The sequence below is a fragment of the Castor canadensis genome, chromosome 12 (assembly GCF_047511655.1).
Source record: "Castor canadensis chromosome 12, mCasCan1.hap1v2, whole genome shotgun sequence".
NCBI classification, from domain to species: Eukaryota; Metazoa; Chordata; class Mammalia; order Rodentia; family Castoridae; genus Castor; species Castor canadensis.
In genome coordinates this window covers 95,681,977-95,743,935 of record NC_133397.1, presented here as the reverse complement: position 1 = coordinate 95,743,935, position 61,959 = coordinate 95,681,977, and the positions used below count along the sequence as shown (strand labels likewise).

At 39.0% G+C, this 61,959-nt stretch overlaps 1 protein-coding gene across 1 annotated transcript; it reads right to left on the bottom strand.

Moving 5' to 3' along the window:
• Positions 1-24,419: 24,419 nt before the first annotated feature.
• Slc5a7 (solute carrier family 5 member 7) lies at positions 24,420-48,009 on the bottom strand. The gene is made up of 9 exons (XM_074050525.1): positions 47,678-48,009; positions 46,538-46,770; positions 42,114-42,227; positions 40,743-40,898; positions 36,173-36,321; positions 33,822-33,965; positions 30,069-30,222; positions 29,209-29,426; positions 24,420-28,229 (listed from the first exon to the last, which is right to left on the bottom strand). The coding sequence occupies exons 2-9, from the start codon at positions 46,713-46,715 to the stop codon at positions 27,600-27,602; spliced, it is 1,743 nt and encodes a 580-aa protein (XP_073906626.1). The 5' UTR covers positions 46,716-46,770; positions 47,678-48,009; the 3' UTR covers positions 24,420-27,599.
• Between the last annotated feature and the right edge of the window lie 13,950 nt (positions 48,010-61,959).

Sequence of the window (61,959 nt, the reverse complement as noted above, 5' to 3'; positions counted from 1 at the left end):
TTCTATTTGGAGTTAATTTGAATTCCCTTGAATCTGTTACTTCATGTCTTTTGTCAAATTTTGGGGAGATTCAGATGGCTTGAAATTTGGGCTATAATATTCTTATCATCTTGTGGTTCATAATGGCAGGAAGAAAAGAAAATCTTTAAATGTGGGTTGAACACACAAATCCATATGCAATCCATTTTTGTACACCGGTCTCATTGTCTTCTCCAGCCCATGTTGCTGTAACATGAATTTTAGAACTTTTAAAAATATTTCATAAACTTCTGCTTTTTTTAGTCTTTTTTCTTTCTGACTTTCCCCTCTAGTTTCTCCATTGTGATAGCAAATCCACCCACAGAATTTTAACTTCAGTGAGTAGTTTTCATTTCTAAATTCTCACTTGTAGAGGGCCTGTAACACTCTATTGCTTGAGCAATGTTCCTAGCCCTTTGTTTTTATTTTGTTCAGATAGGGTCTTGTTAACTTTTCCTGGGCTCTGGCCTGACACTCACGATCCCCTTCCTCTGCCCTCCAAGTAGCTGGGATTATAGGTGTGTACCACCATACCTGGCTCCTAAAAAGTATTTTATAGCTTCTTTGTTGAGATTTTTTATCTTTCTATTAATTTCAATTCTGTTCAACCTAAAGCCATAGTGTATGGAACATGTTTATAAAAGATGGTTTAAAATGTTTCTGTGATGATTTTAAGATCTGTATCTTAAAACTTTTCCTGGTTATTTCCATGTTGAGTAATTTTGTATTCTGAGTATTTGAATATTATTTTATGAGATTCTAGTTTCTCTATATTCTATAGAGGATGTCAATTTTTTTTTTTTTGCTTGCTTTGTTTAAGGTTTAGGCCACAGTTCCCTTCTGGAATTCTCGAGTTCTGACCTATTCCATTGTCAGTTTTCAAAGACTTTGTAGTCTATCTGCATTTGCTTATGTGTGTGCTGTTCATGGGCCAGTCTGGGGCCCACACCACAGTTTGAACTATACCTCAGTTCAATTTTCAAAGTCTTTGGGATTCTATTTCTGATCAGTTTCACACATGCACACCTTATGGGTGAGCCCAAGTCTTCAGATACAACTTCATGGGGTTGATTTCTTGAGTGTTCTTTCTGTAACACCCTCGACACTGCAGCTCCCTGAGGGCACCCATCCTCATCCTCTGACCACAGTCAGGGGTTCAGTTTCTCTGCGCTGTTGTTCATGTCTACCTCTGGGGTAAGTATGGAGCCTTGGTGCCACTTCTGCTCTGGGAATGTAGCTTTTGGAGGAGGCTACTTCCTGGAGAGGTCAGGAGACAAAAAAGGCAGGGAATTCTCACCACTCTTTTCTTTCTCTTGGGGCACCCCTTCCATTTCCCCTGACAAGAGAGATAGTTTTTCTGGTTCATATGTGTTGGGAAGTTCTGGGGTGCAGGCTGCACTGATTCTAAGCCTGGAGATAATGGGATGAAAATAAAAGCATTAACATATTGGCCTTTTATGAGTTTTTATTTCTCTCTCCAATCCACCTGCTATCATTTACTTTTTTAGTCTTTAGTTCTTTTTTAATCTACAGTTATACATAGAGATAGATGATGTGTCCTTTCCTAATCTTAACCAGAATCTGAATGTGACCAGTGGTTTATTTTTGTTTGTAGCAGCATTTTGTGTTCTTGAGTGCAGCTCTGGAATCTACTTCATCTTTGTGTCCCTGAAAACGTAGGAGTTGTTTTGAATGTAGTAGTTGGGTGATCAATACTTTGTAGGTTCACTTTTCCTGATCTCTGACAAATAGCTTGGTAACCACACTCACAGATGTCTGTGTTAATGTTGCACAAGGTTTTTGTGTAGGGTATGCCTTCTTAGATTTCAGAGAACAAGTTTTCTGGTTTGTAGATGAAGGAATCACTGACTCTGGGCACTGCCCTGGGCTGGATGTGAGTGTTTAAGGAATGCTTTTACAACCGTGGCTTGCAAAAAAAGCACAATTTTACATTTATATGATTTCTGTTGAGAAAAGGTTTAGGATTCCTATTATTTACACACACACACACACAAAACCCAACATAGTGGTTATCAGAACACTGTTTTTCCCTATCACGTAGTCACCAGAAATCCAGTGGTCAGCTACCTGCAGCTGGCTAAAAAGCACCTGGAGTACAGCTCTGAGGAGCTTGATGATATTCTAAAATGAAGGCTTAATGTTGTTCTTTAAAAAAGATATGTTGCAATTTGGAGGAAAGAGAAAATAATGAAGTTTTATGAGGGTTATGTATAAGTATGGTTATATTTATTATACTGGTTTAAAAAGTCCCTTGTTTATGTTTTTCTGAGCAGAGGCAAGCATTGTAAAATAATCATTTTAATTAACTATCAGGAAGAAACCTTGATAATGCTAGAGATTATCTGCAATTTTGAGAAACTCAGAAGCTGATTTTTCTGTCAGTTTTATTAATATTAAGTGTCCCTGGCTGATATCTAATATCTTACCTAAGCAATACCTATTTTTCAATTTATATTGTTTATAGAATTTGAAATTAATCATCAGTGTTAAAGTACTATTAAAATAATCAAAGCCCCAGAACCTGGAAACAAACTAAAAGCCCATGTATTATGTTATTCTGTTTGTATGAAATATTCAGAATTGGCAAATCCATTGAGTCAGAAAATAGAATAGTGGTTGTCAAGGGCTGGAGAGGAGGAAGAGAAAGAGTTAGTGATCATGACATTCCTTTTTCAGTGAAAATATTCCTCCAACAACCAGCACCCACTTCCCTCCCTCCCTGGACCTGCCATTCCCTCCACTGGGATTTCTAAGAGCTTCTTGACCCACACCATTTATTTCTCTCTCCCCAGCACTGAGACTAGCCTATTTCCTCATCTTTATTGAATCCTGTCTTTAATGGGAATTTTCAGGGCACTAGTTTAGAAGTTAAATGAGTCTATCTCAAATCCATTTTGGTTTTAGTCAGTTCTGCCATAATGAAATATATACATTTCAAAAACTAAATGTGCAATGCAAAACTGGAAAGACTTATGGGGAAAAGGAAGATGAGGTTTGGAAACAACACTCAAAACCTTCATCTATGACACATGAAAAAGTGGGAATCAAATAAAAATGGTAGCATCATTTTGCACATGTTCAATGGGTAAAAAATAAATACCACAATAAATATGACATTACACCTTGAAAAAGTCCCAGCCATTACTGGAAGTGGACATGAAAGAGGCTCAGCTTATGGGATATTATGAAGTGTCAGAAAGAGTGTGATCAGGAATGGAGAAATAAATCATGAAATATGGACATAGAGTATAGCGAGCATTTGAGGTGTGTATGTGTGCATGCTGTGTGTAGTTCAATGTGGATCCATCCATCTGGCTGGGTAGAGTTTCCAATACTCACCTAGTGTTTTTATCGGATGAAATCCTGTATAAGTAAACACAGAGTTGCATTCTGATCAAGTTGCTTCCTAAATGAATCAAGTTGGAACAAATTTGTGTGTGCTACGTCTGAGACAGCGGATGGACTGTACTTCTCTGACCCATGCTATCATCCCAGTTACTAAGATTCTTCCATGTCCTTTGCTCTTCCACTGTATGCATTTTTATCTACTATGTAACTTTCTTGATCATTTACCAGTAACTGAACTTGCTTCATGAGCCTGAGCCTTTGCTCTGTGCCTGGCGACCTCAAGCTCACCTCTAGGATCTGGGATTCTCACCATCAACTTGCTTGACTACCTGAGTCTACAGAGAATGCCATGGCTACCTGCTGGTTTTCTCAGCTTCTTCTTGTAGACAGGGTCATCTGCCTGCAGCATAGCTCTCAAAGTGGATGCACATTAGAACCAACTGGGGAGCTTCAAAACATTGCAGTGCTTGCTTGCGGTTCCACACCAATTTCTCAGAATCTCTGGGGATGAAGTTCAACATTAGGATTTTTACCAGCTCCTCCAGTGTTTCCAATGTGCACCCATGCTTGAGATTCACAGGGTTAGGTTGCTGCTGCTCAAACTTTTATGTTCCTAACATCACCTGGGGCACTGCATAAAATGTGTTGAGTAGGTTTGAGATAAGGTCTATGGGTTCTCATTTCTAACAAGCTTCCTGGGACAGTGTGGCTGGAGCCACATTTTGAGGAACCAGGTCTTACTGGACAACTATGCCATGTCATCCTCCTTATTTATCTTCAGGTAGGGTGTCTTATCTGGCTTAAGGACTTTCTTCCCTGGTACCTTCCCTAAGAGGGTGGGTAAGATTGGTTCCTGGGACCAAGATTATGATGTGTCCTCAAGGTAATGCTACACCTTGTCTTCTTATGCCATCCTCATTTGCCCTCCAGCTTAGGGCAGGCATCCCTGATTCTCAGAAACATTGCCTAGGAAGAATGGTGTATGCTTGAAAAGCCCATGGGAATACAGGAGATGGTTGTTTGGTTATTGGTGCCACAGAAAATCAGCTCAGTTTCCTCACAATGCCCTGTCCTTTTGCTCTTAAATACCATGGCTGTGAAGGTCATTATGGAATTTTCTTATATATGTTAAGCTACTTTGTTTTTTCCCTATGTCTCTGGACTGTCACTAAAGGTGAGTTTTAATTCTTCCTTGAACTAAGGGTAGAATTGAGCTCTGCTGCCAAGAGTGACTCTTGTTCAGTGAGTCTAGCTGGACCCCCAGCCCTCCCATCTTCTGGCTGTCCCCACCTCTGTCTTAAGAAAATCTTTGACTCTAGTCGCTCATGCTAAAGTCAGGGGATAGGCACACTTGGAGCAGAAACTCCTTCATACTATCTACTTGGTTGTGGGGGGCCTGCCCTTGAACTTTGAAGATGTGGGACTCAGGACAGAAGAAACTGTTCCTTGGGTCTCTGTTAAGCACCTCCTGACCTCCTGTGCTTTTGGGTTCCACAACCAGAAACTCTGGTAGGCACCCAAGTTAACTCCTTTGTGCTTCCCTTCTAGAAATCAGATTGCATCTATTCACTAAGACCTTTCGGTCACTCCACAAATGACACATGTTAGCTTGAGAGCTGGGAATCCTGAGGGCCTCTGCATCTGCATGAGGGGCTGCCGCTTCATCACTCAAAGTGAGGTAAAATCCACGGTAACCTCCCTCACTCCGGGGTTAAAGTTCATGCTGTCAAGTGTCAACTAACAGCAAAGAGACCAACCGTATTTTTTGGTCACAACACAACCAATGTTGATCACTGGTGTACTGGTAGAGATGCTTTTAGCCACATTGGCGTCTATCAGATGATGAGATTTGAATGCACACAGGGATCCCTAATAAGGTAATGAGTAGGCATTGAGAATTACTGAGGGATTTTTAAGTAATGTCCCATGTAATGCAGCAATGTGGCTGTGGATGTTCTTGGAGTCAGAGACATGGATGGGAACAGTCAGAAGTGGTTCTGGTTTGTGTGGTAAAAGGAAAAAGAGATGAGAACTTCAAAGATTTGTCAAGTGCTGTTCTGAACAGTAAAGTATGGTGTCCTAGGGGGGCTATCCAAGAGGCACGATATACCCAAAACAGGTCAGACAGGTGCCCTACATGATATCTGGAAGATTCCTCAGGGTCACAGGAAGGGTGTGGGGGATGTGCCCCATGAGGTTGCAGGGGTCTGTGAAGGTCATAGGTTTGGAAAGTAATTAGAATTGTATAAGCTGCCATCCACTGCTCATCTTCACAGCAAGCAGCCTTGTGCATTTGATAGATTCTCCTGAGGCTAAGCTACCATTCCCTTATGTCCCAGGAGTGTAGTTTGAGGTGTTCCTTTAATACATCTGACCATCAGATTCTCATCTGTAACCTGGAACATTGAATACTTTAAAGATGTGTAAAGGATATAGCCTAGGTTAATCACTTAATAAATACTAGTTTTTAAAATTATTTTTACAAGGAATAAATATAAGATACATTTGGCTATTATAGTCAATGAATAATTATTTTACTTTCTATAATAAAATTCCACACTTCCAAGCTTATCCCTGGAAGAAAAGGCTCAGCAGAAAGGGACAGTTGAATGACTGGTGTGACTCGACTCTTTCCTGAGCTCCAAAGGGAGCTTCCCCCAAGCTCCCTTTCTCTACTACTTTGGCCTCTGGCAGAAGCAGGTAGTCCAGGGATATTGTGCCTTCAACCCTGAACCCAGAGTAAGCACAAAAGTTCCCTAATTCTTGTTAGGAGAGACAGTGTAACTATGAAACTTCACCAAAATGACAATAAAAAAGAATTTAAGAAGAAACTCTTAAATATATAATTTTCTCTGTAGAACTCATAGCTCCCACCATTTTGTGTGAGCTTCCAGGAGAAAAGCAGCGGTCTTGGTGTCCAGGTTCTTCATTCCTGGCTGGCCTCCTGATGCTTTCCTTATCATGAATTTCTTAAAAGTTCCTCCTAGATAAGTCTGCCAGACACACTCCACCATGGGTCTTCTCTCCAGATTTTCTCTTTTCATTCAGAGATATTTCTCTGTGTAAGTGACCTCTGCTGAAAGGAAATGATGCAATTCCACTGTGTACCTCAAATATCCTTGTCACAGTACAACACCAGAGCCATGGTGGCTGTACAGTCAGAATTGTACCAGCACAGTAGCCAAGTTGTTTCCTGGCAGAAGTCAATTGGCTTCCTTTAAATAATTTGCTGACTAATTTGCTAAGAAAACAGTGGCATTCCTCATTGACAATTACAAGTTCAGACCATAGTGATGAGAATTGACTTTATTCTTACAAAACCAGATATCATTTTCACCTGAATTTATGGCTCATCCAGATCCACTTTTGCCTTGTTCAGTTGTATCTCTGATGCAGAGCTCTGATGTCACAGTGTGTATGAGAGCTCAAGTTCCCTGGGTGGCAGCCATTGTCGCCAGGTGAACTCTTTGTTGAACTTATTAACATTGAGTTCAGTAGTCATGGAGGAATTGTGTAACAAACATGGAGTTGACATTGGTCTTCTGTCACTGCCCCATATCTTTTGGAAATTACCTGTATATTTAATAGTCCTTTCCTCCTGGTATATATCTAAAATGTTGTTTTCCATCATCCTGTTAGCTCGTACCCCCTCTTAGACTTTGCTGGAGAAAGAGCTGGGCCCCACTCTCCTCATAAATATGCAATATCTCCATTTCTCTCTTCTAACAGTGCTGAAATGTAAGCTTCCAGACTTACTTAACTCTGGTTAGGAGGGACACTTGGTTCTTTTGGCTTCTCAGATGCTAAATCTCATTCCCTGGGGCTCTGTGCTTCCTTTGTCCAGTTTTCTTCTATCATGTGCCCTTTAAAGGGATTTTATTTTCCCTTGTAATCCATTATAATTCTTTACATTTTCAGAAAATGAACCCTGATTCTTCTTTTGCTTTCCTTGATTGGAACTTCCCTACTAACTACAGAGTGAATGGGTCTATAGAGCCCATTAGAATTGTCTTACTATCCATTGACACATTGAGAAATTATTTTATTTATTTTGGGGGTTGAACTCCAAGTTTTGTGTGCTAGGCAGATGATCTACCACTTGAAACACTCCATCAGCCCTTTTTGCTTTAGTTATTTTTGAGATAGGGTGTCAGTTTATGCCCAGGCTTCCTATGTGTTTCCCTGCAGGCACTGCCACCATGCCCAGTTGAGATGGGGACTAGTGAACTTTTTGCCCAGCCTGGCCTTAAACAATGATCCTCTCAATCTCTGCCTCCTGAGTAGCTGGTGTTAGGTTTGAGCCATCATGCTCAGCAGTACTGGGATTTTGAATTTAGGGCCTTGCACTTGCTAAGCAGGTGCTCTGCCACATGAGCGATGACCTCAGCTATTTTATTTTTAATTGACATGCAACAACTTTGGAAAGTTATGGGGTACAATTTGATGTGTCAATGTATATAGACATAAGTAATGATCAAATCAGGGTAATTAGCTTATCAATCACTTCAAACATTTGTTGTGAAACAGTATTCTTCCTCTTGCTAATATTTTTTTCTTTGAAGATCCCCTTCATCATTCCCTCTTCTTATTGGCAGAACTTTCTGTACCTCTGCCTCATTCATTGATCACTTCAGCAATGGGTTTTCAGTCTTTTTCTAACACGCCAGTTTATATCTGTTTTCATTTTAACTTTCCTCAAGTTTAGCTTTCTATTCCCATGGCTACCTTCTGAATTTATAATGTCTGAGAAATTTGGCATATCTGTTAACTGAGGCCTTTACATTGAAACAGTGCATGGCCAAATTGTTTTTCTAAATGTCACCCTTTCCTGCCATCTGTCTGGGAACTGCTACTCTACTTGGAGTTTGCAAACATTGTGCAAGCTTACATGAACTAAAATAACATCTCTGAAACATAATTAACTTCCATATTATTTTTGAAAATGTAAATAAAATTTTTATAAGCCAAATAGGCTTATTTTTACAGCTTGCACCCTGGCAAAGTCTTTGCTTCAGGCTTACTGTCAGCACTTAAGTATCATAATTTTGCTTCCTATTTTATATACTGACTTTATGGTCTGCAGAATAGAAAATAACACAACAGCAGCAGCAACAAATCTGTTTTTTGTCATCCTGCCTGTTACAATCAGGATGAGCAACTATCAAAGATAATTAACATCTGTCCTGAAAGGTGGGGCTCAGCACTTGCAAATTGCAAAAGAGACCTAGAGTGGATTTTTATAGACATAGACCTTCATGTCTATCCCAGGATTTCCTCTGGAGTGTGTGTGTGTGTGTGTGTGTGTGTGTGTGTGTGTGTATAGACTGCCTTATAAAAAAATACAAGGTGCAGAAGAAATTCATTTTGAAGAACCCATTCTTTTCACTGCCTTGGAGGAAAATATCCCAATAAAGCAGGCTGGTTTCTTTCCTTGAGCAGTCTCCTTCCTCACCTTAGTTAAGCTCCCTTAATAAAAGATACTGCCTTGTGCAAATGCGGTCCTAGTCTCAGTTGGTCCTGCTCTGCCACCTGCCCCCCACTTCTCTTTGGGCAGCAGTCACTGAGGGAATTTGGACGCTTTCCTGGGAAGTTACACAGGAAAAGAATTGTGTCCATAAAGACTCTGCCAATAAATATCTGTCATTTACTTGTCTGTTCCTAGGCAGGTGTTCAATCTCTGTAAGTGATGAACTTTTAAGGATCCATTCTTCCAAAGTCCCTGGGGGACAGTTTTCTGTCTCTGTCATTCTGTATTGAGAATGTAACCAGCCACTTGTTAACTAACCTTCTAGTCTTGTTGAGTGGTGTCCTCTTTTGTGTCTACACAGTAGATCAGATTGGTGAACATGTCCTTTAGTTAGTGGAATCAGAGATGGAGGCTGGTGGTCTTGTGAGAGCATCACACAGCCCTTGGTTAGTCTTCTTTCTTCCTTGTGCTGGCTGACTTTAGGGTGAGAAGGAAAAAGCAAACTCAAGAAACTACAAAACAATTTAAGAAATACTTGGAGGTAGAAGACATTGACTCCACTGTCTCAAATTAGTGTTAGGGGCTATCAGTGGGTTTTCATTTGGTGTTAGTACCCATTGCCTCTCGAAGTGTCAGCGTTGCATGCTGGGCAGATTCCCCAGTGTTATCTGAGGATACTGGTATTAGAACCCCAGGAAGTCATATGGTATTGCTACCCAATTTTCACTGAGACAAACCTCTGTTCTTTCACATCCTCCCCACAGAGCCAGAGGCCATTAGGCAAAGAGATAGGACCAGATTCAGTGGCCAGTGAAGAGGAGAAGCTCTCACATCAGTTCTCCCCAAGCAGGTGAAAGGAGTGAGGTTATATGCTTCCTTGGGATGGAGAGAGTCAGGTGAAGTAATGAGCGGGCAGAATATTTATGACTTTTTCGGGAAGGTATCAGCATGTCTCCAGGAATTCTGTCAACCGCACACATGCCTCATGTTTGGCCATTTCTGGGAGTAGTGTAAATTGTACGCCATCATTGCTCATGTGGGCAGGAAATTTACTATGGAAATGTATTACAATGAGATGGTAATGATCCTGGATGGCAACCAGCTGCAAGAGGGCAGCCAAGTTGGCTTGAACTGGCCTGGATGTGCTGGGCCTAACATTTATTTTTCTAATATAGAAACCACTGTCTTCCATACCAGGTTTCTTGGTGTGGGCCAGTGCTGATCATTCAGGGGTGCTTGGGTCCGGTCAAGAAAAGGAAGTGAAGGAGAACAGTGGGGGAATGGAATAAAGGAAAAGTTGCCTGGTAGGTATGGGTAACAATATGAATTTCAGTAAAAAGTGTACTTCAGATTTTCTGATATGTGCCAAGTGTCAAAAAATACATACAATCTTAACGTAATGGCAGAATGGCCCACAGAAGCAGCTAGATCACCAATACTTGTTTGCTAGATGAATGTTCCAGTATTTCAGTGAATTACCCTTGTGGGAGAAAACAGTGTTAGAACTTTCATTTTGATTTACAGTCAATAAGATTATATCTACAGTATTTAAATAGTTATAGGTATATCTGTAGTTTTACCTTTTTGTATTATGAGAAAATAAGAAACTATAATAGGTTTATATAAATACATATTGAAATATTCATACTCCTATATGCATTTAAATTATATTTCTATGGTTTCTGGTTGCAATCATGCCAATATAAGGTTTTATGTAAAATTTTTATAGAAAATATAACTTGCCAAGAGAGTGAGATTTTAATATGGTAGAAAAAATTAATAGAAGGCTGAAAATTCAGATTAGTTTCAACCAAAGAGGCTGGTAGAATTAAAAGAAACTTCTAATTTCTATTTGTTAAATGCCAAGTGGCCATGCAATCTTATACTCCCTGTAAATTAAGCAAAAATGTTCTGGGCAGAAAATATCTGAATTTCTGAAGTAAGAGACCATAGCAAGACCAAAGTGCTAGAATCTGTTGGAGGGCTCTGTGTCAATAGTGCAAATGATTAAATTTGAAGAGACGGCCAGCAGGAAGCTTTAATATTTTCTGAAGATTCAGCTAAGGAGTTAAGCTTCTTTTGTTGTAATTTTCATCACATTGTGAGCTACAGGCTTGTTTAGGGAACCAGCTACATGAGGCTGTGCCAAGAGGGAAGGGCAGGCTTATAGTCAGAGACTCAAAATGATTTCCATCTTTAATTATTAAATATAGTCTCAAACATTTCATACGATTATTACATAAATGAAATTATATAGAGAGGTTGAGCTATAAATATGTATTGAAACATTCATACTTTTATATTCACATAAATCATATTTCTATGGTTTCTGGTTATGATTTTATACCACTAAAAGCTTTCATGAACAATTTTTATAGAAAATGTAACTTTGCAAGAGAGTGAGATTTTAATATCATAAAAAATTAATAGAAGGCTGAAAATTCAGATTAGTTACAACTAAAGAGGCTGGTGGAATTAAAAAAAAGTTCCACCTTCTGTTTGTTAAATGGTAATTGGCCATGCAACCTCTGAAAGTCCCAAATGCAAACTGCTTCAGAATTCCAAACATTTTGATCACTGACATGACAGACAAGTAGAAAATTCCACACCTGGCCTCACATGAAAGGCTGCATTTAAAATGCAGATGTACTAAAAATATTATATACAATTACCTTCAGTCTCTATGTATAAGGTATGTATGAAACAAATGAATTTTGTGTTTCGACTTGGGTCTCATCCCTAAGAGATCTCATTATGTGTATGCAAATATTCCAAAACCTGAAAAATCTATTATCTGAAACACTACTGGCACCAAGCATTTTCAATAAGAGATAGTCTTATATGTGTTTAATTTTAGGTTTATTTCTCCCACTATTTCTATCTAAATATACTTTCTTCCAATAGTGAATTTAGAGTTTTGTGCTTTTATCCCTGTGCGTCTGGAAGGCTCGTTCAAAGTCTTTTCTCCTGTGCACACTTGGGAAGGGTGGGAGAGCTGTGAGCTTTCCCCAGCCCACTGCAAAGCCATTCAGTCCTAGCGACTGGCTTGCTAACTGAGCTGCTCTCTCCCTGCTCAAGTGAGAGGCAGCCTCCAGTCCCTACCAAGAGGAGAAGATTGGCGGTGCCTTGAAAGTAGCACCATTGCCTGGAACGGTTCTTTGTGTTGGGAAAATTCAGAATCTTCTGTAGTAGCTATTTTGAAATACACCATCAAGGATTTTCAGCCATAGTTATCCTCCTATGCTACAGAAATTGGAAGTTCTTCTTCCTTCATGTGGAAGGCTAAAACAAGAGGAAGGCAGAGTGGGTTACATAGTGAGTTTGAGGCTGACCTGGAATATACAGAGAGATCTTGTCTCAAAAAATAAATTACTTAATTAAAAAACGGCATTCTTTCTATCCAGCTGTAAGCTGTACTTATACCCATTAACAATCCTGTCTTCCTTCAAACGCTTCCCAGCCTCTGAAAACTCCACTCTATTCTCTGCTTCTCTGAGATCAAAGTTTTCACTTCCGCAGACGAGGCAGAACATGCAGTTACTCTGATCTGATCATACTTTCTACCCATGTGTTGAACAATCTCAATGTACCCAATCATTATGTACAATTACATGCTCATTAAAATTAAAAAAATGTGTAATGGCGTTTTTTCAAAACCATATTTGAGAGGTTGGGGATTTAGCTCTGTGGCAGAGCTCTTGCATGAGGAAATAGAATTTTTTTATTTGCTAATGCAGAAGCAACGTGCTTAGAATTCTGTTCTTCCGAGAAGGAAAATTCTCTGCTCGAAAGGAGCCACCATAACTGGATCAACCCTCAAGTAGTTAGATAACCACTTCTCTGGCCTGTGACCTTTTATGTTATACTTACCATCTAATCATGGACACGCCAGAAGCAAACAGTGTCACTTTAAATGAATGCGGACTTCATCTTGTCTTACCAACGGCCTTTCCTCATAAATTTGGGTTAGGTTGACAGTGGGAGTTAACAGGACCCACTTCTCTCTGACAGCTAGACAACAGAGTAGGACATCAGCTGCAGACCACACAGAAAGTCTAAGCAGCAGAAGTCCTGTTCTCTCTGAGACACTTTACAAGTGTTGCTATTTTATTTTGTTTTGCATTCCCATTCCCTAGATATTGCTTCACAAACAAAGGGGTAATGAAAGATACAGAGCACAAACAGAGCGTGCCAGGCTACTTTTACATACTCATTTGATCAATGTAGAAAGTAAGGCTCAGAGAAGAGAAGAAACTCAGTAATAGCATCAGGTTGTCAAGTAATGACTGGATGGCTCCTGGGCTCCGGATCCATGATCTCACCATTCTGCTTTATGTCCACAGGGTGGAAAGAATCATTTAAAAATTTTAAACACATACATTGAGCTTTAATATAGATGTATCAGTCAGTTATGGCTAAATTTCTAAAATCACTAGTTTGTAAAGCTTGGCACTAAAAGTTTTTAAAAGTCTGTTTTGATTTCTGTCCCACTTTAAAAAGTTATAAGCAGAGGTAAAGCAGAAAGCAGTGAAAAGTAAAGGAGAAAATTAGTGTTGTGCGCTCTATTAAAAGTGTGCTAGCTCTGTCAGGGTGTTCTGCATGTTACTCACATGGATCAGTAGAACTCAGAAATGATAAAAGTAGAAAGCACTTTGCTTGGGGTCTTAAGAATTGCAATTCAGAAAATAACAGATTCAGAAAGTTCTAAACCTCTGTTCTGAAGAAGGCAAGGAAGGGGGCAGCTTAAATTGAGCCGACAGAGTTGATTTATTACAAGATAGTAAAAATTCCTCTGTGGGGAAACTTGTGCTGGAATTGAGAACAAGTGCAGGAGCTGTTGACTAATAGAAGAAAAAAATGTATATAGTTAGTAAAAATGACTGTAAAACAAGAGTTTGATAATATCTTGAAATGCATCCTGAGTCTGTGGGCATGATGCAATTGTCTCTTATAGATGTCCAGTCAAAGGGTGGAGGTGACCAGAGTTCTCATTCCTGGCCCTCAGCTGCAGTCCTGCATAAGTCCTGTGTCCTAATGGCCTCCCAACTGTATTTTGAAGAGCTTTTCAATGTTTTTGCTATTGTAATTTTTCTTTTGTTTTCATATCAGCATGACAAACAGGAAGGTGCATTCTCAGAAGGATGGTGTTTGGTGTGTGATGGGTCAATCCCCTTTTGTCAGTGTCCTTGCTTTCAGCATGAAGATTGACAGCCATGCCCTCTGTTTCCCTTTTTGTCATACTCCACTTGTACTTCTGCCCAACACAAGGAATTTATGAAATATTTCATCTGAGGTTGGATATTCCAGAAGTAAACACATCATTCAAGATTCACCCAGAAGTCACTCTCTGTCACTCACTTTGTTTCTGGTAAAGAATTTGTATATACAGTAACTATACTTCATTTCTTTGAAGAAAAAAGAAAATCTTTCTGAATTCCTGAACATAGAGTGGGCCTGTTGATGTGTAAGTTGTAATTTATTCTACAAATTTCATAAAGGCAAGTGACTTTACCAAAGAAAATATTTGAGACAAAGGAATCTTGATGCTTGAACCCAGGTAGGATTTTCTAATTATGAAGTCTAGAGAGTGTACTAGGTGTATGGGTTTTTAAAAGCTTTCCAAAACCTTCATGGGAAATTCTAATGTGCAGGCCAGGAAAGATCTACTGTATGAAACCTTTACACTAAGTAAGGAGAATATTTCTCTATGGAGCTAGCATTCTAGATATAAGACAAAAGATAAATGTGTGTAAACACAATACATATATACATGTATAATAAACATGCATGTATATGTGTACACATACATGCTGTTATGGTTTGACTATGAAATCTCCCCCACAGACTCATGTGTTGACTGCTTGGTACTTAATACAGTGTTGGCAGCTTCCATATTCAATTTAATAAGGTAAAATGTTTCCTATGTTCTATTACTCAAATACTGAGTGATAGTGCTTTGTAGGTTAGAGTCCATTATTGGTCTTTATTTCAGCACACTGAGTCAGCAATTCCTTAACACAGATGGATACTCTTCCACCACCAGTTTCTGGTTTCCAATTTGCTCCTATTCAGATGATTACAACTTTTTAGCTCAAAACTCATTTTTATTGAAGGAAAAAATAGAGTACCAACTAAAGAACTCTGACCTATGTTATTCTCTATAGTTTACAAAGCCTCTTACCCATAATAATATTTCATTTGGTCTTTACAATGTCACATTTTATAGGTATTAAAAAGCTGTGAAATGCTTTGTATTAGGAACTTTTTCACATACATAAATAATAACAATTCATCATCCATATTAAGAAATCTTTATGAAATGTGCTGAAAGGCAATGATACCTGAGAAAGTGGACTGGTGGTTTTCTGGGACTGGGAGGACAATGAAAGCCGTTTACAGGTGGTTAAATTTGCCTTTTAGGTGATAGAAATGCTTTAAAATTATACTGTGATGATGGTTGGACAAGTCTGTAAATATTCTAAAAATCATTAAACTGTACAATTAAAATGGGTGAAGAAGATCATTGAAATTATTACATCAAGACAAATAATTTGAAAATAGCAATCTCAACTTTTCTGAATAGCAGAGTAACACTTTTCAAGAAAGGACACTTATAAACCTTCTGGCCCTTATCTCCTTGAATAGAATTACATGCTAGATGTATAAATACAATTGTGTAAAATTCTCTTACTTAGCAATAGTTTGGGAAGTGAAAGAGTTCTGTAATGGATTTAAAAATTGTGATATTTTCTTTAATCTTTCTGTGCCTTACAAAAGTATTTAAAGAAATTTCTCAGACATTATTTAAATAAAGCTAATTTTTCTCAATTAAGTAATCTTTTTATCTTTCAATGATGCAAACTGATTTGTTGATGAAATTATACCTATCATTATTTCTCAATGAATATTATTTAGCAGACATAAATGTATATATGAAAAATCACTTAAAGACAAATAAATTAATCCCCAAATTTTAATTGAATATATATAAAACCCTTGAAATAATGCAGTGAGTAAATTGAACAATAACTGTCATTATACTTTTAATTTTTTGTAATGTGCTTTATTGAATGAAACCAGGTTGTGTTTCCCTAAAATATGAATCCTCTGCCTCATAATAAATACAGTTAGAAGTGCTACTACTGCTTGATCTTTGGTTTTAATACTACCCAATTAAATTGTTGCTCAGATTCATAAAATTGAATATTGTTCTAATTCTAGTCCAGAAATCCTTACTAGCCCCAATGTCCCTTTCCCTTGGCCAACTGCTATGCCCTGTGCTTGTTAGGTGGTACATGGAAATATGGTTCTGTCCTGTGAACTGTCTAATATCCCACTGGGGAAGGAAACCCAAGGCTGATGAGTCTCTACACTTCTCAAAGTTTTCTTAAGTCTGTTTTAACATGAGAGGTATGTGAGTTGGATTCTGTTCATATTTGCTCTCTATGATCAAGAACCAGAGGGAAGTTTTGTTCAATTTTGTTTCTTCTTACCTCAAATTAACAGAAATGCCTCTAGTAAATTTTAAAAGCAAAGGCAAAGAAATATGCTTCCATCTTTCTATTTAATTCAATGTTTGACTTCTTTACAAGGTTCATGAATTATGACACTTTCCCTCAATTATGTGAAGTCCTTTGTATGATGTGTCTGAGACCAACAGGCAAGAAACCAGGTAAGACAAAGATTGTCCACAGGAATGATGGATGAGTCCATGCTCTCATCCATGCAAGTTACTCCCTCAGTGAAGTGGGTTAATATGCAAAGTATGGAATCCTACACTCATTTGGATGGAGACAGTAGTCATTGTTTAATTTTTTTCTGTTAAATTTTTGCATTTTCACCCTAAATATGGTTTTATAAAATATGAGAAAGTCATGATTTTAGAACATTAGTAGAGGATATGTTCAAGTATTGGAAAGGCACACTTAGGCAAGAATGGAAGTGTACACAGTGTTGTCGCCTTTCCTCATGCTCTCTAAAGGACTTTTTGTAGGGTTTCCACCTTTGGTTTGCTGACCCAGGGTCCAGGGTGAAGATATTGGACCAAGGAAGACATAGATGACTGAATTCGTTTCTGTGTGAAGAGGAATAGGCAAGCCAGGGTCCCAGAGAGAGGCTGGTCACAAATTTTCAGAGGAAGAGACAGAGAAGGGAGATGAGCTGGGGGGGGGGCAGGGTAGGGTATTGCAGTCTTAAGGGGATAGAGATTGGCTGTATGTGAAGTGGATGTAATTTCCCCTTGCCTCCTCTTTAAGATGGCAAATCATATTGCCTTAGAAGTATATTAGAGTTGAAATTATATTTCTTCTGAATGGGGCGTTATTCAGTAAATGGAATACTCAACCTAATAAGTAGGCTTTTCAGTGTGAATAGCTGTGTTGCTGTCCTATCCATTGCTTTCCACTATCTGAGCTACATTTTTATTTCAGAAGATGACTAGCATGTGCTATGTTGATTGGATTCTTTGTTACTACCCTTATGACATCATCTGTAGCTAAATGAATGGCAATGGGGTGAGTATTTTCTGTTACTTTTCCCCCTAACATCATGATTTTAAAGATCTTATTTTTAAGAGAAGTTTTAGATTTGCAGCAAAATTAAGAGAAAGGTTCAGAGATTTCCCACGTACCCCTGCCCCAGCACAAGCATATCTTCCCCAATATCAAAATCCTACATATGAGTGGTATATTTATTTCAATTTATGAATCTACATTGACCATCACCCAAGGATTATGGTTTGCATGAAGACTCATTCTTGCTGTCATGGTCAGGATGAGTGTCTAATGACATGCCCATGCTTATAGTATCACACAGAGTATTTTCAGTCCCTCTGTTGCTGAGTGCTCTGTGATCTACTTATTCAACCCTCCCTCTCCTCAACCCCTGGAAACTATTAATCTTGTAACTGTTTCCATGGTTTTGCCTTTTCCAGAATGTCATATTACTAATTTTGGGGGGGCAGTACTGGGGCTTGAACTTGACCTCATTCTTGCTGGATAGGTGCTGTACCACTTGAGCCACTCTACCAGCCCTTCCAGAATGTCATAGAGTTAGAATCATTTAGTGTATAGCCTTTTCAGACTTGATTTTTTTTCACTCAGATAATATGCAATTATTCTTCCATGTCTTGATAGTTCATTTAAAAACACTAAATGGTATTTTGTTGTCTGGATATGCCATATTTTGTTTATCTATTCACTTGCTTAATGGTATTTCAATTGTTCCCAAGACTTAGCAGTTATGAATAAAGCTGCTGTAATCATCCACGTACAGTTTTTTTTTTTTTTTAAATCTTATTAGCAGTACTGGGGTTTGAATTCAGGGCCTCATGCTTGCTAGGCAAGCGCTTTACCACTTGATCCACTCTGACAGCCCTTTCTTTGTGTTGGGTATTTTTAAGATAGGATCTTGCAAACTATTTGCCCAGGCGAGCTTCAAACGCGATCCTCCTAATCTTTGTCTCTTGAGTAGCTAGGATTACAGATGTGAGACACCAATGCCCGAATCATGTATAGGTTTTTGTGTGGACCCAAGTTTTCAACTCCTCTGAGTAAATATTTAGGAGTGTTATTGCTGGAACTTCTGTTACTATTTTTTTTAACCAGGATTGTGAAAAAGGAAATTTTAATTTCTATTCTGTTATGTGGACAAAATTCTCATTTCAAGTTTAAAGGAAATGTATACTTCACTCAATAAAGTGAATATAACTAGAATCTGAGTTGAATTGTTGCAACTGTGTAATGTTTGGGTGTGCTGTCTTGGGGGGGATGATCATCCTTGATTGGTCTGTTCTAATGTGGACTGAAGGACACTTGAAAAGAGAAAGTAGGCAAACGTGACATAGGAGTCCCGATAGTTATGGTTTTAATGAGTTTTCAGGGTTCTAGAAGATCTCTTTTCCTGGAAGAAACTTACAAGAGGGAGGCAGATAGTATGAGCTGCAGCTCCCTCCACTGTACCCAGTTTCAGGGCCACAACTAACACTTACCATCTTCATTCTCTGCCATCCATTCTACATTCCCTTCATCTTGGCTAGTAACTCTGCTGGTGTGGGTGGCACACTCAGTGACATACCCAGATGCTCTTCTCTGAGAGAACAAGTTGGGGCCACCATACCATTCCCAGGCTATTTGCTGCACTTAACCCAGTATCCTCACTAGGACCAAGAGGCCTCAGAGTGATCACATGCATGCCAAGACTATTTCTCCTGCTGTCAGAGGGCAACAAACAGATCTACCTCCTTCTGACAACCTGGGTCAATAGCCCCAGTTAGGAGGGTGACTCCTCACTTGTCTAGGGTATTAAAATTAGGTTGCAATCAGATTTTAATTCAGAGGGTACTTGTTATGTACCTTGGCAGAAGTGTTCCCCCTTTGAGCATCAGAATTTCAGCTCTACAGAGCTCAATGCTACAGGGATGAGAAGCAGTTTCCTAATGTGCCATTAGGAGGGAAGGTTAGTAGGAAGCAGGGGAGGCCCTACTAACCATGGAGACCCCTTGGTCTCCAGACGCATTCATTTTTCCTACTGGGGACACATCACTGTATAAAGTTATTTTGCTGAGCTGTATACTACATTCTGGAGGATGGCACCTGGTCATTTTAAGGTGGTGCTTTGACCAAAGCTTTTGGCGGTCCCTCCAGCAGTCTATTTCTACACACTGATGGGCTGTAAGTTTTTGAGTGGAATTCTATAGAACATGATTAATAAATCCATGTCATGGGCTTGTTCCCACATCTCCTCTGCTGTGCAGAGGGTCCCTTGGTGTTGGATGTGAGGTTATGAGGGATCTAGTGTCAATATAGTACGACTGTAATGAGCCCCTAGGCAGTGGTACTGTCAAGAAAGCCAGCACATGTCCAGATTATATGTCTACTCCTGACAGAATGAACTTCTTGCTCTTTGAGAGTGGAAGGGGTCTAACGAAACAGACTTGCCGCCAAGTGGCATGTTGGTTTCCTCAAGGGATGACCCCATGTCAGGACTCAGGGTTTTTCTCCATTACTGGCAGACGAGGCACCTGGGCGATATACTTAGCTTAATCTTGCTAAGGCGGGAACCTGTGTTATCTGGCTCGTCAATAGCCTCCTTTCTCTGCCCTGTGGTCACTTCATCCACTTCTACCATGTCGGCTCTGGGGTGGCTCATGACAGGGTCTTTGACTGTTTGGTCTTTGTTCCTCTTCAAGGATGAAGCTTTCCACTGCAAGAGACACAGGATATAATACTCTGGCAAGGGCCTGGCGATGGTCTGAAATCATTTCTAAGATGGCTACTGGAAGCATAAGAAGGTTTTGACTTAGGTCAGTGAAATTAAAATGCCAGAATTGCTATGTTGGGTAGTGGAAAAGGGGGTTTAAATATTCTGGGAAGGGGCTTGCTGGAGTGGATATGCTAAATAGTGCTGGAAAAGCATCAGGTAATGTTTCCAGGGCCGGTCCAGTGGGTCTACTCTTGACTATATCTATAGGGACTGGGCTCATGAGAGGGTTTCAGAAACACTAAGAAACTCAGTGCCGCTTCCCCTGTGGATAAGGTAGTTGGTGGAGGAGGCTCGTGATTGGACCCCAACACAGTAGCATCCAGGTGGAGATACTCAACTATTGGAAGACAGAACATACAAGTATTACAAAGTGATTACCAGTTTATTGGAGTGAGCAGTAAGATACTATGCCAATCAAAGGGGCTTGACTTACAGAAAGGCAAGGAGACGGTGCATAGAAACTGCCCCAGGCGCTAGACATGCCATAGATGAGGGACAAGGAAGAATGACTTTGTGCATAAAGAGGAAGGAGGTGGCTGTCCTTACTTCCTGAGTCTCCTTAGAAAGGTAATGAGTATGAGTGCTAGTTTCAACCCTTTTGGTATTGAAATAAAATCTAAAATTTAGATATCCCTGTGTGTCTTGACTTTTATGATCCTGAAATGCCTCAGAATTGTGGGTATCCATGACTTATGAAATACTGTAAATAAGTAGGAAAATAACATCCAGTATCCCTGACACTCTCGTATGTAAACAAGAGCTCTAATCTGGGATAAATGAAATCATGGATTGACTCTATAATTCTGAAGGTCATCTGGGGACAAGTATAGAAAGAACCAGCTACACTTTCATTTTCAGCTTGGGCATGGGATTGGTGATTATAAGGTGGCCAGTTCTTCCTCATACCCCAGAGACGAAGATGCTTCCTCATTATTCTCAAGCCTGGGTACATCTTAGAACTGTCTGAGCAACATTCTTAAAAATAATGTAGATGGTAGACTCTAAGTCTAGAGATTTTGAATCAATAAGCCTAGGTTGGGGCCCAGGATATTTCAAGAGCTTTCCATCCAGGACTGAGATCCAATGTTCTAGATGACAGACTCACTTTAAGATTAGGATGCAACCTTGAATAGTTCCCAGCACTTGAGCCACATGTTATAATGCTTACTGGATTCCATCACTTGGAATTTGTATGAATAGCTCAAACTGAGTACAGTCAGCCATCCGTATCTTTGAGTTCCATGTTCATTGATTCAACTGATTGTGAATCAAAATATCTGGAAAAAAAAACTCTGCCTGCACTAAATATGTATACTTTTTCTTATCATTATTTCATAAGTAACATAGTATATCAATGATTTATATAGCATTTGCATTGCATTAGGTATTGTAGATGATTTAAAGTTTATAGGAGTCACTGCACAGGTTCTCTGCACACACCATGCCCCTTTGTTTAAAGGACTGGAACATCAGGAATTTGGTATCCATAGGGTGGTAGGGGAGGAGCCTTGGCACCAATCCCCTGTGGATACTGAGAGACCACTGCATATAGAAAAGCAAATTAGTCACAGAGCCCATGCAATCTCTCCACCTGGTGTGTGACGTGGTTAAGAATAAGGCCATGTTATTGTTGCAGTATGATGGTGGAGTATGTCTCAGGTAACATGGAAGTTGATCAAAGCACTTGTCAAACTTTGAGTCAGAGTATTTATAGAAAATGACTTGAGAACAAGAAGCATCAAGATCAAACAGGAGAGAAACAAGGACTGAGGGTAACCTCTATACCCAGGTTCAAGAGATGAAAGAAAGAATATAAAATCATTCCAGTATACTGTATGTGGGGAACTTGCTTTTACTTTAGATTTTATTGTTTTAAAAGCTTTAATTTTTTAAAAAAATTAGTAACTAGAGTAAAAAATTCTGTTTTTGTTTTTCTAGCTACATTTCTAAATAACTGATGTCAAAATCTTTTTGTTTATAGTAGGTATATAATATGTATAAAAAGAAGAGGAGGCTAAATGAAATGTGTGTCCTAACCTGTTTTTTAAATTTTATGTTATAGTTTTAGACATCTAGTTTTAAAATCTTACTTTCTGGGTCATTGTAGTTGTCTCTGAAAAGTGAAATGTAGGAAATATTTGATAAATATGTTATTTTACTTTATAAACTAAATTAAAATGCAAAGGTTGTGTCTGTAAAATAGGATCCTATGTAGGTTAGATTTTTTTCTAAGGGTAAATTTTGACTTACTGTTGACTAACAGAAGCTGGATCATGTGGCATCCATTGTGTGTGCTCAAGTTCTGTGAACCTGAACAAATGCATTGGACTACAGTGGTTTTGTATGGGTTCAGCCATTGTTTCCTGCACTTAAATCCGTGCTCACATTTATGCTGCTGGCCGCAGTCTATGCCTGGGACATTTTAACCTAAATAGTGTCATATGGTTTGCAATACTTTCTGGACCTCGCTGTTTCAAGTTTCACATTAACCTTGTTTAGTAGCCATCAGCACTTGTTCCCTGCCCCCACCCACAACAAACACATTTATGGGCTTTAACCAACTTGGGTTAGTCACCAGGTTTACAATAAGTTACTTTTTCAATCTCCTATCATTGTTTACTACTTTAAAATTTTTTGAATCATTTGATGATTCAACATAGCAACTAAAACTAAAGAAAATTTCACTGGCTTTCCCAAACCTCCAAACCAACAATAGACTCCTTTTTCTGTTCTTCACTCAATAAACATAATCAAACCTAATATAAATAATGAGATAAACTTCATGACAGCCTCTCCTGTTTCATTGTGGAGCCAATTTGGGTCCTTAAAAGCCAAGCAAGGCAAATATGATCTACTGGTCAATATACTTTAAAACATGACTCTACTGTAGGATCCATCTTTATAACTAGTTGAACACGAAATTCAAAGTCACAATGGTTTTCTATAGTAGGATATATGCCACAATATTCTCAGTTGTATATCTCTACACCTTTTAAGGATTTTCTACCACATAACCTTTTATGGTACCATCCCCATCTGGAAATTGAGGCCACAGAGGTTGTGTGACTTGGTTAAGACCATCCAATTGTGGAGGCCACTTGTGTCTTCCTCTTCAGCCCTACTTTCTGGTACTGTCTCCTAAGATATATTTCAGCTCTCTGAATAGGTTTCCAAATAAGGGTTAATCAAAACCTGGAGATTTGTGAGACCTTAATGATGATTTAAATCATAGAGCCTTCCATAGATAAAAGAGAGATCCAGAGAGTTTTGGTAATTCTCTCAGGAGCTTTCACTTACAGGCCCCGAAGTCACTGAGTGTGATCTGTAGTATGATTCTGCTATGGCACACTCCAGCTGCAGGCACAGCGGTGTCAAGCTGCTTTCAGTTACTCTTTCCATAATACCCAGTTTACCATTAGGTCTAAATCTTCCTGTGTTTATGTGTTTCACTGCTTCTAGATCACAAATCAATAAATCAACACCGCATTTTGGCTCCAGAGTTACCACATACTCTTTGATTTTTAAAGAATATAAGTAATGTAACATGGTCATTTTCAGTGTTGAAGCTCTGCAGTATTAAAAAATAGAAATAATCACAATTTCCCTGTAACTTCCTGGGTCTTTAAAAAGATAAAAATAATCACTATTATTTTCCTGAAGCTTCCTGAGTTTCTCTCAAGAGAGAGTCTTAAGAGAATGCTAGTAATCAAATTTATATCTGTTCATGCTTTGATTAAAATCCAATAGCATGCACAGATGCCAATATTTATATTTTAATGCTTTCCCTTTTTTGACTTTAATAATTCCCAGGACAGTACAGAGTTGAGATAAAGCAAAAATGCCTGCTCAGTATAGACATATAGAGGGGTTTCCATAGTGGTAGAAAAATTGGTGCCATATTTCCCTGCCATCACTATTTATTCTTTCTTCATTCCTCCTTAAGCTCATTCTCGGTCCTTCCACCCTAAAACATCTTAAGAGAAGACAGCAATGCTTATGATCAAGGCATCAGAGGCCAAAGTTGTTCTGAGAGTACATATAGTTTCACTTTTAAAGATCACTTTAAAAAGCTGAGTAATAGATACGGACTGGACTACATACTTGACTAACGAGAACCTGTCCTCCACGATTGGCTGTATGTCCTCCATTAACGACCATCAAGTAGCTACTTAGTTTTTAAAGATATGCATCCTTTTTATGTCCATGTCCATCTTTTTATGTTATTTATTAATTTCTTTGATTCAAAGTAAGGCCTATGAAGGTAGTAGAATTTCATTTTCCAAGAAAGATAATTTCCATATTGTTCTGAAGTATGATATCATATATTGCCCCAAGACTTGTGTGAGGTGCAGTATTTGACAAGTGAATATCATCAGTAATGGGATGGTTTATTTCAGTTCTATTGCATAATTGTCTTCATGTACCATTTATATTTATTTTAAGAGAGGGTTCCAAAAGGTCAAACCAAGACAATGACTCCTGAATTGCAATAGCACAGTTTGATACAATACCATTACATTTAAAACATTTACATGTATAGTTGCAAATCTACTTATTTTAAGCATAAATTTATATCATCTTTTTACCGACAAAAATATATGTTTTAGAACCATTATGCACATCTGTCTGTTCAGTAGCAAACTTATAGTAAATTATACTTTATAGCAAGCTTACAATAAATTATACACTATACAGAGTAAATTTTTTTGAAGGCTAAAAAGGAAAAAGTCATAATTTATCTTTAAAATATAATGTTAATTCATTATTTCCAAATAAAAAGCCAATAGCCATTGTATTAAATTTACTTATTTCAAGCTTACATTCACTTGATATTCACATAAATTTATTTATAAATGTAGCAATGAAAGTGAATTTTTGACAAAGTTTGAAAAGTTGCTGACATACGTATCAGACCAGCTACCAACTTGATGTTCTGAATGTGCAGGGAAAAAAGCAGAATTATCCAAAAAACACATAATATTGGTAAAGTCTGAAAATAAAACATTGATTTTATTCTAATGCCTTATCCACAGGTATTGCCTCCAAGGGCTAATATATGTAGTGTTTGAAAATGTTTGGAATGTTGTATTTTCATTGAGGATGAATTTTTGAAAATCAGAATCACTGAGTGAAGGTGGATGAATTCAGTGCCTTCTGCATGACCCACGATACCGTCACATAGTAGGTCTTTTCCCTTCCTTGGAAACTGGAGAAAATGTATGCAAAAATGTGCATAAATGAATAAAGATCTTGAGATTATTGTTTCAATCCTTTTGATTTTTTTGGACTTTAAGATGTCATCATGTTGGTGATAGAGTGGATAGAAGTCATTATTTGGGTAGTGTGCTGGGAAGCACATTGTATTTGAAATGCCATACTTGCCAGGAACTGTGGTCCCCATCAGTTAACTACTTTCACATGCAAATGTTTTAATCTGTTTTTTTCTGACTTTTTTTCTTAACTTTTCCCTGGCATTTTTCTCAATCTTCTGGGTTCTTACTGGTTGATTCTGAGCAAATTGATGAATAAAGGAATTCTCTTTTTATTTAGGCATACAAGATGTTCAGTAAAGGTTTTGAATGCAATATCATATTCATCATCAATTTTTTAACAAAGCTCTGAAAATACAGGACATTACTATAACATGCAAAATTAATTACACATTTAAGAAATTACCCTAGAAATTTATGTTTTATAAAAAAGGAGATACATTATTTGATGCTTTGAGATAATTCCAATCAAAACCTATGAAAAGGAATTCTAGAGTCAAGAACACAACTTTTATACTTAATGCTGAAAATTGAGTTAACCCTTTGTTTATGGATTGTAAATTAGAAATGTTTTGGGGAAAGTACTTTCACTTCTGCAATTCAGAATGGCTTTCTCTATTGGAAAAAATGTCCAGGTAATTCTTCATCTCATCAGTTTGGTCTGATTTTGTTGATACAGATCCAGTGTTTTCTATAACGTGTGACTGGTGTGGAAGTATTTAAAATTTTAGAATGGTTACAAACCATTACATATGTATATATACCTATATATACATACAGTTTTTAACTCCAGAAAAGGAGCAAAACAACACTTAATGACTAACTTCATGAAAGCTATGCATACATCAAATGTTAAAATTTATGGCTTCTTCTCTTTAGGACTTATTTTTACTTTCTGCCACACATTAAAATTCAAGATATACTTTTCATGGTGGTGATTTGTCCAGTTCCTGAAACTAGCTGATGTGAGAAAGTGCCACTGAGTAGATCCCTTACCACTGTGTCTTCCCATTTACAGACTATCCAAACATGACTGGGGTTTTACTATGAAGAGGTACTTTGGGAACTGGTATTAATAAATATTGAATGAAATACATTTTAGTTTAGCAATTTGTCTCTCACTGATCATAATTGCTGCAGGGTAGCTAGCTACCTCTCTTTTCTTATGGCTCACTTTCACTCCCAATACTGATTTAGATAGTAAGTAAGGCAAGACATCACATCTTTTACCAATGTGGCAAAACTTTCTATTCTTCAGCTGAAGACCAAAACCTATTCTTCCTATCCAGTTTTGTGTAATGCCCTTCTTGATTTATTGCTGTAAGTTCTCCTAATGATCTTTCTGGATTCCACATACCCTTATTTAAGGCTGTGGTAGTGACTGGTATGCTCAGAGCCCAGTGTTGTTTTTCCAAAATGGTCTCTATTTTCCTAGCAATTTGCACACACACACACACACACACACACACACACACACACACACACAAATCGCCACTATGCAGTATTTTTGTGTTTCTTTTGTTTATGATCAGAATAATATAGGTCTTTACTAAAAGAGACAGATTGTGGGGCTGGGATAGAGTGCTTGCCCAGCACATGCAAGGATTTGGGTTACATCCCCAGCACCACACACAAAAACCAAACCAAAACAAAGCCTGATTGCACATTCAGCAAGTGCTATACTTCACATCATGAAAGAAGGGGTTAATCAAGAAAAATCAGCTGGCTAACTCAGCGCACTGCTCATTGGAGCAGCTGTGACTTAGTCTCTAGGCCAACATGAAAATTATTAGACAGGCTCACGTACTAGCCAACAAGTGTGATCAAGACCATCCAATCTCCTTTTTTTCAGGCTCTTTCATTTGCACTTCCTGCTTTCACAATAAAGACAATGCTGTTTGGTCATGTGTTCTTAAATTGGGGCTTTACTAATTTTTATAGACCTAACAAAACTATGCAGCATAGAAATCAAAATGACTATGGATGAGAAATAATGTTACTTTCATAGCTGCTTCCTTCTTGCCTGGCGTGTGTTTATGGAATTGTATGTGATTTTTTTTCCTGAATTCCTCCTCTGGGACTTACTTTTACTCTCTACAGGATTTTTGTCCTCCTGTTTATGTTTTAATGAGTGTTTTATATGCTGCAATCCATCTTTACAAGATTACCCTACTATAGTGCTGTTTGGGAAAGCAGTATTTTGTTTAGATGGGTCACTGTAAATTATCCTCAGTCCCAGACCCTTCTGGACTGGAATCGACGTCAAGGAGGGCCTCTTTATTGGTGAAAGTTGAGCTGAGAGCTATGCTCTGTCGTGGCTTCACAGGTGCAAGTTCATCTAACTTAATATTTTCATTTCTGACAAGAATTGTCTTATCCATGTTTTCTTCACTGTGCTTTGCGACAACAGCATCAAATATATCTAATTTTGGTGGCAAGGTTCCACTTTCAAATAGGTACTTGGCTAGGTAAGAGACACAAATGTTTGTTAGGAACGATGTAACCATGGAGAGTGTTTTAAATGGAAATCTCTGATTATATATACCACTCTTATCAGAGTAATAACCTGGGTAGAAGATCAAGGGCTGCAGGTACAGGTATGGCTCTCCGCCAGTTATCCTCAGGAAAAGTCCAGAAATGTAGCCTGCCACAGCCCCATACGTGTTGGTCCCCTTGATGAAGAGGACACAGAGCAGCTGTGGGAAAATGATGATGTAGACGAGGTCAGAGCTGAGGTACCAAAGCCCATACACAGTCTTCGTCAGCAAGGCCATGGCTGTGGCAGAAGCTCCAAACACAAACACTGTAACTCTCATGACCCAGAGAATTTCTTTGTCTGATGCCTGGAAGAAACACATTCAGGGTCAGCATGGCACTTGGCGTGTTGGCTTATTTAGGCAAAGAACAGCATAGGTTTCTATGCTTGAAAACTGGTGTGAAGAAGTCGCCCGGGTTAAATGGCTCAGTCTTAAGGGCCAACCCAACATAACCTACATGCTGCCTTCTTTAAAGCAAATCACCTTCTAGGGCCTTATAAAGGCTTTTCCCGAACATTCTCTTGGTAAAAACAAACAGTGGGGCCATTTTGCTAACCATGAGCTAAGAGAAAAACCTAGCGAGAAGCCAAGCATTAGTCAGGGAAGAAAGGCTTTAGAGAGACCCCAGAAGCTACCTATCCTATGGCCACTTGATTTAGGAGGAAAATCAAATTGAGTGGGTATCTTATGACAAAGGTAGACTTGAGTTCAAAGGAAGAGCACTCCAGATGTCACACAAATATGAGTGAAAACTTACCAACCCCTGCTTCCACAGAGCTCACCCGACTTCTGGCGTATTTAATCAGAATAGACGATTTCTTGGGAAATAGTTATATTGGTTTGTTCCTTTTAGTATTAACAAGATGATAACATGTATTGATAATATCCATTATGGCATAAATAAATTAAATTTGTATTTTTAATCAAAGCAGAGTGAAATTTTAATATAGACTATTAAAACATATATCCAGATTGAGCATTCCTTGCTTGAGACCAGAAGTGTTCTGGATTTCAGGGTTATTTTTTTACTTTGAATATTCACATATCATAATGAGATTCTCTTGGTGAATAAGACCTAAGTCCAAAACATAAATAAATTTTTTAATATATACCTTGTACACATGGCCCCAGAGAAATTTTATACAGTATTTTAAATAATTTTGTGCATAAAACAAAGTTTCACATTTTTTAATTATGGAGCTCAACCTGTAATTCTGTGCGCAAAACAAACACAACGATAATGGCAACAACAATAATAAATGACAAATTAAAAAATTGCTCTTACATTTTGTCTGAAGGAAAGCTGATAGATGTTCCGAGCAAACATTGAACTTGCTGACAGGATGGAAGAGTCAGCTGAGGACATGACAGCTGCAGAAACTGCACCAAGACCAAAGAAGGAAATGTACACAGGACAGAGGTGCTGTAGAACAATTGGGAGGATCATGTCTGCTTCTTCATTGTCCTTGGGGTCTGGAAACCCATATCCAGTCTGGTTCCAGTCTGTTGAGTAAAAACAAAGCCATACCAACAACTGAGTGTCATGTACTTTATCTATCTTGGGGCATGCTCTTTACCAGGTAGTTTTGAAACATCTCAGAATCACACTGTTAGTCTACTTAGGAGCAGTCTATGTGCTGGTCATATGGAAATATCTGACATGTGCTGGCTTCTAGGGGTGCCATTGACTGTCAGTTTCCAACATTTGCCAGAGCTTGCTGTTGAGATATATGCTCTTTTTCTGCAGTGATGGTAGGGCATTACATAGAACCACAGAAAATAAATGCTCTTAGACTGGTCATAGAATTTCTTTTCAACTACTTGGAGCTAAAAGGATACCCGTAGTCTCTTTCTTGCAGCCTAATTACCTGTGTGCATGGAAAGAGACTACACTGCAGCTCTTCTCACTGGTCCTCTTCCTATCTATAAACTTGGTTTGGGAGCTGCCTCACAAATGTCATCGGTTGAGAAATCCAAAATGTGGAGATCACTAAAGTATAACAAAATTTGCTGAATTCTATTACAGAGGCATAGATGGAACTATGAATGAAGAAGAATTAACTCCCTGGGTAAGAGAAGTAGAGAGAGCAGCTGGTGGCCGTTGAGAAGCTAACTGTCACTGTGATGAAGATGTAAGAGATTTACCTGTTGATGCTCCAATAGCCCCAATGAGTACAGAAGGCACAGCCATCACCAGGCACCCAAAAGCCGCCAGGAAGGACAGAACCTGAGCATAGGTAGCTGAGGATGAGGAGAGGACCCTTTGGAAGTAGGCTTGCCATGGGATTCCACCCAGAATCTGCATTAGAAGCCCAGGGATTCAGAGTGAATTGGAGGCAATTAACATCTTGTATGTTTTTTTTTTAAAGAGTTTTATAACTCTTTAGAACGGTCCTAAGTAGGGCTGTGAAGTATAGGCAATTTTAAAGGCTACAAGTTACAACTGCTATGATTATTTGCTGTGACCTAAGTTTTGCCCTTACCTCCCATTTGTCTGTTGAAATCTGAATCCTCAACATGATGGAATTAGGTATCACATGGAGACCTTTGGAAGCTGATTAGGTCATGAGGTTGGAGCCCTTGTGAATGCAATTAGTGCCCTTACAAAAGAGGTCCAATAGTACTGTTTCCGCCTTTTACCATGGGAGGACACAGCAAGAGTGTGCCTTCTATGAGGAATTGGCCCTCACTATACCGCTAATCTGCATGTGCCTTGATTTTGGACTTCCAGGCTTTAGGCTGTGAAAAATAAATCTCTGTTGTTCAGAAACTACCCAGTTAAATGTAATTTGTTACAGTAGCTTGAGAAGACCAAGATAATATTGTTGTCATACTTTTGATTACAGGGCTTCCCCAAACTGTTTTTCTTTACAATTAAATAGGACAATAATTTCTTTTCCTTAAGTTACACATGTTAATCTGTCTTAAATTACCCAGAAGTCTTCAATCTGTTCTCATTCAGAAGTTCCAACTATCATAAAGTATTTTCCCAAAATAATTAAGATTCTGAAAGAATGAAGTGAAATCTAAGCCAATACAACCCAATAAATATTTACAGACTCTAATAATATGTTGAGCAATGTAACAGTTGTAAGGGCACAAAGATGGCGACGTCACGTCTCTTGCTCAGCAGCTTGCAGACTCCGTGAGAGTCAATGTTATAATGTTTATAAAGCGAGTGTTCAGAACATCCAAGAGAATACAGTGGGGCACCAAAGAGAATAACAGAATTTCTATTTATACTAATTTTTAACTTATTCCAGAATGTTGTAGGGTTTTTAAATTAAAAGATGTACATGTTAGTACAGTACATGTAAGCAATTAATAAATGCACATAGCTACACTGGAGGTGTGCTCAACGTTCTTACTGAGAATATACAATAAAAATTGGAGAACTGAACTGCAATGCTATATAGAGGTCTGCATGGGAACAAAAATGAGAAACAATTATTTGGGGGTGAAAGAAGGGGTGGTAAAGAGGACAGAGGTATGGTAAAAAGGAAAACTACAGAAATGATGTGAATCTGTCCTTAAATACATCCTGAGGTGAAGATGCAGAGAGAAAAGAGTTCCTGGGAGAAAAACTAATATGAATAAAGAAAACCCAGTACAACAACCACACAGCTGTGGAACCACTGCACATGGGGTACACCAGAATCAGGATGGATACCAGTTGCTAGAGAGGTGACTGGGGAATTACTGTCCCTGGATTACTGCTATTCCTTTGACTGGCAGAGAGTTGGTATCCAGTGTACATTCATTACATAAGTGAATCGATGGAACTTGCTGTGCTATGGTGTACTGAGGTTTCTTTAATTGCCTGTGTTTCCCACTAAGCTCTAAATTCTGAGATCCTATCTTATTTATTATTTTACCTGTACAAAGTACAACCCCTGGTACATTGATTCCAGAACAATTTTCCTTCCTCTAACCATGTATGTTCAAAAGTAAAAAAGAAGTTAAAAGAAGAAAATCTAAAATTCATAATTCCATTCCTCAAATCTATATTCTTCTCTAAACCCTTTCTTTCATTTTGCAACCTGAAAGTCAAAGGTATTAGCATCTTTCATGTCAATGAATTATATGAGTTGATGCATCATAATTTACATGCCAATCATCAGAAGCTTTGATGTAAGGTAAAAATCTGACCTATGTTTACAAACACAGTGAATGTTTGTGTCCCTACAATGCTCACATGTTGAAAACCTACTCCCAGCGTGATAATGTTAAGAGGTTAGGCCTTCTGAGAGGGTCAAACTTGCATGAGTGGGATTAGTACTTTTTAAGAAGGGACCAGACCATAAGGCTCCCTTGCCCCTTTTCCACCATGTGAGGACATAACAAAAAGTTGGCAGTCTGAAACCCTCAAGAGGGCTCTCACCAGAACCCAGCCATGTTGGTACCTTAACTCAGAGTTCCAGCCTTCAGAACTATGAGAACTCAATTTCTGTTTATGGTACATTGTGGAGTAGTCCTATTGATTAAGATTGATGGCAATTTGGAAAATGAACTTAGGGGAGGGACAGGTGAGCAGACTGCCAACAAGGAGACTAGAAAGTGGTTGTCATTATGGGCCAGCTAAAGGAGGCTATAGACTTAATGAAGCTAATTCAAAAGTGGTGGGGCTGGGAGAGACGTTGACAGTGTCACTAGCTGTACTGGTCATTCACTTTTATGTAGGAATATATGAAAGACAACTCAAGATCAGAGACTACTGCTGAAACATTTCTAGTCTTGGTTCTACAGTTCATTCATATTTACCATACGGTGTTTCATTTCAACTTATCTTACACTTAGAATCATGAATGACTTAAGAGTTGGAAGACACTTCACTGTCACTAGATATAATACTTTATTTAAAAGAGGAGTGGCCTGAGAACTTAAGTGTGGTGTAGGGGAAAGGATCATGACATTTTAATGTTCTGTTTCCATCTCTAGCTCAGATAATGGTGTGATTTTCATTCCACACACAGTATTTAATCCCTTATGCTTTCCATTCATAATTCTAAAATATCCCAGAAGAATGACATCAAGGGATTTTTTTAACAGTCCTTGGGGAGAAAAGCCCTCTATGCCCTCCCCCTGCCCCAATTTCCTGTCTCCTTACTAGAAAATTCTTTACTAGGAAAGACAAACTTTGAGTATTAAGGGAATGCTAAAATTCAACAGACTGCCATAAACACAAAGTTATAAAATACTGTCAAACAAAAAATAACCAATTTAGTCTTCATTTTAACATTAGGAATAACTTATTTCTTATGTTGAAATCACACGCAGTGAGCTATCTGCCCACATAATCTATCTAATTAGAAAAATCACAAAAATACGATAGGTTCTTTTGGTTTTTCTGTCTTCCTCAAAATGTGGTCTGCTATGAGTTCTCCCACGCCCTCCTCTCACTGCCAACAGCCTCACCCCAAGGTTCTGTGTGTTTTCAAGCAGCCTCTCTTGTGGCATCCTTCCTGAGTCACATCTCCTGTCCCAACTTATCTCATGTACTTAGGGCTGTAGTACCACTAACTGGCTTATTCTGTAATTCAAGACTGAATAAACTGACTTTTAATAACTTAATCCAAAACACAAACTAAAATAGGCAGATGGCTTGGCTGACTGATTGGGGAGTCTTTGGAATAGGGTATGGGATACCTTCTGTTGTGCTTCTACCACAACAGAAATGTGGACACATCACACATAACAGCATGGGTGCTGTTCCTATAAGACTTCATTTGCTTTCTACTTTGACACTGCCAGCCACCACAGTCAGCACGTGGCAGGAGTCAGTGTAGAAGTGGACATGTGCCATTAGGCAGATTTTTAAGTATAAATATTGAAATCCTGAAAATGCCTTTGATTTTAGCAATTATTGCACAGTATCCATCAGGTCAGAGCATCACTTACCAACAACAGAAAACTATCAAGCCAATTGTAGATTTCATATGATTCAATGGTTCCCAGCCAGGGCTTCTGGTATTTGGCATGCACAGCAGTGAATCCAATGTCACTGACTGCAGGATGTGACAGGGCGAAGGGGACACTGATCCACTGGAACAAAGAGTAACACTGGAGCTTCAGGCTATGATCTTTAATCATCTAGTACATGCAAGATTTATACTCCTAGTTTATTTTTCTAGTAGTTCCTCCTACTCAGGCAGAGTACTGCCTGATATCATGCTCGCTATAGGACATCACGAAGTACTGATTTAGAAAAACTAAAATAACACATTGCCTACTTCTGTGCTTGAGTATATCATATCTTATAAACTATAGAAGCATCCACCAGAAACCTCTGGGGAAAAAAACCTGACATTTCATACACACACACACACACACACACACACACACATTCTTTTATGTTTTCTGTGAATTACAGAGAGATCTGATTGAGAAAATTGTGGGTGAAACAAGCATTCAAGGACAGGCCCAGTAGTAATAGTAAGAGGTAGAAGAAGAGGAATAGAAGGATATGGTCCGGAAGAAGCAAGGTAAAGGGTAGATCACAGATGCTCTTTGACTTTCAGTGGGCATACATGATGATAAACTTAACATAAGTTGAAAATACTGTGTGTCAAAAATGCATCAAAATCACTTGACCTATCATTCATTATTGCTCAGCAACACACACGACTGTGTGGCTGAACTAGAGCTGCAACTTGCTGCTACTACGGGACATCAGAGACAAGATCATAGTACATTTTGCTAGCCCAAGAAAAGATCCAAAATCAAAATATGGTTTCTACTGAATGCATTTGGCTTTTGCACCACTGTAAAGCCAAAAAATTTTAAGTTAAACCCTTGACAATTGAAGACCAGTTCTCTCTGTATGTCTTGTATAATGTGATTGTACGCATACCCACATCTGCTGTGTGAGAAGGCTTGCTGGCCTGGGGGGGTGACTTAGAGAAATTGGGAGAACAGGTACATGGAGAGAACATTGAGTTGCAAGCTAACAGATTTATATTTTGGTTTGTAAAGCTAGAAGAACTTCTGAGTTTTAAAAAGATTTCAGTGGAATTTCTTCTTAATTTTAACTCCATAGATATTAACAGTGAGTTTAGAAGGAAGTAGTAAAATAGGAGGGTGATAGGAGGTTTCAATGCCACCTGGACAAAAACCATAAATCCCAGCAGTAATGATGGGAGAGAGATACTGCTACTGAAAAGGATGGTAAGAGTCAACAGCCTTTCAGTCATGGTAGGGCATGGCAGGGCTTCCAGTCATGGTAGGCCAGAGAGGGAGAACTAAGAGGAACCTCAAGTTTGCAGCTGAGGAGCTCCAAGGGTGATGAAAAATACACAGAACTAAAGAATTTGAGAAGAGTTGGTTTGATGTATAGACTGATTAATTATGTATTCAGGTATAGCCATTAAAATTTGCAAAGCAAAAAATATTTAGCATGCAAATTTAATAGTGCTTTAAATAAGTAGCACCCAGACTTCATTCCTTATCATTTTATTTACATTTTGTAGGAGAAAAACGTTCTAACATAGCCTTCCATACATTTGCCCTACCATATTTACCTGTGCACACTGATTTATGCACCTGTGCGTTTTAAGTTCTGGTCTCATGCAAAGCAATGAGACATCACATCATCATCAGTAGATAGATTCCTCCCCTGGGGTTGTATTTCTTGGAATAACAAGTGCATCAGTTATGAGAATCGCCATTGCCAACTAACCCTGCCTCTGGCATTCTGAAGAGAGATTGTTTCTGTGTTCTGTTTTATTTCTGAAAGTTTATAATGATGCTAAGCAAAAAATCACAATCTCTGTACTCTTCATTTGATGTTGGCAATTTAAGAACAAAAAAGTGACAGTCCTTAAGCTAATTAAGTATTCTGAAATTCAATTAAGATATGAGTGAGTGACATGTCATAAAATGCAAATACAAGGTCTAGGAGAAGAGGAAATAAAATCTTTGCTAGTGTATATGAATTTAAAGTTAAACTATAAATCTAATTATAGTCAGTACTCTTAAATTTTCTTCCAGGATATTATAACAGATGTTAGAAAGTTAAAAGAAAAGAGTATGAGATTCATTCTTCATTTTTAATCTCTGAGTATGTAGTATAGAATCTAAAATAGAGTGCAAAGTTTTCCGTTATAAGAAAAAGCAAGGAGAACTGCTTTTTCTCCTATCATATTACTCATGATAGGAGATAACATGTCTTCTGATTTTTGGTAAGTTAGTGTGAAATGCCATAATGTCTTTTATACAAAAAAGAAGGAAAAGTTGTGGATGGTTTCACTTACCAGTCCTATAAAAATACAGAAGAGCTGGACGACATCAGTGTAGGCCACAGAGTAGAGCCCACCCACCAGGGTGTACAGAGTAGCAATGAGTGCAGAGACGATGACGGACGCATGCACATCCACATCAATGATCACACTGATGGTGGCTCCTGGAAGGAAACAAACAAATGAGTGCTGTGGTCAAGGGGCTCAAACAGTTCTTTTTCCTGTACAGAGACAAACTGATAGTTCAGTGACAGCAGATATCTTCCCTATGTCATATGAAATGTATTGGATGACAACAGCTAAAGTGAACTGTTATACTGAAAATTTTATATCTTAGTAAATCGAGTATATTCTCTGTATATATCATTATATATAGATACATACTCTTGCTTTTAAAAATTGTTATTTTGCTAACTTATTTATATGAAAGACTCTTGAAACTCTTATGATCACAAAACACTCTGAAATACTCATAAAATTTAATTCTATTCTAAGAACCTGCAATGATTTCACCATTTGAAACTCTAACTTAATTAAAATATGCAGTATATTTACTCACATCCATAAGAACAAGAAGCCTCTCTGAGGAGCACAATCACCCATTTCTACATTTTACAAAGAATATTCACTTGCTATTTTGAATTTCCTATGCCCTCTGCTATCTGTCATGATAGCAGACAGATCCTATGAAGTACCAAAAGGATGAGACAAATTTGTAGAAGAAAAAAATAATAAAATTGGTAAACTGCACTTAATAACACTTTCCCCCTAAAGTTCTGAAAGATTACTTTATTTAGTTAGTAGAACATGCCAGTTTTATTTCTGGGATAGCTTTGAAAGCCGTAATTTAAGTAATTTTCCTCATCAGTTTGTTGGTGTTTCTTTTACTTTGTAGCATTGTTTGTTGGCGGCTATATTTCTACTTAGAATTTTGTGGCATGGGCCATTTGGACCCCAGTCGTTCTTGGAGTGATGCTTCATAACTTGTTTGTTGCTTTACAAGCCTATTTCCCATTGCTCTCAAAGCCATATAATTCATATTATTAAGAGCAACAATGATAGGTGTACTTGCATAGATACAAAAATCTGTGAGTTTTTGTATCATCAATTGTCACTGATGTCTCTTTCTGCTCCTCTTCCTTAATTGGCAGATTAATAGTGCACACCATCTACCAGCGATGAAAATCCATTTTTCAAAGAGCAACTCAAGATACCCTGGTCAGATACAGAAATACAAAATATTTTTGTGCTTTGGCTATGATAATAAAATGAAATTATTCCTGGGATTAAACAAATTTAAAAGAGATGTCTTACAGGGAGTTGCAGGATTAACACAAAGGAAAGAGGTCAATATTTGTAAGAGACTTTAGATAATTGACTGAGTTATTGTATAGATATTTAATCAGGTTACTTTTCTCCTGAAATCTTTTTCCTCGTGTTGGATCTTTAGTTGTGACATTTCGTCATTCTTCATTTTATGCAATTCTCCACTTTAACCACATTTCCAAGTTATAATCTCCTGAATCATGGGCAGTTCAATTATAGAAGAAAGAGCACAGGACATAGATTTGTGGTCCTTGTAGATGCCATCATTTGGTTGTAACAGTGATTTTAGAGACATTCCTTTCTCTTATCACTATGATGTTTGGGTCAAATTTTTCTTTAAAATACTTTCTGGGTGATTACATCAATGGTAGTGAGCAAAACAAAGTTATGCTTCCAAATCTGTTGTGAAATATTAGCCTATTTTTGATGGCATTCAAAAATAGCATCACAATGCTGTGTGATTCAATAAAATGAGGTAATGCGAGATAGATGTGCATACAGTACATGGGGTGAAGGTGAAAAAGAAGCCAGAAGAAGTCTTCCTGAGAAACTTTATAATGACAGGGTGTTTCACATTCAATGAGCACTGGACCTGACCATGAGGCAGCAGAGCCTGCCCAAGTAGCAGCGGGCAAACTATGAAGAGGATGAATTCCACCTTGAGGTTATTCAGGAAAGAAAAGAGAGAGATGAATAGGCAAAGAAGTAACCATGTAGTTAATATCTGTGGATACACCTGTCCTCAAAGTATTGTTATACTTTGGTTGTGCCTGAAACATACAATTTAGGAATCATTTGTTCTGCAGTGTAATAATTTAAATCAATGTTTATTGTAATCATTATAAAAAAGGATGCTCCTAGCCAGGCATGGCACTTATGCTTGTAATTTCAGCTAGTCAGGAGGCAGAGTCAAGGCTAGCCTAGGCAAAAAGTTAGAGAGATTGTCTGATATGTGTGTGTGTAAGGGAGAGTGAGAGATAGTGAACAAGATAAACATGTTTTACATATATATACATATATATACTGATTTATATACATAGGCATACATATATGTATAAATTACATAATACAATATGTAATTATTAAGAAAGTTCACAGTTTAGCCACTATGTTTCATATTTCTAAAATATTTTAGAAACATTAGCTCATTAATTCTATTCTCCTTCCAGGGCTCTGGTCTAAATTGTTCTTATTCAGTCAGAGTGAACATTTTGTATTCCATTAGATACATAGCCCACTCCTTGTTTGATACCCCAGCAGGTAGTTTGTTCTTAAAACCAAAGTTTCTGATGTTGAACCCAATGGCAAATAAACTCCCATTGCTTCTCAGCTGATAAGAGTGAGGTGGGAGGAGAGGTGTAGTTTTTCACATAATTTCATTAGGACTTCACTTCAGTCAAGGATGGTTATCTACCATCCACGGACTGCAGCATTTTCTAGCAAGTTCACTGTGTTTTATAATATCAGATTGTCTTCTTTTTCACATCAAGTCACCTCTTTGTTTTTACAGTCAGAGATCAAGAAAATGTTATATGGAAACTTGGGAGAAAAAGTTAGTAACATTAATATCTGATATCACAGAGGGCTGTATACAAGATGGCAATATGGAAGCCAGAAGAGAAATGTGTGGCCTGGAATACACAATATAAATGAAAACTCATTTTATTTTACTTTTGCTCTGACCAATTAGGGTCTAGCAGTAGACTTAAGCCCTACATTTCCATTTGTCTGAAGAAATGAAAAAACCTGGGCTTGCAAAGTGTCACAGACAAGAGAGGAGGACCATAAAAAGAAGAGAGCAGTAGAGCAGTGAGAGTAGAGAATCATGGTCCAGGTTATACATATGGGACTTGTTCAAAAGTTTGGTTTTAAAGGCTGGTAGAGTGGATCAAGAGGTAGAGTGTCTGCCTAGCAAGCATGAGGCCATGAGTTCAAACCCCAGTACTATCCAAAAAAAATGAAAATGAAAGTGAAAGTTTGGTGTTAAGCAATAAAGAGACATGGTGAGAACCAAAGGTGAGAACCAAACTGAGAAGCAGTCTGGCTATGGTGTAACATCCAAAAGAGGTGGGCAGATTTGCTAACAGGGAGATGGTTGTGCTAATCCACTTGAGGCTGGGAGTGGCCTGATTTATGGCAGAACAGAAGCAGAGGTGTGCAACGGCAAGGAGAATGGCTGGTGGAGCAGCCAGGTGGGGAAATGAGCATTAAGTCTGGGTCCTGGAACTGAGCTGAGCAGCCTGCAGGATGAAGGTGAATCCATGTCAGCTGAGGTTGTGCACACATTCCCAGAAGGGCTTACATCTCCCAGCTACCACTACAGCCTCAGCCTGTTCAGATGTTAGCAAGTGGACACAAGGTGTTAGCTGCCTTTCCAGGGTTAGACTGGAGGTGAGAAGCTCAGGAATGGGAAAGCCTTATATGAGTCATTAAGAAGACATATAAAACAGGGTGGTGGTGGTGAGTCCTTGCTCTGTTCTACCATAATGACTTTTGGGACTAATCACAGTATTACTCTTTTACAAATATCAGTTCATTGAAATATCTCAGGTTAGGTGGTTTTGTTTATGTTATTTGCCTATTCTGCCAGTATAGTTGATAATGCCTCATTTCTCTGGAAATGCTAGTTAGTGTTGGAACTCAAACTTGCTTTTATATTTGTTTTTAATTGGACATATTTTTACATAAAAGCCATCATCTTTAGATATATGAATGCTTTTAAAATGCAAGCTACACTCTGAGGAGTTTAGGTAGTTTTACATATGCTTTTACATCAATTAGCAAGGCAGTTATTAAAAGGGAAAAAGGGAGAGATAAAAAGTGTGCAGTTCACAGAAAGGAGACATTATTGGAAGAAATCAAGGTGTGACAAATTTATTTCACACCAAGTATTCCCCAAACCCCTGGTTCCTTGACTCTAGTTTTTGAAAAAAATGATATAAACTGCATCTTTTAGTTATTCTCAGTTATACTTTGTTTAAAAATCATACATGACCTTTGAAAGCAATTTTTGATTAAGATAACTCATGGCCATCACTCTTACAATGTAATTCAAGTAAAAAACAAATGCAGTTGAAATTAGATTTAACTTCTGCAGCCATATTGCGAGTACTTGTGGAATTAAGGTATTATGAGTATAAATATGACTCAGGACATAGTTTAATGATTTCTAAGAGGCCAAGGCGGGACAAAGTCAAATTGTGCATCAGATCTTCAGAAATCTGGAATGCAGCTGGAGCCAGACTTGTGTGGTCCTTACCTAATGCAGAGAAAATTGCTGCAGCCCAGAACATCTCTCCCATCAGCGCAGGGATGAACAAGAGTCCTCCCATGCGTTTTCCATAGATCTGCTGAAACGGGTCTAACATGGTCACATAGCCCTTGGAACGCATAGGTTTTGCAAAGAACAGACCACCTAAAAGAAACAAGTGCTTATGTGAAAATAAAAAAAGAAATCACAAAATTTAGTCATTGACAACCTTTTATTATGCTATAATTTCTGAAGAGAAATGAGTGTTTTAAAACACCTATATGTGCTGGAACCAGTGTGAAACATCCTAAGAATATAGTACCAAGAAATATTTAGCAACCTGATACAAATTCCTTAGTACATTTAAGATTGTATTTATCCAATGGATATTTGAATAACACAACTGAAGCATGTGAACTAAAAAATATGGACCAGTACAGTGCTCACTAAAATATCTTTTTTATCATTTTTATTAATTTTTACTCACATGTGTATACATCATTTGGGCCACCTCCACACACACCCACCCCCTGCTTCAAGGCAGAACCTGTTGTGCCCTCTTGTTCTCTGATTTTGTTGGACAGAAAACATAAGAGATAATAAGAAAGACATAGGGTTTTTGCTAGTTTGGGATGAAGATAGCTAGGCTATCTAGCATTGCTTCCATGCACATTTGTATTACAACCCACATTGGTTCATCTCTATCAGACCTTTTCACTACTTCCTAGTCACCTTCCCATAGTGGCCTCTGACAGTTTAAGGTTACTATATTTGCTCCTCTACAGTGAGCACATCAACCACATTCAAGTTTTAGGTTTCCTTTCCTTTCCCTATTTCTCCTATGCTCATTCTCCACTTAGTGTGTGACCCATGTCCAATAATATTACTGCATTTATTTTTCACTAAAGTGTCTTGATGCATTATCACCCAGCACAACATTTAGACATTCTGAATAAGCATGGGATCCAGTAAAAGTATTCTGAGTGGAAAAAAAAAGGAACTCTGTTATATAATACTCTTGACCTTTTATTAGTTTGATCTGCAAAAAGAAATTCAAGTAAAATAGAGTTGATTCATTTTTAATGATAGATCTATACTATTTTTGAAAAAAAAAATATGATTATGTTAAGAACGTCACTTTTCTGATAGTTACAGAATCAAATGTTTTTTTACATATTCCATAAGCAAGAGATCAAATAATCTCAGCTTTAGTAGTGTTCTCCTACATACCAATTTCTGGCACAAACTACTCAGAAATTTCTGGTGACATTTTTTCCACAATAGCTGTTCACATTGTTTGACTTGTAATTCCACTTGCTCTTATACTCCTATTCTTTATACTTTACTGAATGAGTCACCGAAATTTAAACTTCTACTTACCTAAAATCAGACTAAGAGAATATCCAATTGGTGCTTGAGCCCAAGCTAGACCATAATCTGGTACATAAACTGCTTCAGCTGTCCCATTGATATACCCTCCTCCAACCCAGGTGGCTGAAACAGAATGAAAACATCATACCCTAGACCAAAATGTTCAACACAATGGCTGCTGGTCTTATGTGGAAATTAAGTACCCGTCATGTTGCTAGCCCAGACTGAGGCATTCTATGAAATATGTCTCCTTTAGATATATACAATTTCTGTAACATAATATCTGCACAAAAGAGGTCAAAGAACCAAAGAAAACAGGTCTTGATTAAACAAGAATGATGGCCATACTGGGTTTCAAAGGGTTTTATGTACTGCTCATACATTGAAATGTAAGCATTTTGAATGAGTTAAGCCAATTTTTAGATTGTTAACCTTAATTTCTTATTACATTTTATTATGTTTTAAAAAGAAGTTTGTAGAAAATTTAACACCAAATATGTAGCTCACCTTATGTTTCTGTTGGACAGTGCTGTCCTGGGTGTTGTACAAATACATTTAGTTACCAACATTTTTTAATGACATTACTATTTGCTCTAAAGTCTGAGACCATACTAACATGCCATGTGACTATTTCTATTCTCAATAATTCTACAAACTTTTTTTGTCTTTTCCTTTTTAGTGCTGGGGAACCGAACCCAGGACCTCATAAATGCTAGGCAAGCACTCTACTACTGAGCCACATCCCAGCCCTTCTACAATCTTTTTCATGCCTCCATCATAATTTCTGTCTTCATTTCAAGACCCTTCCATTTTAATTTTGTTGGTATTTTTTTATTTTTATTTTTTGGCAGTCCTGGGGTTTGAACTTAGGATCTTGCTAGGCAGGCACTCTACTGCTTGAGCCACGCCTTCAGTCTTTTTGTGTTCTTGTTATTTTGGAGATAGAGTCTCACTTTTTTCCCAGGCTGGCCTAGACTTCAATCCTCCTATTTTAGGCTTCCCATCATCACTGGGATGACAGGTGCATGCCACTGTGTCCAGCTATTGGTTGAGGTGGAGCCTTGCAAACTTTTTGCCCTGGCTGGCCTTGAACCACAATCCTCCCAATCTCAGCCTCTCAAGTAACTAGTATTGTAGGTGTGAGCCACTGGGTACCTGGCTTGTATTGGTATTTTTATATTGATCTTGATGATTGTTCCTGAGGCATGGTGTATGCATGGTTATGTACACATGTATACAAATGTGGTGTATGTGCATGTGAGTATGTGAGTGAGCATTTCATTACCAGAGTCTTTTCTTAAACACTCTGGGAACACAGGATCTGGCAAATCTGATCTTCATCATAGCTAAGTTGTATTCACTACTGTAAACAGCTAGGAGAGTGAAGGGAGCACAGAGCCGACACTTTCACTCCAATGTCCCAAAGTAAATTTAAGTCACGTTTTCCCCCTCTCCTCCCTATCACCTAACATATACTTAGGGCTGAAACCACTATTCAGAAGAACATAAAATGTTGACTTCATACCCACTCACAATTCTCTATTCTAATCTAGGTCTTTTAATATCATACTTAATATTTCATGGAGAATACTAAGAATTATCTTCTTCAGAAATATAAAATTTATGTAACATAATAGCTGAGTGAGGGAGGTCAAGGAACCAAAGGAAGTAAATTTTTGTTAAAGAGATTTAGACCAAGAATGGTCTAGAAATTACTGCTTTCTCTCAGAAGACAATGTAATATTTTATTCTTGCTGAAAAAACAAGGCTAACAATGCTAAATCTTTGTAGTTTAATGCTTTTTAAGAGTATAGTCAAAATATTCAAAGTGATATCTGTGTAGAATTTATGTAAATTTATGAGGGTCACAGGTTGGTAAGAAGCTTATCAAATATGACACTGAAATTTAGGCTGTATCATCCCAGTGGGAATACAATTTAACTCTGAATATTCTCTAAAATCTCATAGAGTGGAAGTAAAAGAAATCACATGTACATAACACTAAGACATATCTGTTGTTTTCATGGCAAAATTTATTTGCCCTTTAATTCAACACAAAGCAAAGAGGTGAGGATGTCTTAGGGTTGATAGCACTTTTAAAAAGGTTCACTTGAAAAGACTTTCCTGCATAGAAAATTTCAGTACATTTAAATGAGAAGTTTACATCCCAGATCCTGAAATGGACAAAGGCGTCTTTAGCAATCACTCTCATCTTTACAGCAGCCTGGACCCCTGGTGTTAACAAACAATGAGTAAGGACTGCCTCTGCTTGTCTTCTCACTCTAAGCCCTGCTGAGATCTTAGCGTTTCTTTGGTACACAGCAGCTAGGTAGTAACAAAGACCATAAGAAATGAATTTTTGCAGGCATAGAACCTGAGACTTCATATTCCTGTTAAGGAAACTGGAACTGCTAACATACCAGTGTACAATAACTGGCCTGATGATCTCACAAGCACAGTCTTGTTAGTGACCATTTTTCATTGTGTAGCTCTCTTGTCTCTTGTCCAAAAAGAAACTTGGGTCTGAATTGTTGCAACTACCATAATATGGAAATGAAGACCTGGTTACTTATTATGATTAAATGAAGTCTTCCCATTTTTATTGATCCATTCCTTCTGTGCCAGGATTTGTTACCCATGCTTATATATTTTGTGTAAAATCATGAATGAGAACACAAACTCTTTTAAACTATATGCATTTTTAAAGAATCAACACTTTCAATCTCTCTTCTTTATGAAATACATGCAAGTGAACAAATCTGACAAGGCTTGAATAATATGGTTCATATTTTAAATGAAAGACAAGGAGATGATATTGACCATGGTTCCTCTGAGTTTTGTGAAAGAAAAAATCTTTAAAAAAGTGAGCTAGACCTTGATGACAGTTTATAAGTAATAACATCGTTTGACTATTTTTGATACACTTTAATAGTGCATGAGATTGAAAAAACACTGTACATGGTAAAAGAACAACTTCTACACTATTATCTTTATGGCCATATTAAATAGAATATTAGAATAGCAGAACATTGTAATAATTAGCAGTGAATAAAATACTTTGATATACAGCAGCTTATTTAGTCCTAATAAGTAAGTTTGCAGAAACTTATTTTGCAAACTAAGTACACTTCTAAAGAAACAGTGAAACCAGTGAGGGCTTCATGCCATGCAGCATGGCGGGGCCCAGGGCGTGGCCGTCAGAAGACCAGGCTCTGGACCTTGCTATTCATGTATTCTGGATCTTTTCTTAACCCCCAGAATCCTTTCACATGAACCCATCTACAGTTGGTGAAAAGTTAAACACAATTTGAATTCCTGAAAGACAAAATCTAAAGTCCATATAGAATCTGTAGATTTCAGATGGCCAAAGTTAAGTCATTCAGAACATGGCTACCATCTTCACAGACTGGTTAGCAAACTTTGCTATACAGTGTGAGTCATCTTTAAACAGCACTTCAGGACTGAAACAGAGCATTATTTGGTTATGTTTTCCAGTGGTATATTTTTCCAGGTGCATTCAGAATTCTTCTTTGTATGGATTATGCTGCAATGTTTAAATGCCTGGTAAGACTCCACTGCAATGTATTGTAAGTGCAAGTGTAATGAATCATATTCAAGACATAATTTTTAGTTGTTTCGTCAGAATTGTTTTCAATGACCAAGATGAATATGAAAAAGAGAGAGGAATTACTCTTTGAACAGAGCCACCACAGAGCAAAGGAAGAGACTATGGATCCTCCAAACACAAAGCAGGTCTGCAAGGGACAGAGCTGCAGATGGGGGCTGGGGATTACTATGAGGACACACCCTGGTCTTGTTCTTTTTTTAACCAACATTGCTGAAATTTCATTTTTAGTGTTGTAGAGTTCTAATATGTGAACACTTCCTATAAGGAAACTAGTTATTAAATGAGAGAGAGGTTTCCGAACAGGGCATCCATCAGTTTGGAATTATATTGCCTCCAAATTGATTTGTTCAGGCTAAAAACCATCACTGGTTAGTAGTCATTGCTGTTCGTTATTTAAGAAAACTCAGTCACCACTTCACGTATGAATCAATGGATGCACTGAGACACCATCACATTAATTAACAGATGCCTAGCTTGAGAGATGAGGACACTTTTGCATTTCTCGACCTCTTTGTTTTTACTGTCTCTATTCCCTGACTAGCCCAGGCAGCAGAGACTGGTTTCACTGATATTGGTCTAATAATGTATTATAAAATCATTTTGTTCAAGTGCTGAGCTGAGACCATTTTGTTTTCAACTTTTAAATTAAGTATAAAATTATTTTTAAAGTCTATAACTAGTGAACATGAAGAATCCCCAAAAGGACAAAGAACACTACTGGTTTTGTCACTCTGAAGCCACATGCTGTATACTCAGAGAAGCCAAGCAAGGGTGAGCTGCATGGAGCAGCAGCACCAGAACCTACCTGTCATGGTGAATCCACCAACCAACAAACCAATGTCTCGGCCACCAACTATTATGGCTTCACTGCGCTCTTCTGTGCTGCTGCTGTTTTTGGTTCTCCAGGCAGCCCATATTCCAACCAGTAGTATGAGAAGGTAGAACACGGTGATAGCTATCAGTCCTTCCACATGGAAAGCCATTTTTATGTAAGGTAAGGTCCAGGTTCTTCCACAGCTGCTTACTTCATGAAGACTTCTGGAGAAAATACAGTGATGCGTTTTAACACAGCCAAGCACTGTGCCTACACAGGCAGCCAGGAGTAAACCAGCTGGCTCATTTAGACATCCAGTGCCACTTAAAGAAAAAGTGCACGGAAATTCCACAGAAACTGGCCATGGCCAACAAGTGTCCACTCCACCATCCTACTTCTATTTAACAAGTTAATATTGTTTTCTGTTTTCAAGAAACAGGACAAAATGGAAAATGCTATTTAATCAATAAAATCATAATCCTTTTGTGTTAAATAAAATTCTTTCAATTTAAAATTAGCCTTGTCTTGTATCCTAACTCAGTAATTCTGTCAAGAGAGCGTTTACAAAGAGTGTAGGTGTATTTGCTTTGGGAAACGAAGTCATATTCCAGAATTACTTGGTGATGTTAAGTGCATCATAAAGGAATACTCCAAAAATTTAAAAATATTTGCTCATTCTTTCATTTTACTACCCATCCTTTGAAACGATTTAAGTAATGGTTCCAAAAGTGATGAAATGAAAATATCTGGAGAAAACAAACAAACAAACAAACAAAAAAACCAACTCTGGGTAAACCGATTTTAAAATACTCAACTAGAACCCCACATTTCAACAAGTCCCCGAGGTTTAAGTGACTGTGGCGACGAGACATATTTTTGTTGTTTAAAGGGTCCACCCTCCAGATCTTGCTTTGCCCTTCCTTCATCTCACAACCCCTTAACAGCAAAAAGGACTAAAAAATATCTATTGCCTAAAACCATAGCAGAGCCATCTCGGAAGGTCAAGTGTCTTAACAAGACTCTTAGAAGACAAACGTCAAGTTCTGAAGCTTCACACTCCAGGAAATCTTGTTCTCTGTTATTTGATCCCCCACATGTCCAAGGCTATTTCATGCACCCCAACTCACGCACATTTGTTTCTGGGCAAAGTCGGAACTCCGTGCGCGAAGAGGCAAGGTGGGCGGTGGACCAGGGAGGACCGCACAGGGCCAGCCTCCCCGCGTCCGCAGGGAGCGAACCGCGCCAAGGGTTGGGTGGGCTCCGCCTTTGTGAGCCACGACCCGCAAGTTCGTCCTCCCTCCGCGGTCGCCGGGCGTTCACGGCCGCGGTGTCCCGCCCGGCCCCCACCACGCCACGCAGAAAGCCACAAGTGCCCGCGCGCCCCACGGAGAGCGAAGAGCCGCGCGCCTCCCCTCCGAGGCCGCCCGGCCTCGGTGTCCCAGCGGCCGGAGATCGCGGCCGAGGCTCGGTGGCGGGGACCGCGGCACCCCGAGCTGAGCGCGACAGCCGGGGCGGGGAGGACGGAGGGGGCGCCTGCCGTGGGGGCGGGGCTGCCCGAGTCCCCCACGTCGCCGAGACCCGGTAGTCGGCAGGGGTGGGCGCCCGCGAACGGTGCGCGGCGCGTGGCGAGGCGGCGATCGATGAGTTTGGGGAAAAGTCCCCTTTATAAGCGCGGCCGGCGGGGGCGATCGTCAGAGCTCGAGAGCGGACGTCAGAGCAAAGTGGTGCTGGGCGTGTGCTGAGGACCCGGCCCCAGTGAGTGTGCGGGGTGCGAAGGGAACCCGGCCCCAGGAGCGGGGGCCCAGTCTGGGCTCAGGGCCAGCTCTGCCCGCCGCGGTATCCCCATCCAAGGCAAGTGGCTGCCACTCCCCAAGAAAGGAAGGAGTCTTTGGTTCGCTAAGATCCTACCCCACTCTAAAGTCCCTCTCCTCTCTACCTTTATGGAAAGCAGAGTTGGGGAGACTGGGAGGGTCGCAGACGATTTTATTTCCAGATGAGAGGATGGAAATTCACAAAAGAGGTTTCTCAGACTCTAGGAACCAGGAAGCTTTATTCCAGGAGTGTCTGTGAGAGCCTAGGGTGGGGTGCAGGGGGCAGGGGCGGAGGACGGAGTTGGAGGAAGAGGGGATTCTCATCCTCCATCTCTGGTGCTCTGGTGGACCAGGGGTGTGATGGAGGCCAAGACCAGAATCGCTGCTGATGATCCCTGCAGGATTCAGATCCCTTCCACTTGTAAATCAGGGTTATAATAAAAGACTAGGGATTTCCGAAACAAGAATGAGCCAAAGTAGCTTTAAGCCAGGTTACTTGCTAGCCTGGGTATTCTATTCTAGCTTTACAAAATATTTACTATCTTACTTTAAACAAATCTAGTATTTTATACCTAGATGTTTATATAAATACATGTCTATAGATTTCTTTATATGTTAACTATGTATAGCTATGTGTATGTGAGTTTGTATAGATAAAACGTGTGGAAGAAATAGTATAAAAGAGACACAAGCCACAAAATCACAAGTCCTGGGGCCACTTCTTACTTCTTTCCGTATCTCACCAACAGCCTATTAAACAATGGAAGAACCTGTCTCACAGTTGATGGGAGGAGTGTTGGTGCTTAGCTACTGTCTACCACTAGGCCAAGCTTCTGACCACCTGCCATGTCCTCACCATAGGATTCAGAAATGATATTCCAAGTTTACATAATCACCTCTTTTCTTTGCTCTCTGTATAAACAGTACCTGTACCCAGCAACCACCATGTTTGAGGTGGGTAAGCTTAATGGAGCTCAGATGCAAGCACAGGCAGAGAGCCTGCATGGATGATTACTCCAAGTGGGCTTTTGCTTTTCTAGAAAAGACTCAGCCTCTGAAAATAACATTTGAACGCAGCAGGAATGTAAATAAAAGGAATTTTAATTTTAAGGACCTGACAGAGTGAAGATAGACATGGAATTTCATATAATTATTTCATGTGTTTTAAAAGACATTCATTCACTCATTCATTCATTGTTTTGTTTTTTACAATTATTAACTTAATTTCTGATTCTGGACTTAGGCCACAGGTTAATTTATACTTTTTCCTTCCAGAATATGCTGAAAGGTGATGATGTCACAGAGCTTGTGGTCATAGCAGGGCAGGCATCAGCAATGGTGGTGTCTAAAATAGTGCATGGGGCTAAGGTCAGGGAGTGTGAGTCAGGCCCAAAGATGGACTAGAGGGATGGCTGTCCTCAGAGAACACCACCATGCATTTCATTGTGAGATTCTGGAGTGCACTTTGGGCATGTGCTCTGGGGAAGGGTGGAGCAGGGAACCAATCCACTTTGAGAAGGCAGACATGCCAGGATCTAGACTCAGTGTCAGATCTGAGTAGGGACAGTGACCTTGAGAGTGGCCGAAACAACTATGTCCTGGCAGAGCATCTGTCCTTCATGACAAAAAGCACCAGTTAAAAATGACAGCTAGTGATGTATTGCGTCTAGTTCTGGGGAGACATTTCCTCATCTGCTGAGTCCTGTGAGCTGCCGCGTCGCGTCTATGGATGATGCTGCATGTGCATTTCTGTCCCAGGATGTCTCCTCCCAGACACCCGTTTCGCTTTTGTCTTCCATGCACACCTCTTCCTGCACTCCCCTGAGGATATGTGATCGGGCTTGGATTTTGGGAAATACATGCCAGCTTTAGGCAATCAAAAGCAGGTTCTGCATTTATAAATCATTTATTTCACCCATATCCTAAATCCTTTTTACGGTCAGAACACTGTCCTAATACTGAGAATACATGTAGAAAATAATATATAGCCTCTGTCCTGAGCAACTTATCATCTGTGAAAGGAAAGAAGAAACAAGCATGCAAAGGTTCTAGTTCAGAATGCAATCGTAAGTGCTGGAGGACTGCATCATAACTGCACACAGAGTTTAGGGAAGCCCAAACGAAAGTTTTAATTAGATAGTGGTGTTCTCCTTGGAGGAGGAAAAGATTGTTCATTCAGCACCTACTATGTGCCAGGAATCTTGGAAGGCACTCAATTCCTCTATTAAACAATTTTTCCCTTTTCAAGGAACAGTACCTCCGTCTAACAAAAAGATCACTGTTCTCAGTGAGCTTTATGATGATATATCTTGCCAATAAACTCTAGTATTCCAGAGGTCCATAAATTCTATGAGCCATATCATCTATGATATGATGAAGGTCTTCTTAACAAATTGTTAACTAAATCCAGTTTGCGCTTCTGTAGGTAGGAATGAGAATGGCAGATGTGTGTGGGAGTGACTTGTGGTGACTCTGCTCTGTATGACTGCTTCTGTATGTATGACACTCCGTCCTCACCAGCAGTTTCCAGCTCTGTTTGAGAGACATTCTTTTCATCTGTGCTATCTTGTATGATGTTAACCCTTCCCATGATTTTAACTTTTCAAAATAAGAAGCCAAGATAGTCTTCTGCGATCCTTGTGGAGGCAAGGTAATGTGTTCCTGAGGCTATTCCTCATGGAGCTTACTACTAGGTATTGATTTTCTACCTATTAGCTGTCTGTTTTTCTATTAGTCTGTGAACTCTGGAAAGGGGAAAAAATCACTTTCATTCATCTTTATATACTTGGTTTTTAGCATCGCCTAGGATACAATAAGTCTAAAACTCAGTGGAATGGAACTGGTTTGTTTTTACACAGCAAAAAAAAAAAAGTGAGATTCAAAATGAGAGAAGACCTAAAAGATCATTTAATCAAAAGCTAATGTAGGAAACAGCTTTAGAAGAGGTAAAAGTGGCCATTCTTGTAGTTATGTGTGTGCGATGGTTAATCTTGAATTGTCAACTTGATTTGGATTGAGAAGTGTTTAGGAGATTAGTAAACACAGCTCTGGGTGCATCTGTGAGGACATTTCTTGAGAGGGTGAGATCATCAGAGCTCTGACATAATGAAGAGTTTAATTAATTGATGGACTGAAAATGTGAATGGTTCATTAGGAGGTGGTGGAGCTGTGGAACATGGTAGACCTGTGGAAGGTGGGGCCTGGCTGGAGGAAGTAAACCAGGAAGGGTGTGTCCTATCATTCCCTGTCTTCTTCCTGCTATGGCTCTACTCTGCTTCCTGTCTGCAATAATGTGAACCATACCCCTCCACACCACAATGAACTAAAACCTCTAAAACAATGAGCAAAATAAATCTTTCCACCTTTTAAATTATGTCAGCTATTCTGACATAAACCAGAAAGTATGACTAACAGTGCAAGTATATCATTGTGGGTTTAATTTGCATAAGGTCACACAACTAGTTAATAGCAGATCTAAAACAGAGTTCTCTTGCCTCCTGAAATGTTGCGGGAGGGCTCAGACAGAGACTGAGATAGCACCAAAGCTTTCCGGAAGCAAATTTATTAAGCAAGCTGGCAACGATTCAGCAGACTCATGTCCAAAGGCTGAGCATCGAGAACAAAGGGGGCTTTCTGTACATACCATTTAGAGCAGGTTACAGAAATGGGGAGGGGTAAGGGCTTGTCCCATGATAATCACATGTTATTTCATTGGCTGTTTTAACCTCTGGGGAGAGGATACACTCCTCTGGTCTCCAGGTAACATTCCTCAACTCTGGTTTTCCTTTGTTTTACTGTAGCACTCATTAATCTCTCTTCCCTCTCCCTGCCTTCCTGCCACATTTGATGCTCAGACCCACTTTTGGGTCAACGAGTATTATCTTGCTAAAGACTGCAGTACCAGAGGGATTAGGCAGCGTAGTATTGGCATGCTCCTAAAACAAGGACCGTTGTCCCTACTAACGTCTTGAAACTACCTAGGGTTGAGAACTAGCCCCCAAATTGATCACTGGGGCTCCATCTCTTCCAGGTCTGCACAAGGACATGGGCAAGCTTTTTTATCTTGTCATTAATCTGTAAACAGCAGCTACTCAGATTGAGATTATTCCAGGCTTACCTTAGCAGTGGGTAAGGTTGGGGTTCTGTGTGATTGGGAGCCCTCTACCATTGAGTCTCCTGAGCAGCACATTATAAAACTTTTCTCCCAAGCAGATCAAGTCCCCTACTGGGGTGGAGAATGGCCTTTTGGACGGTAGATACAGCAATTTCCAATAAAAGAGGTTTTTATGAAAATTGCTCTCCCTGTGGCTGTGGGACTGGCTTCATTAAAGGGCTCTGTGGGTTTAGATCTTTTGCCTCTCATGGCCAATGGTCTCTCATATTCATTCCTCCACAAACATACTATGACGTCGTGTGTAGAGTTTGTGCTATGGACTCAGCTAGTGAGAGGAAAAGGGTTTTGGTTGTAACTGAGGTGGGAAACTCATTTTGTATCTCCTTATAAAAGGAGTGAAAGACCTGGTATGAGGAACTCTAATCAATGATCATGATGAGTCGAAAATGCAGCAAAGTACTGGGGTCTTATTCATTTATTCATATGTGCATACATTGTTTGGGCCATTTCTCTCCCCTGCCCACCACCACCTCTCTTTTCCCCCATCCCCTTTACTTCCAGGCAGAACGTGTTCTGCCCTCTTCTCCAATTTTGTTGAAGAGAAGACATAAGCAATAATAAGAAAGACAGCAGTTTTGCTAGTTTGAAATAAGGATAGCTATATGGAGAGATTCCTAGCCTTGCTTCCATGCACATGTGTATTACAACCTGAATTAATTTCTCTACCAGATCTCTTCACTAATTCCTGGTTACCTTCCCATATTGACCTCTGTCGTTTTAAGGTTGCTATATTAGTTCCTCTGCAGTGGACACATCAAACACTTTCAAGTTTTGGGTTCCCCACCTTTCCCTACTCCTCCTTATGTGTTATCCCCTTAGTGTGTGACCAATGTCCAATAATATTACTGCATTTGTTTTAGGTCTAAAGTCTGTATATGAGGGAGGACATATGATTTTTGGTCTTTTGAGCCTGGCTAACTTCGCTTAAGATGATGTTCTCCAGTTCTATCCATTTACTTGGAATGATAAGTTTTCATTCTTCTTCATGGCTGAGTAGAATCCCATTGTGTAGAAATACCACATTTTCTTAATCCATTCATCAGTAGTGGGGCATCTTGGCTGTTTCCATAACTTGGCTATTGTGAATAGTGCTGCAATAAACATGGGTGTGCAGGTGCCTCTGGAGTAACCTGTCTCATTCCTTTGGGTATATCCCTAGGAGTGGGATTGCTGGATCATATGGCAGATCTATCTTCAGTTTTTTTTTAAGAAGCCTCCAAATTGTTTTCCAGAGAGGTTCCACTTGCTTGCATTCCCACCAGCAGTGTATGAGGGTTCCTTTTTCCCCACATCCTCACCAACAGCTGTTGTTGGTGGTATTTTGATGATGGCTATTCTAACAGGGGTGAGGTGGAATCTTAGTGTGGTTTTTGATTTGCATTTCTTTTATGGCTAGAGATAGCATTTTTTCAGGTGTTTTTTTAACCATTTGAATTTCTTCTTTTGAAAAAGATCTGTTTAGTTCAGTTGCCCTTTTCTTTCCTGGTTCATCGATTTGGGGACAGTTTAGTTTTTTGAACTGACTGTATATTCTGGTTATCAGTCCTTTGTCTGATGTATAGCTGGCAAATATTTTCTCCCACTCTGTGAGTAGTCTCTTTAGTTTAGAGACCATTTCTTTTGTTTTGCAGAAACTTTTTAGTTTTATGGAGTCCCATTTGTCTATCCTTTCTCTTAGTTGCTGAGCTTTTGGGGTTCTAGTGAGGAAGTCTTTGCCTATTACCTGTTACTTCCAAAGTGTTTCTTACTCTTTCTTGTACCAACTTTAGAGATTGGTGTCTGATATTAAGGTCCTTGATCCATTTTGAGTTGATCCTAGTCCAAGGTGCTAAACATGGATCTAGTTTCATATTTTTGCAGATGGATAACCACTTTTCCCAACAACATTTGTTGAAGAGGCTGTCTTTTCTCCTTCATATATTTTTAGTGCCTTTGTCAAAAATAAGGCGGGCATAGCTATGTGGATTCATATCTGGGTCTTCTGTTCTGTTCCACTGGTCTTCATGTCTGTTTTTGTGCCAGTACCATGCTGTTTTTATTGCTATTGCTTTGTAGTATAGTTTGAAATCAGGTATTGTGATACCTCCAGCATTGCTCTTTTTGCTGAGCATTGCCTTGGCTATTCAGTCTATTTTGTTTCCAAATGAACTTTAGGGTAGATTTTTCAATCTCTGTCATTGGGTTTTGATGGGACTTGTGTTGAACATGTAGGTTGCTTTTGGTAATATAGCCATTTTTACTATGTTGATTCTACCAATCCATGAACACAGAAGATCTTTCCACCTTCTGTAGTCTTCCTGGATCTCTTTCTTCAGAGGTTTGTAGTTCTCCTTGTCGAGGTAATTCACACCCTTTGTTAAGTTTACTCCTAGGTGTTTGATTTTTTTTGAGGCTAGTGTAAGTGAAATTGTTTTCATATATTCTTTGTCAATGTGTTCATTGTTGGTGTATAGAAAAGCTAATGATTTTTGTAAGTTGATTTTGTATCATGCCACCTTGCTGTAGCTGTTGATGGTATCTAGGAGTTTTTGGGTAGAGTTTTTTGGGTCTTTGAAGTATAGGATCCTATCATCTGCAAATAGGGATATTTTGATAGTTCTTTTACCTATTTGTATTTCTTTTATTTCTTCTTCTTTCCTTATTGCTCTGGCTAGGAATTTTAGGACTATGTTGAATAGGTGTGGGGAGAATGGGCACCCTTATCTCATTCCTGATTTTAGGGGAAATGGCTTTAGTTTTTCTCCATTAAGTATGATATTGGCTATAGGTTTGTTGTATATAGCCTTTACAACGTTGAGGTACATTCCTTCTATTACTAGTTTTCTTAGAGCTTTTATCATGAAGTAGTGTTGAATCTTGTGAAAGGCTTTTTCTGCATCTATTGAGATGATCAAGTGGTTTTTGTCTTTGCTTTTATTAATGTGCTCTATTACATTTATAGATTAGCATATATTGAACTATCCCTGTATCCCTGGGATGAAGCCGACTTGGTCATGGTGAATGATCTTTCTGATATGTTGTTGGATTCAGTTTGCCATTATTTTATTTATTTTATTGAGGATTTTTGCATCGATGTTCATTAAGGAGATTGGCCTATAGTTCTCCTTTTTGGATGTGTCTTTGTCTTGTTTTGGGATGAATGTAATATTGATTTAGGCAGTGTTCCTTACATTTCTATTTCATGGAAAAGTTTAAGGTGAGTTGGTATTAGTTCTTCTTTAAAGGTCTGATAGAATTAAGCAGAGAATCCATCAGGTCCTGGACTTTACTTTTTTGGGATATTCTTTATTGCTGCTTCAATTTCATTCTGTGTTATAGATCTATTTGGGTGATTAATATCCACTTGGTTCACGTTTGGATGGTCATAAGTATCTAGAAATTTGTCCATTTACCCAAGATTTTCAAACTTATTGGAATATAGGTTCTCAAAGTAGTCTCTGATGATTTCCATGGTGTTTGTTGTTAGCACCCCTTTTGCATTTCTAATTTTACTGATTTGGGTTTTTCTCTCCTCATTTTAGTCAGATTTGCCAGTGGTCTGTCAATTCTTGTTTAGTTTTTCAAAGAACCAGCTTTTTGTTTCATTGATTCTTTATATGGTTTTTTTGGTCTCTATTTCATTAATTTCAGCCCTTATTTTTATTATTTCTCTCCTCTGCTTGTTTTGGGATTTGCTTGTTCTTGTTTTTCTAGGAGTTGAGATGTAGCATTAGGTCATTGATTTGAGATCTTTCTGTCCTTTTAATATATGCACTCATGACTATAAACTTTCCTCTTAGGACTGCTTTTGCTGTGTCCCACAGGTTCTGGTAGGTCATATTTTTATTTTCACTAACTTCCAGGAACATTTTAATTTCCTCTTTTATTTCATCAATGACCCACTGATCATTAAGCAATGTACTTTTCAGCTTCCAATTGTTTGCATGTTTTCTGTTGTTGTTTTTGTTGTTTAGTTCTAGTTTTAATGCATTGTGACCAGATAGAATGCATGGGATTATTTTTATTTTCTTATATTTGCTGAGGCTGCTTTGTGCCCTAAGATATGATCAGTTTTAGAGAAAGTTCCATGGGCTACCAAGAAGAATGCATATTGTGCGAATGTTGGATGAAATATTCTGTAGACATCAGTAGGTCCATTTGATCTATGGTGTGATTTAATTCTAGATTTATTTTATTGATTTTTTGTTTGTATGACCTATTGATTGATGATAGGGGGGTATTAATGTCTCTCACTACCACTGTGTTGGAGTCTATATGTACTTTTAAGTCCTTTAAAGTATGTCTGATTAAATTGGGTGCACTGAGATGGGTGCATATAGGTTGATAATTGTTATTTCCTTTTGGTGTATTTCCCCTTTTATTAGTATGGAGTGTCCTTCTTTATCTTGTTTGATCAATGTAAGTTTGAAGTCTACTTTATCTGAGATAAGTATTGCTACTCTTGTCTGTTTTCAGGGACCATTGGCTTGGTAAATCTTCTTCCAGCCTTTCACTGTAAGCCAGTGTTGTTTCTGTCAATGAGATGGGTCTCCTGTAAACAACAGATTGTTGGATCATCCTTTTTAATCTGGTTTGCCAAATGATGTCTTTTGATGGGGGAGTTAAGTCTGTTAACATTCAGTGTTAATATTGATAGGTATGTTGTAATTCCTGTCATTTAGTTGTTTTTGTTGTTTAAGGGTTTGATTGTGTGCAGCTGAATGAATGTTACTCTCTGATTCCTTGTCTTTTCTTCTCCTGTGGCTTGATACTGCCTGTCCTCTTATGGTTTTGTTTGCTTTCATTTTCTGTGTGCAGAATTCCTTGGGAGAATCTTTTGTAGTGGAGGTTTGGAGGTCACATATTGTTTTAGTTACTGCTTATTGTGGAAGACTTTTATTGCTCCATCTATTTTGAATGATAGTTTTGGTGGGTAGAGTATCCTGGGGTTGAAGTTATTTTCATTCAGTGCCCAGAATACCTCACTCCATTCCTTTCTTGCTTTTAAGTTTTCCATTGAGAAATCTGCTGTGATTTGATGGGTTTACTTTTATATATTGTTTGTTTTTTCTCTCTTACAGACTTCTATATTCTTTCTCTGTTCTCTGTGCTTGTTTCAATAATATGTTGTGGAGAATTTCTATTTTGGTCAAGTCTGTTTAGTGTCCTGGAGGCTTCTTGTGCCTGAATGGGTATAACTTTCTCTAGATTTGGTTAATTTTATGTTACTATTTTATTGAGTACATTACAAATCACTTTTGCTTGTACTTCTGCTCCTTCTTCAATGCCCATGATTCTCAGGTTTTGTGTTTTGATGGAGTCAGTGAGTTCTTGTATATTCCTTTCACAGGTCTTGAGTTGTTTGATTAACATTTCTTCAGTTTTTCCTTTAATTTCTATTTTATCTTTGAGTTCTGAGATTATGTCTTCTGCTTTTTCTAGTCTGCTGGAGTGGCCTGCCACTGTGTTTTGTGTTTCTGTTTGATTCTTTTTTCTGAGGTTTTCCATATCATGGGTCACTTCCTCTTTAATATTTTCTATTTTCATCTTTAATTCATTTATCTCTCTCTAGTGTTCTCTGTTTCACTTTGGTGTTTATTAGGGTGCCTCTGAGTTCATTTATTTGTTTCTGTGTCTTCTCATATTCTCTATTTTTGGTGTCTTGGAATTTCTTGAGTGCCTCTTGTACATTTTGGTTGACCATATCTAGTAACATCTCCATGAAATTCTCAGTTATTATGTGCAGGATTTCTTCTTTGAGAGCGTTTTTGTGGGCATTTTGGGTTCCTTGCTCTCATTTGTCTTTGTTTTGTTGGAGTCCAGAACTGGGTATCTGTTTTCTTCATTTCCCTCTGAATCCTGTATTAAATATGTTTTGGGGGAGAGTGGTTTCCATGCCATTTTCTTCTCCCATCACTCCACTTGGTACTGTGCAATTATGTTCTTGATAGGCTGGTTGGTGGTTTTAGTCACCTGCTTTCTTTCTCTTGATTTAAGTTTTGTTTTGTGGCTATATTGGATTTTTAGCTAGGCTGGTGTGCTATTTCTGTCCTTGGTCTGACTGTAGTTTAGTATTAACTAATTCACAGGTTTAATACCCAACCAGTAGTTTATATGTTATATAGAAGACCCCTTGGTGGTAATATCTATAAGCAATGGGAGATGGGGGGTGGGGTTAACATTTGTAAGGCTAGCTACAGAGATTTGGGGAGTTAGATAGTGTGGCACTAAATGGGGAGGTGGGAAATGTTGTGGGTGAATGGGGGAAGCAGTGTGGGGACTGCTGGTTTTTGTGGTCCTTGTGTGTATTTGGGTATATTTCTGTTGTTGTAGTAGAGGGTGCTTGTGTTTGGGATTGCAGGGGTTTGGGGTATAGTAGGTTGGTCAGTGGGTGATGAGTGTGTAGGAGGGAGGGGTAGTCTGGTGACAGGCTAGGGGAGAATGGGAGGAGAAGGTGAGGGTTAGGGGATAGAGTGGGTGAGAAGGGGCAGAACAAGTTTCTGGGGAGTGGAGCAATGGATTTTAGCATAGGAGAGGAAGGAAGAGTGAAGGGAGCAAGTGTAGGGGTGAGAAAATGATGGTAAAGTTGATAGTATAGAAAGAAAAAAGATAACAGGAATAAAAATAAAAAATAGAAAATCCATAGTAACAAAGCAAACAAACAAACAAACAGCAAGAAATCAATGGGAAAAATCAAATAAACAAACAAACAAAAAACCAAAAACAAAAAACGAAAAGAAAAGAAAAACACCAGGTTCAGGAACAATAGAATTTCAGTCTTAATTTAAGTTCTGGAGTTATTCCTCCAGCATCCAGTCTTGGTTGGCATATAAGCAGAAGCTTTGAGTGGTCTCACCAGGCAATTGGCTTGTGAGTAGTATTTTGTTCTTCTGTCCACCAGTTAAATTGATATTGTGAGGTGAGGTAGCTTTGCCAGATCATGCAGGGTGGTCAGAGGTATTGATTCCTCAGTTGATAGCTGTGTTACCCTTCGGCTGCAGCTGCTTGGTCAGCTCCTCCCCCAGCAAGGTGTGGCAGTTTAAATTTGAATTCTGCCCTCAAGTTCAGGAGATCATCTCTGTAGTCCACTAGTTGTCCTCCTTTGGAGGTGGCTTTTTGCTGTGCTTGTTTACTGGGATTTCCATGCTGGGGGCTTATTTCTTTGCCCTGCCCCCTTTCTCTGGGGCAGGCTCAGTGTTCCTTCAGCTCCCCCAATGTCAGTGCATTATGATGGTTCACTGTTTTTCAATTTTGCAGGGCAGTTTGACTTTGGGTACTGCTTATTGGCTTAGGAAATGATTCTTGTGATCCCCTACCAACCCTGCTTTGGGGAATGGCTTATTGCCTGCCTGCTGTCTGCCTTTCTGCCTTCCAGTGTTTGTATACCGATAGTACACACTCAGATTAGCTCCTTGCCCCTCCCCCTTTCTCTGGTGCATATTCAGTGTTCCTGTCCCCTCTGTTGTTGTGCTAGATTACAGTTCACTGTTTGTTGTTCAGTTTTCTTTTTTGGGGAGGGTCAATCTGCCCAGGAACTGTGCTGGTTTTTCCTGGGGTTGGCTGAGGGAATTCTGCATGATGTGTGGCATGCATCTGTTTGGTCTGTCGAATGTCTTGCAAACAGGTTTGGAGCCAGTGGTGGCATCTGTGGTGGCGTGGCAGCTCTCAAGTTTTCTCTGTGTAATGTGTTGTGGGGACGCCTTCCATGGTCTAGGGGTTCATAGTGTTGAAGATTTGATTCTGGTTGGTGCTTTATTTCTGCCAAGTGTGGCTCCAGTGTGTCAGAGAGGTTTTGGAGTCATGGAGTTTAGGTTATGTGCTTCTGTACCCTAGTTGCCATCTTGGATCCAGTCTGGATTGCTTCTTTATCTTTCATACTCAGGACCTAAAAGGTGCTGTGAATTATAAATGCTTCCAAATAAACTTCAGATTTTCTTGCTTTTGGCCTTCATTCAGTAACTCATATATTCATTCATTTTACTTTGTAGAAACTTCTGAGGCAAGTGAGCATGCAACCTTCATTTCCCTTCAGTTTAGTTAATTTGAATCAGACCTTATCTCAGGAAGTTGTACTCCTGGTACATAGTATATATGTGGAATTTCAGAGGACCACCAACCACTCTTGTTCTGCTTGTTTTAAGTAAAGAGGACTCTCCTGTCTCAGAAATTGGTAGGGCTCTGTTTCCTTTTTATAGATTAAAATGTCAAACTTTTTCCCAACTTCCCAGCCTGTTTCACTGAGGTTGAAAATAGTGATATTTACAGAGTGCAGTCAGAGGTTGCTTTCTTTTTTTGTAAAAGACTGGCAGTTCCATGTGGTTGTTCATACATGAGTCACAGCCCAAAGCTTGGGGGTCCCCAAGTAGAGAGCTATGCATAGACTAGTCAGCTTCCAGAGTGACTAGAGCAGGGCTGATGTCTCCTCTTCTGTGGTTTCCTGTTGTCTCCTGGGAAGCAGGGTCCTGTTGGGGAAGGGAGCTAGTGTTTTGAAGGTGATCTTATATATGGTGAGACTGGGTCAGTGTGCACTCCCATTTGAAGGAAGCTGGCTTCACTAGGCTGTGGTGGATCCAGGAAACAATCTCTGCTACCTTAACTGCAGTGGGGGTGAACAAAACAACAAAAGGGCCCCTTCAGTGGGCTTTATGTTTGAACATTCCATTTCCTTACCCAAATAGCATCCCCTGATTTATAAGGGTGCATGGGAGTTGTCAGGCTAATGGGGAGTCTCTCTCTTACTTAGTCATTGATTTTTGAGAGAGTCAAATCAATGGCTTGTATTTGTTGCCTCAGGGTGAGGTTTTTTTTTTAAGGTCCCTTGTAGGCCCTTGACTAAAGGGGGTGGACACCAAAAAGCATCTCAGAAGAGGAGAGACCTTTCTGTTTGATGGGGCTTGACCTAATCCTGAGCAAGTATATGGGCAGTAATTGATCCCATAGTAGGTGGGTCTCTTCACAGTTTTTTTAGTTGTAATTTTTAGAGTCCTGTTTATACATTTTATTTTTCCTGAACTCTGGGGGCAGTAGGCCATGTGTAGCTTTTAAGTTATTTTTAATCTCTTAGCCATTAATTGTACCAACCCAGCCACAAAGGCCGGCCCATTGTCTGACTCAATAGACACAGGTATTCTGAATTGAGGGATGATTTTCTTTAACAGGAACTTGACCACTTTTTGGGTTTTCTCAGTCTGAGTGGGGAAGGCTTTTATCCATCCTAAGAAGGTGCAGGCAAACACCAGCAAAGAGTGGGGATTATTTCTGGCACACAGACTGTACCTTTTATATATTGTCTTACTTACGCTGGAGAGTTGGGTACATAAAAATGTTGGGCCATGGTGGTCTCGAGTGCTGTTTTCCCTGAGTGAGTTTCTTCATGGAACTACTTGACAAATGTGGGAGCCAAGAGCCAGTGACTCAGGTATGGCAATGCAGCCATGAATAAACTTCCA

Excerpts from the sequence above, each read along its gene's own strand:
- Slc5a7 (XM_074050525.1), bottom strand. The coding sequence starts at position 46,715 with ATGGCTTTCCATGTGGAAGGACTGATAGCTATCACCGTGTTCTACCTT. Across the intron at positions 30,223-33,821 it reads TTGATAGTTTTCTGTTGTTG|ATTCTGGGTGGAATCCCATG; the intron begins GTAAGTGATGCT and ends CTTCTAATGCAG. Across the intron at positions 28,230-29,208 it reads AGCTTTCCTTCAGACAAAAT|GCATCAGACAAAGAAATTCT; the intron begins GTAAGAGCAATT and ends TGTTTCTTCCAG.